This window comes from Rana temporaria, chromosome 4 (genome assembly GCF_905171775.1).
Source record: "Rana temporaria chromosome 4, aRanTem1.1, whole genome shotgun sequence".
NCBI lineage: Eukaryota > Metazoa > Chordata > Amphibia > Anura > Ranidae > Rana > Rana temporaria.
In genome coordinates this window covers 41,908,610-41,980,698 of record NC_053492.1, presented here as the reverse complement: position 1 = coordinate 41,980,698, position 72,089 = coordinate 41,908,610, and the positions used below count along the sequence as shown (strand labels likewise).

General features: G+C 44.1%; 1 protein-coding gene across 3 annotated transcripts; it reads left to right on the top strand.

Annotated features, from left to right (window-relative positions):
• Positions 1-38,788: 38,788 nt before the first annotated feature.
• Positions 38,789-62,746, top strand: CCDC25 (coiled-coil domain containing 25). 3 transcript variants are annotated; one of them, XM_040348332.1, is made up of 11 exons: positions 38,790-38,896; positions 40,167-40,240; positions 42,909-43,013; positions 44,406-44,453; positions 44,767-44,806; positions 46,416-46,467; positions 46,834-46,909; positions 49,643-49,746; positions 51,775-51,977; positions 57,778-57,823; positions 62,109-62,746. In XM_040348332.1, the coding sequence occupies exons 3-11, from the start codon at positions 42,989-42,991 to the stop codon at positions 62,136-62,138; spliced, it is 624 nt and encodes a 207-aa protein (XP_040204266.1). In that variant the 5' UTR covers positions 38,790-38,896; positions 40,167-40,240; positions 42,909-42,988; the 3' UTR covers positions 62,139-62,746. The 3 variants fall into 3 exon arrangements, with proteins under 3 accessions (XP_040204265.1, XP_040204266.1, XP_040204268.1); XM_040348331.1 differs by lacking the exon at positions 40,167-40,240 and having other exon boundaries at positions 38,789-38,896; XM_040348334.1 differs by lacking the exon at positions 40,167-40,240 and having other exon boundaries at positions 38,790-38,904.
• Positions 62,747-72,089: the final 9,343 nt, after the last annotated feature.

Sequence of the window (72,089 nt, the reverse complement as noted above, 5' to 3'; positions counted from 1 at the left end):
AATCGAATGTGGTCGTTTTTTCGAATTTAGTAGATTTTTTTCAAATGCAGTAGAATTTTTTGAATGCAGTAGATTTTTTCTAATCTAATTTAATTTTTTAAATTTGATCGATTTTTTAGGAATTCGGTCAAAATGTTTTCAAATTCTAATATGAAACTAATCTTTTATAATCTTTTCTATTCAAATTCGATTTCATTCAATAAGAAATTCGAATTTCGTATAAAATGAATTCAAATTTGAATAGAAAAGATTAGATTGGAATAGAAAAGAAAAACAAGAGAATATAATAAAATATAATATATATATATTATAATTGATTCTATTCTGTTCTATTGTTTTTCAATTCTTTTATATTTTACCTTCCATAAATTTTAATTATTTTCCAATCTATTCTAGAATTCTAATTTATACTATTCGAATTTCGGAAGACTGTCATGTTCTATTTTATTACATTCTATTAACTTCTATTCTATTCTTTTTGATTCAATTGCTTTATTGTTTTATATTCTATTTTATTGTAGTTTTTAGAAAATCGATTTCTATTTTTTCAAATTCGATTCGAATTTGTTTTCAAATTCGATTCGAATTTGTTTTCAAATTCGATTCGAATTTGTTTTCAAATTCGATTCGAATTTGTTTTCAAATTCGATTCGAATTCGAATTTAAGTTCGCGTTTTTTCGAATTTGTTTAAATTCGTTAATTTTGTAATTCGGAAATTCGGATGCATACGTATTTCCGAATAATGAAAAATTTGTTCGAATTCGTAACGAAGCCAAATGCACATGTCTACCTGTCAGTGTCCGGTGCCCAGATCCCCGATGGTTCGTTCAAGTCCTATTGGATCACCTGCCTCCGGGTTCTCCTCAGACCGATCCCCCACCGAACAGCACCCAGCTTGGGATCTTCTCAATAAGGATGGGGACCCAGTAAGTCATCCGCGTAGCATGCGACCCCGGCCTGGTAGGCCATAGTGGTGGGGCCCGTGATGTGCGCACACCCTAAAGGTGGGTGCCGCACCCAGAACCAGGAACCCGCGAAGAACCCCGAACCCTGGCCTCTGCCACAGAAATACCCCTCCCAGCATGCCCCGTGAGGGAAAACTCCTCCAATTGGCTGCTGAGAAGAAGCGGCTCCGCCTGGACCCCTCTGGTGCCACCTGCCGCCCATAAATGAGACTTATCTCTGGAGCACAGACTGACCCACAGGACAATCCAGATTTTACGACAGCCAAATTTAACAAATCAAATGAATGAGAGTAACATAACTCTCTCATTCCCCCACTAAATTTAATATAGCACCTGTACGAAAAGTACACAGGCGCTACATTAGCAATTCAAATCTGACATGGATTCTAGCCTTCTTCTACTGTACTAAAGAAAAGCCTTTTTTTTTTGTGTTGCTATTGGAAATTGAAAACAGTTGTCTTCAGGACAGTAAATTAAGAGAAATATCTCCAGGAGTCCACGATAGCGGTAAAAAAAACAAAAAATTAGAATATCATGCAAAAGTACCGTATTTATCGCGGTATAACGCACTCCCGCGTATACCGCGCACCCATAAAGTTGCCCCCAAACTTGTGGAATTTTTTTTTTCTGTACTTACAGTTTTGGTGTCTTGCGCGGCGTCCATCAGCGGCCTCGTCGGGTCCGGCGTCCGTCTGCAGCTTCGGGTGTCCGCTTCGTCGGGTCCGGCGTCCTTCTGCGGCTTCGGGTGTCCCCTTTGTCGGGTCCGGCGTCCGTCTGCGGCTTCAGGTGTCCTCTTCGTCGGGTCCGGCGTCCTTCTGCGGCGTCCTCGCATCCTCCCCGCTCGTTTCCCGCGCCGAGTTTGAATACTGCGCCGACATATACAGAGCGCAGTGTGTATTGTCGGGCAGGCTCGGCAACTCTCGCGCTGACGTCCTGTACGTCCAGGACGTGAGCGCGGAAGGAGCCAAGACTGCCCGACTATACCCGAGTGTACTGTGCTCGGTATATGTCGGCGCAGTATTCAAACTCGGCGCGGGAAAGCGGGTATCGGCGTATACCGCGCACCCACGATTTTGCCCTGAGTGTGCGGTATACGCCGATAAATACGGTACATTTATTTTACTAATGCAACTTAAAAGGTGAAACTAATATATGAGATGGACTCATTACATGCAAAGCAACATAGTTCAAGTCGTGATTTGTCATAATTGTGATGATTATGGCTTACAGCTCATGAAAACCCCAAATCCACAATCTCAAAAAATTAGAATATTGTGAAAAGGTGCAATAGTCTAGGCTCAAAGGCCCAGATTCTCAAAAGAGATACGACGGAGCATCTCCAGATACGCCGTCGTATCGCTGCCTAGCGCCGTCGTATCTATGCGACTGATTCTTAGAATCAGTTACGCATAGATATTCATTAGATCCGACAGGCGTAAGTCTCTTACACCGTCGGATCTTAACTGCAATTTTTTTTTGCCCGCTAGGTGGCGCTTCCGTCGATTTCCCCGTTGAGTATGCAAATTAGCTAGATACGCGAATTCCCAAACGTACGCGCGGCCGACGCAGTAAAGTTACAACGTTTACGTTAGGCTTTTCCTGCCGTAAAGTTGCCCCTGGGTCTATGAGGCGCAGCCAATGTTAAGTATGGCCGTCGTTCCCGCGTCAAAAATTAAAAAATTTACGTTGTTTGCGTAAGTCGTCCGTGAATGGGGCTGGAAGTCATTTACGTCCACGTCAAAACCAATGACGTCCTTGCGACGTCATTTAGAGCAATGCACACTGGGAGATTTGACGGACGGCGCATGCGCAGTCCGTTCGGCGCGGGGGCGTGCATAATTTAAATGATACACGCCCCCTACCCGCCAAATTTGAATTCCGCCGGGTGATTTACGCTACGCCGCTGCAACTTTACAGGCAAGTGCTTTGTGAATAAAGCACTTGCCTGAAAAACTTGCGGCGGCGTAACGTAAATGAAATACGTTACGCCCGCACATTTTTGCGCAGATTTCCGTGAATCTGGGCCAAAGTGTCCCACTCTAATCAGCTAATTTAGCCATAATACCTGCAAAGGGTTTCGGAGCCTTTAAATGGTCTCTCAGTCTGGTTCAGTAGGAATCACAATCATGGGAAAGACTGCTGACCTGACAGTTGTGCAGAAAACCATCATTCACACCCTCCATATGGAGGGAAAGCCTCAAAAGGTAATTGCAAAATAAGTTTTATGTTCCCAAAGTGCTGTATCAAAGCACATTAATAGAAAGTTATGTGGGAAAAGTGTGGAAGAAAAAGGTGCACAAGCAGCAGGGATGACCACAGCCTGGAGAGGATTGTCAGGAAAAGGCCATTTAAAAGTGTTGGGGACTTTGACAAGGAGTGGACTGAGGCTGGAGTCATTGCATCAAGAGCCACCACACACAGACGGATCCTGGACATGGGCTTCAAATGTCGTATTCCTCTTGTCAAGCCACTCCTGAACAACAAACAATGTCAGAAACGTCTTACCTGGGCTAAAAAAAACACACCTGGTCTATTACTCAGTGGTCCAAAGTCCTCTTTTCTGATGAGAGCAAATTTTGCTTTTCATTTGGAAACCAAGGACCCAGAGTATGGAGGAAGACTGGAGAGGAACACACTGCAAGATGCTTGAAGTCCAGCGTGAAGTTTCCACAGTCTGTGTGGATTTGGGGAGCCATGTCATCTGCTGGTGCAGGTCCACTGTGCTTCATTAAGTCCGGGGTCAGCGCAGCCATCTACCAGGATATTTTGCAGCACTTCATGCTTCCTTCCGCAGACAAGCTCTATGGGGATGCTGACTTAATTTTCCAGCAGGTTTTGGCACCTGCCCACACTGCTAAAAGCACCATAACCTGGTTCAATGACCGTAGGATTACTGTGCTTGATTGGCTAGCAAACTCGCCTGACCTGAACCCCATAGAGAATCTATGGAGCATTGACAAGAGAAAGATAAGAGACATGAGACCGAACAATGCAGAAGAGCTGAAGGCTGCTATTGAACCATCCTGGTCTTCCATAACACCTCAGCAGTGCCACAGGCTGATCGCTTCCATGCCACGCCGCATTGAGGCAGTAATTGCTGCAAAAGGGGCCCAAACCAAGTACTGAGTACATATGCATGCTTCTACTTTTCAGAGGTCCGATATTGTTCTATGTACAATCCTTGTTTTATCGATTGCATGTAATATTCTAATTGACTGAGATTGTGGATTTGGGGTTTTCATGAGCTGTAAGCCATAATCATCACAATGATGACAAATCACGGCTTGAACTATCTTTCTTTGCATGTAACGAGTCTCTCTCATATATTAGTTTCACCTTTTAAGTTGCATTAGTGAAATAAATGAACTTTTGCACGATATTCAAATTTTTAGAGTTTCACCTGTAATAATTAGAGATGGGCCGAACACCCACCTATTCCGGTTCACACCAGAACTCCCGAACAGGGAAAAAGTTTGACCCCGAGCCGTGAACTCTATTAAAGTCTACGAACCCAAACATGAAAAATCAAAAGTCCCCTGGATTTTAATGCTTGCACTAAAGAAGATAACTAAGTTTTAAAAGCAAGTAAGTTAGGGGACCCTGATAACAAGAACCGTGATTGTGTTAAGCCTCGTATACACGATCACTCCATCTGATGAGAACGGTCTGATGGACCGTTGCCGTCGGTTAACTGATGAAGCTGACTGATGGTCAGTCGTGCCTACACACCATCGGTTAAAAAAACGATCGTGTCAGAACGCGGTGACGTAAAACACAACGACGTGCTGAAAAAAGTTCAATGCTTCCAAGCATGCGTCGACTTGATTCTGAGCATGCCTGGATTTTTAACTGATGGTTGTGCCTACTAACGATCGTTTTTTTCCCCATCGGTTAGGAATTCATCAGTTAAATTTAAATCAAGTTGGCTTTTTTTTAACCGATGGTTAAATAACCTATGGGGCCCACACACGATCGGTTTTGACCGATGAAAACGGTCCATCAGACCGTTGTCCTCTGTTTAACCTATCGTGTGTACGAAGCCTTATAGTTAAATTGACTCTCATCTTAACTATTTGAATAATGAGCGACCCAGTTGAACATTGTTTGCATTTCCATTTGCATCATATGTTAAAAGATGTAATTTTACGATAATAGACTAAATACATTTCATTTTGAAAAGACGACCTGGTGTATGACTGCAGAGATGTCCAATTCTACAGAGGGAGAATATAATAACATTTGGCTTCCAGTTGCCACTTCTGGAATATTCACTTTGGCAGGACTATTAGTAGAATCATTTATTGTGGCTGTGAATGTCATTGATTGGCTGAAGGGAAGGTTGATGAAGGCAACTGATCAAATCATCACCTCTATTGGCATATCAAGGTTCTTCTGTCTAATTTCTTCCCTATTGTACATGTTTTCAGAGTTGTACTCTACAAAGTTTGACAAAAGATTTTGTTTATTTATTGTATGCTTCTGGCAAACCTCCGATTTTTCTAGCATCTGGTTATCGACCCTGCTCTCCATCTTGTTCAGCTTCAGGATCTCCACTTTTCAAAATGTATTTTTCTTATATCTGAAGGCCATCATATCAAGGAGGGTTGTCTACCTGATTTTTGCCTCTGTACTGCTGGGATTTATATACTCTTTTATATATCTGGTTCTTAGTTTTATTTTGTTTGGGGATTCAACAGACCCCGAGAAACTTGTACAGATAATGTCTGCCCTCTATTTTTCGTGTAGCTTGATTCCACTCCTTGTGTATTTTGTATCTTCGGTCCTTCTGGTCATTTTTCTTGGTTTTCACATGAGCAGAATGAAAATCTGTAAAAATGTCAAAAGCAGTACAGACATCTACTATAAGGCAATAACGTTCACAGTGGTCTCTTTTCTAACGTGTGCTTTGTGTATTACAGTAAATATCACCGAACGGCAAAGTCTGGAATTATTTGGTGTTTTCTGGATGATATTAATATGGAACATTTTTCCAGTTATAAATTCTGTCTGCTTGATTTACTTAACAACCAAACTAAGGAAACGATTTTATATGATCATCTCTTGCGGAACTTCTTGGTTGCTCAAGAGAAAAATTTCTGATCCCAAGCCTGGAGAACCAGTTGAAGCCATTTCTTTTGTGATTTTAGGAAAGACAATAGAACTCTGAAGGATCCCTTCAAGTGTATGTCAAAGCAACTTTTTTATTTTGGCTGGAAATACATTTTACTAACTATTAATTAGCTCAGGGGTCTCCAAACTTTAAAAAACAAGAGGCCAATTTACTGTCCTTCAGACTTTAGGGGGGTCGGACTGTGACCATTGGGAGTAGAAAAGGTCCCGAAGTCAGTGGGAAAAATAATGCCCCATTGTTTGCTTCAGTGAGCGTAATTGCATCCCATTATTGGTGTCAGTACTAGGAAATGTGCCCCATCATTGATGTCAGGCCCATCGTTGGTGTCATTGAGAGGAATTGTGCCCCCCCCCATCATTGATGTCATTGGGTCCCATTGTTGGTGTCATTGAGAGGAAATGTGCCCCATCATTGATGTCATTGTGCACCATCATTGGTGTTATTGAGAGGAATTGTGCCCCATCGTTGATGTCATTGTGCTCCATCGTTGATGTCATTGTGCTCCATCGTTGATGTCGTTGTGCCCCATCGGTATCATTGAGAGGCATTGTGTCCCATCATTGGTATCAGTGGGAGGAAATGTGCCACATAGTTAATTTCATTGTGCCCCATCCTTGATGTCATTGTGCCCCATCGTTGGTGTCGTAGAGGAATTATGCCCCATCATTAGTATCAGTGGGAGGAAATGTGCCCCCTTCTCTGGTGTCAGAGGGGAGAATTATACCCCTTGATATTAGTGGATGAAATAGTGTCACAGCTGCATAAAAGCAAGCAAAGCGCCGCATCTGGCCCCCGGGCCGCAGTTTGAAGACTACTGAACTAGCTCACCAAGAATATTTGAACGAGTCTCCAATACGCTTAACCATTGATGTATTTACCGTATTTGTCGGCGTATAAGACGACTGGGCGTATAAGACGACCCCCTAATTTTCCAGACAAAATGTTGGTTTTGGGATATACTCGCCGTATAAGACTACCCCCTTCCTACTAGTCATGCCTCGCCTCACGGTGCCACCATTACATGCCAGACTGTGTCACTACATGCCAGACTGTGCCCCATTACATGCCAGACTGTGCCCCATTACATGCCAGACTGTGCCCTTACCTTATCCCAAGACATGCAGAATTGCGGCCGTACGATTTTTCAAAAGCCGCGCCTTCTACGTCTTCTGTTCCGTGATAGGCGGAAACACTCAGCTTCCCAGGAGGCACTGTGTTCAGTGTTCGCCTATCATGGAGGCCCTCTCCTCCGAGGACGAGAGGGCCTCCGTGATAGGCAGACACTAAACACAGGACGAGAGGGCCTCCGTGATAGGCGGACACTGAACACAGTGCCTCCTGGGAAGCTGAGTGTTTCCGCCTATCACGGAACAGAAGACGTAGGAGGCGCGGCTTTTGAAAAATCGTACGGCCACGATTCTGGGATAAGGTAAGGTTAGGTTACCGGCGTATAAGACGACCCCCGACTTTTAAGAAGATTTTAAGGGGTTAGAAAGTTGTCTTATACGCCGGAAAATACGGTAAGTGAAATTTTTTATTGGATATGTCAGATGCATTGAGTTGCTGCACAGTGTTTGACTGATTAGCAATTTGTGTTACCAAGCAATTGAACAGGTGGACCTAATAAAGTCGACAGTGAGTGTAGATCAGTGGTCTCCAAACTGCGGCCCGGGGGCCTGATATGGCTCTTTTCTTGCTTTTATCTGGCCCTTGGGGCATTATTTCATTCACTAAGACCAATGAAGGGCACAATTCCTTTCAATGACACCAATGGTGGGGCACAGTTCCTTCTAATGACACTAACAATGGAGCCCAATGACACCAGTGATTGGTCACAGTTCCTCCCAATGACACCAATGATAATAGATTACTCCCACTGATGCTGGGACATTTTGTACTACTGATGGCCACAGTCCAGCCCCCCTTAAGTCTGAAGGACAGTAAACTGGCCCTTTGTTTAGAAAGTTTGTAGACCCCTGGTGTAGATCAACAATGTCAAAGCATCCCTGCCCCTTAGTGCACTCCCCGACTCTAGCACTCCCCTTCTCCACTAAACAAAAGCAAGGTTTTGCTCTTTGAAATTTTGCCTCATTTCCCGTCTGGTGAAAATGCTGTCACCAGGCAGTTAATAAGGTGATTTTTTTTATAACACAGCTCAATAACAGCAACAAAAAAAACACAAGTTCTAAACCTCCCCTACTCTATCCAAAACACAAATAAAACAGTTTTACTTGGATATACACATTATGGGTAACAGATACTGTGGAATTTTCCTGGAGACAGAGGTACATTCTATAACTAAAATATCTGAAATAGACTAAAATACACAACATTGTTGGAAAGCAACATGGTTTAAGATCATAGTTCTGGAATCTACAGTCAGGCCTTGTACACACGACCGAACATGTCCGTTGAAACTGGTCCGCGGACCAGTTTCCGCGGACATGTCCGACCGTGTGTAGGGCCTAGCGGACAGTTTTCCGGCCTAGCGGACAGGTTTCCAGCGGACAAAAGTTTCTTAGCATGCTAAGAAACTTGTCCGGTGGAAACCTGTCCGTCGGACATGTCCGATGGTTAGTACACCTAACCAATGGACCGAAATCCCCTGCATGCGTCGAAGTGATTCGTCGCATGCGTGGAAGAATTGAACTTCCTGGTTCGCACACGTCGCCGCGTCATCGTCGTCACGTCACCACGTTTTCTGTCCGCGGGGAATTTGGTCTGATGGTGTGTACACACATCAGACCAAAACCTCCCAGCAGACATGTCCGATGAAAACAGTCCGCGGACCGTTTTCATCGGACATGTCTGGTCGTGTGTACAAGGCCTCAAAGTTTTGTAGCAAATTAGAATCTGCGTAGCAAAAGGGCTTGTCTCCAGCCCACCTGGTGTGGCTACAAGCTTCAAAAAGAGGAGAAGGAATACCTTGGCATTATCTGATTGGACAGGAGGCAAGTGGGGGTGGTTACAGGTGAGGAGAATGAATGTTAAAGGCACATACCGAAGAGTAAGAGCTCTCTTGTCCTCTTTTCGCTCCTGGGCTGCTGGGGAGAGCATCATGGAAGTCTATGCATGAGCCTCATGGCTTGGGCCTAAACTATGAGGCCCAGACTCTCTTGGGCCTAAGCAATGCAGCCCAGACCTCTCTCAACATCTGAGCTCAGCCATCAAGGATTCTACCTAGAGGACGTGTTAAGTATATATACTGTTATGATTGTTATATGTTGTAGATATTTGCTGTTTAGTTTGCGATATTCCTATTTTCTTGGGAAATAAATGTAACCTTGTTTACTAAGCAAATGTGTCTGTCTTCATAGTTAACATTATATCATTAGCCCTAGCATGCTCTTATAGACTAGCAGTTATAGGGATAGACAATTAATACACATATGCAATAGCTATATAGGTTACAATAGAGTGTATAATATTGCAACATTACTTCAAACATAAAGCTGGTAAAAAGGAGAAAAGTTACATCAATAGTGCTTTCGGGCAATATAGAAATCACTTAAATTTACAGTCACTAACATTTATTACAGTTTGACATGGATTTTAGTGCTAGCAACAAGAAGAAGTTTTACAACCAAGTGAGATATTAGGACACCTGATAACAATAACCATGTTAAATAGCCATATTGATGCTATTATTTGTATGATTTGTATAACACACACTCAACTGCAATGCAATTATTGTTTACATTGAAATTTGCACCATACATTAAAACAGGGGTCCTCAAACTACGGCCCGCGGGCCACATGCGGCCCGCGGGGGACTTTAAACCGGCCCGCCCGTCCCTGACAGGCAATGCCGACCGGTTACACAGCAATCCCGCTGTGTCACGGAGATCTCCGTGACACAGCGTTAACAGTTCCGGCGCGCTGTGTTAAATGTCCCGCCCTCCTCCTCCTCCTAGAAGACTAGCTCGTGTGATAGAGCCAGCGTGCTGTCTGTCACACAAGCTAGTCTAGGAGGAGGAGGAGGGCGGGACATTTAACACAGCGTGCCAGAACAGTGGGGGAGCATCGTGACAGCCAGACTGACACAGCACAAAACAGTAAGGAGGCTGTGAGGTGCTTACAATGGGGGGGGGGGGCTGGCTTATTTTTAATGATAATGATGATGATGATGATGGGGGGGGGGGGGTGACTTGCGATTGTGAGGGGAGCTAAAGTTAATTTTTAATAACGATGATGATGATGATTGGGGGGGAGGGGGGGGGGGGGGCTTGAGATTGTGAGGGGAGCTAAAGTTTATTTTTAATGATGATGGGGGGGGGGGGGGTGGCTATATTGTGAGGGGAGCTAAAGATTATTTTAATAATGATGATGATGATGGGGGGTGGGGGGGCTGGCTTGCGATGGTGAGGGGAGCTGATGGGTTTTTAATGATGATGAAGGGGGGGGGGCCTGGCTTACGATAATGATGGTGGGCGGGGGGGGGGGTTTAAACCAGGGGTCCTCAAACTACGGCCAGCGTGATTTTTTAATGATGATGATGATGGCGGAGCTGATGATTTTGTAATGATGATGATGGCGGAGCTGATGATTTTGTAATGATGATGATGGCGGAGCTGATGATTTTGTAATGATGATGATGGCGGAGCTGATGATTTTGTAATGATGATTTTTTAATGATGATGATGGTGGAGTTGATGATTTTTTAATGATGATGATGATGTAATGATGATTGGGGAGCTTGCATTGTTCTTATTCATTTTAAATATTGTATTTGTTCCCATTTTGTTTTTTTCACTTCAAAATAACATATGTGCAGTGTGCATAGGAAATTGATCATAGTTTTTTTTATAGTCCGGCCCTCTAACGGTCTGAGGGACAGTGAATCGGCCCCCTGTTTAAAAAGTTTGAGGACCCCTGCATTAAAAGATGTCATATATTTCCTTTTGAAAATACAGTCTTGTATATGGCAATAAAAATGTAGAGTAAAATTTGCCTTTCAGTTGTTACTTCTGAAATATTCATCTTTGCAGGACTATTGGTACAATTGTTTGCTGTCGCTGTAAATGTCATTGACTGGCTAAAGGAAAGGTTAATAAAGACTATTGACCAAATGATCACCTCTACAGGGAGATCAAGGATCTTCATTTCTTGCCTATTGGTCATGTTTTCAAACCTGCACACTACAATGTTTCATAAAATATTTTTTCCGTATTTATTGGCAAACCTACGACTTCTCTATCTTCTGCTAAGGAACCACGCTTTCTATCTTCGTCTGGTCCAGCATCTCCACTAGGGTTGCACCGATACCAGTTTTTTTTAAGAGAAAGTACGAGTACCGATATTTTTTCTCAAGAAATCACTGATACCAATTACCGATACCTATTGTTTTAATAGGTTGGGAGGGGGTTATTGTTTAGGACGGAGAGGCTGTTATTGTTTGGGTTGTTTAGGGTGGAGAGGTGGGGAGGGGTGTTATTGTTTAGGGAGGAGAGGTGAGGAGGGGCATTATTGTTTAGGGTGGAGTGCTGGGGAGGGTGGTATTGTTTAAAGTGGAGAGGTGGGGACAAGAGCCTCTTCCCGACAACCCTGGCCATTGGTTGTCGGGGTCTGCAGATGGGGGGCTTATCGGAATCTGTAAGCCTCCTTTAAAGGAACACTAAAGGCAAAAAAAAATTGTTTTCAAATAACAAACATGTTAAACTTACCTCCACTGTGCAGCTCATTTTGCACAGAGTGTCCCCAAATCCTGTCTTCTGGGGTCCCTCGGCGGCTGTCTCGGCTCCTCCTTGCAAAAGGTTTCCACCTTCATGCGAGCAAGCTTGCATGGTGGAAAGCTTTTGCAGGCGTGCTCCCGTGATACAGCGGCGGGCATAGCCGCCGACTGTATCACTCGGCCCCGCCCCCCGTGCGCCGCGTCATCAGATGTGATTGACAGCAGCGCCATCCAAATGCTGCGCTGCTATCATTCCGTCCAACCTAGCCAATCAACGGCCAGGCTGGGAACCGAAGAGGATCACGAGGACGCGTGCGGGACTTTCGAGGGGTGAGGTAAGTAAAACGGGGGTTCGGGGGGGCGGTACCTTCGGATGTTTTTTCACCTTAATGCATAGGATGCATTAAGGTGAAAAAACATTTATCTTTACAACCCCTTTAACAAGGGGACCCCCAGATCCAGCCCCCCCCTATGTGAATGGGTATCAGGTATATTGTACTCTTACCCATTCCCCCAAAAAAGTACCAAAAAGTAGAACCACAACAGACAGTTTTTGACAATTCCTTTATTAAAAAATAAAAAAAGTGTCCCCCAATGTCCATCCATCTTCAATCACGCCGCCCGAGGGACCGAAAATTTTAAAAAATAAATAAAAAAGCTCTGTCTTGATGGGAGGCCTCCCGGGGACTGCTGTCTCTCTTGGCTTTGACAGCTGTTATATAGGCATGGGCGGGGCCACCCGGTGACGTAACCGAGTAACCCCGCACCATTTTGACATATGACCTCGAAAGGGGGGCGGGGTCTTACAGTTACGTTAGCGGGTGACCTCACACTTGCCTATATAAGAGCTGTCAAAACGAAAATTTACAATTTTCTACTAGTACTCTGACAATTTTCTTCGAAATTTTATATTACTTGAACGTTTTATATTAAAAATAGAATGCGTGTTACCAGAGTCATGTATATTCTGCACATGTTAATGTCATGCAACAAAAAATGTATACAATATGAAGTATGTTGTTTTTTTATTGTGGATACTGAGTTACATGGGGAGGGATCTGTTCATCATCAATTGTCAATGAAAAGACAGCAGTAGCCGATAGGCCTCCAATAGAGGCAGAGGGGCAGATCCACATACCTGCGCGTAAGAATCCGCCGGGCGCAGTGTATCTAAGATACACTACGCCGCTGCAACTTATTATTTTTTTTAATCCTCAACAAATTTGCGGCGTAAGTTACGGCGGCGTAGTGTATCTTTGGGCGCGGAATTCAAATGGATGTAATGGAGGCGTGTTTTATGTAAATACGTCGTGACCCGACGTAAACAATGTTTTTTTTAACTGCGCATGCGCCGTCCGTGGGGGTATCCCAGTGCGCATGCTCCAAATTAAACCGGAACCAGCCAATGCTTACGACAGTGACGTCATTCTATGCAAATCCCTATTCGCGAACGACTTATGCAAACAACGTAAAAAATTCAAAATTGGACGCGGGAACGACGGCCATACTTAACATTGAGTATGCCACCATATAGCAGCTTAAACTATACGCCGGAAAAAGCCGAACAAAAACGACGTAAAAAAATGCGCCGGCCGGACGTACGTTTGTGGATCGCCGTAAATAGCTAATTTGCATACTCGACGTGGAATTCGACGGAAACGCCACCTAGCGGCCGCCGAAATATTGCACCTTAAGATCCGACGGCGTACTAAGACGTACGCCTGACGGATCCCTCCGGGATGCCGTCGTATCTTGTTTTGTAGATACAAAACAAAGATACGACGCAGGAATTTTAAAATTACGCCGGCGTAATCCTTTTGTGGATCTGCCCCAGAGTATTTTTGACTTTTTTCTATTTTTCAAGTCCGTTGGACGGCGTGATTGAAGATAGATGGAAATCGCGGGACACTTTTTTTAATAAAGAAATTGTCTAAAACTTTCTTTTGTAGTTTTTACCAAGTAGGTATCCATGCAACATGTCAGATTTCACCTTTTGATATGCAGAAAAAGAGGAGTAATAAGAAGAACCATTGACAATAAATATATGAAAATATGTACAATATGCCACAGAATAATTAAAGATGTTAGTATTCTGGCATGCCGAATGTCATTAATTATTTTAGATACAGTTGAATCGTCAGGATATTTAATAACATCGATTATGACATAAAAAGATGTATAACCAGTGGACCTTAGCACAGAGAGAACTATCAGCGGAATGGGTTTGAGTGACATAATTACCCTCAGACGCAGAAAGAGGACATTGTGAAAGGTGGAGATCTTCAAGCAAAAGATGACTGAGAGCAGGGCTGATGACATAGGTATGCGCAGCCTATTGCATTAGGGTGTGCACCCCAAAGCTCAAACACACACTACCGATCGCTCACTATGTTTATTTAAAAAGGGAAGGGGTCAGTAAATTACATTTTTACCGGCCCCTTCCCCCATTCACCCTAAAACATCCCGCAGCATCATCTGCTGGGAGAGGAGCCAGCAGCGGTGCAGCAGGAAGGGGGGTAGCTAGGGCAGTAAGGGGAATCTATGCTGCACAGGGTGATTAGGGTGTGCCTGGGCACACCTGGCACACCCTGTGCGCACGCCTATGGCTGATAACCAGATGCTTGAAAGGACTGATATATTTCCGATCACGGTTAAGATGCTTAGAAGTGTATTAGGTACAGTTAAGTAATAAATAGAAAGAAAAATGCTCCAAAGGGAATTAAAATGAAGGACAAACCTTGACATCCCAAGCAAGGTTATAATTTGGTCAGCAGCAGCCATTGGCCCTCCTTTGAGCCAGTCAGTGATATTCATGGCTTTGATAAAAGAACTATGAGTCCTGCTAAAGAAAAAATCTCTGCAGCAGCAAATGCCACATAGTCAGAAATATTTTCTGTGTTCCTTTTCAAATGGAAAACACAAATCATAATGCAAAAATGTTACTGACATTATTCTTGATACAAATGAGGATGATGGAAACGAATTTGATTATGCAGCCAGCTCACAGATGTTATTTTAAGGTAGTGTAACATTTTAACATATTGAAATTTAGAGCAAAATTATTACCAGCAGCAAGATTAAAACAGATTACAAAAAAACAGTGGCGGCCCATACATTGTGGGCACATGGCCGCCGCCCCTGTCCATGCGCCCAGGTCCCTTTCAGGATGCCGGGCGCATGAATTACAATTGCGGGGATGGGGCGGGTGTGTGTCTTTTGAAGCAGGGGGCACTAATAGTCTTCAAAATAGAGTGGACTTGGGGCACAGAGAGTGTGACAATAATGAATGAAGTTTTTTTTTTTATAAGTGTGGCGTGAGGCTTCATCCATACCAGAAGCAATGAGTTGTTTTGATTGGTCAAGGACAAGTCACAATCATCTCAAAGCAAGATCAAAGTCTGATCCCGTTCATTGAAGTCACAGGGCAACGTTGGATCAGAAATTGTGCGACTGCCATGTCGGATCAGTGTGAAGAGAGCTTTAGATGTACTTGGGGTTGATTTAATAAAACTGAAAAGTGCAAAATCTGTGCATGGTATCCAATCAGCTTCTAACGTCAGCTTGTTCAATTATGCTTAGCCAATAAAAACTGGTTTCTATGCACAGCTGCACTCTCCAGTTTTAGTAAATCAACTTCAGTGTGTATTAATAGCTTTTGACTAACCATCAAATAAAATATCATTCAAACTTAACCTATCATATACAAGCTACTGGGAAACTTGCAAATCAACAGTTGAGGATTTTCTTTAATTATTTTTTATTCACTTCCCTAATTCATACATTATTTAAAAAAAATATTATAAAAACATATTGGTCAAAAGCAACTTTCAGATGAAGACATTGCTATGTTACTATACCATTTTTTTTTTGTTTTAAGTGCATGCCCTAGAGCAGAAAGTGCAATCAGTGCAAAAAATAATAGAAAACTAGAAAATGCATTTCCTGCAGAAAATGCGTGGGAATGCTGAATAGCTGAATTGCTAAGCCCACACCAAAGCCATTCACCATAACCACTACACTATCTTTAGGACATACAAGCAGTGTTCTTTCTGTACTTATAAAGCCTATTTTTGATCATTAAAGGGGTTTTAAAGGTAAAAAAAAATTCCCTAAATAGCTTCATTTACCTTAGTGCAGTCCTCTTTCACTTAAATCATCCTTTGATTTTGCTTTTAAATGTCCTTTTTTCTTCTGAGAAATCCTCACTTCCTGTTCTTCTTGTCTGTAACTCCACACAGTAATGCAAGGCTTTTTCCCTGGTGTGGAGAATGCCTCTTGAGGGGGGAGGGGGCGAGCAGGACGCCCACTAACACACAGCTCCTTTCTCTATCTGCAAAGTAAAGAGTGTCCTGACTTGCCTGGTCACCCCTCCCCCCTCAAGAGGTTTTCTCCACACCAGGTAAGTGAAGGAATACTGCACTGAGGTAAAGGAAGCTATTTAGGGAAAAAATATATATTTACAACCCCTTTAATCCACACACCTAATGAGTGAGAGAACCCTTCAAACAAACCTTAATAAATCCACAACTGTACATGCTATCGAAACAGCGACTTCACCGTTATAAACACACAGCCTTTGTGAACGTACCAGTAAACATTTATTGCTGGGAAATTTATAGATTACACGACAGTCAATGTAAGAAAATTTGGAACTCTTGTTATTTGGAAAGCTCCTGCAACCAAAAGTAAAAGGCGTATCACAAAACTGAGCACATTGACTGAAACCAGACAAAAATACCTACGTTTTGATATATAAATTGTGTATAACAAGTAGATCTTGTGGGCGTGAGAGCAATTTATTCCCCCTTTATAAAGATAATTTAATTTTTTTTAAAGCTCTCTGCTCTAATGATGTCATCATCCACTCTAAACCAGCTCCATAGACACACTGTATAATCGATAAAATTTTCTGAAAAAATCACTAAACTTAAACTGCTTTTTCACAAAAACTGTAAAAGATAACAAACTGAAAAGTCATAGCCGGATAGCTGAATATTTTGTGAACGTTTGTTTGGCGTCAGTAGGTGAAAGTATGAAGGAGCTGAAACTTTTCGTAACGATCGAATGTTTTAAAGATTTGAAGCATGTTCTCATTGACTTCAATGTTAAAAAAAGTGTCTAAAAGCATAATATTTTAAAAAGTATAAATAGTACAAAAAAAGTTGAAAAAGTCCCATCATTGGCTGAAAGAGATGCACATTTTAAAAGTTGAATGGTCTTAAAGTGGAGGTTCACCCGTAAATGTTAATTTTTAACATTAGATTGATGCTCATTTTGTCAAGGGGAATCGGGTAGTTTTTTTAAAAACAAAGCAGTACTTACGGTTTTAGAGAGCGATCTTCTCCGCCGCTTCCGGGTATGGGCTGCGGGACTGGGCGTTCCTATTTGATTGACAGTCTTCCGACAGGCTTCCGACGGTCGCATCTATCGCGTCACGATTTTCCGAAAGTAGCGGAACGTCGGTTCGCAGGCGCCGTATAGAGCCGCACCGACGTTTGGCTTCTTTCGGCTACTCGTGACGCGATGTATGCGACCGTCGGAAGTCTGTCGGAAGACTGTCAATCAAATAGGAACTCCCAGTCCCGAAGACCATATCCGGAAGCGGCGGAGAAGATCGCTCTCTAAAACGGTAAGTACTGCTTCGTTTTTAAAAAAAATACCCGATTCCCCTTGACAAAATGAGCCTCAAACTAATATTAAAAAAAAAATTTCGGGTGAACTCCCGCTTTAATAGCTGAAAGTATGCAGAAGTTACGCAGAGCCAAAAAACGTACGGGAATAAGAATAAAAAAGAATATCAATACTGGGAATGCTATTTATAGCATTCCCACTAATTATGATAATACAACCCCCCCCCCCACATATGCAAGCTGATCACTAAAAATAATTTTCACATACCCTAGAGCAGGGGTCTCCAAACTTTCTAAAAAAGAGACAGTTTATTGTACTTCAAACTTTAGGAGGGTTGGACTGTGGCCAGGGGGAGGAATAGTGCCCTCATTTGGTATCATTAGGAGGAATAGTGCTGTATTGTTGGTATCACTCGGAGGAATAGTGCTGCATTGTTGGTATCATTGGGAGGAATAGTGCTGCTTTTCTTGGTATCATTGGGAGGAATAGTGCTGCTTTTCTTGGTATCATTGGGAAGAATAGTGCTGATTTTCTTGGTATCATTAGGAGGAATAGTGTTGTATTGTTGGTATCACTCGGAAGAATAGTGCTGCATTGTTGGTATCATTGGGAGGAATAGTGCTGTATTGTTGGTATCACTCGGAGGAATAGTGCTGCATTGTTGGTATCATTGGGAGGAATAGTGCTGCTTTTCTTGGTATCATTGGGAGGAATAGTGCTGCTTTTCTTGGTATCATTGGGAGGAATAGTGCTGCTTTTCTTGGTATCATTGGGAGGAATAGTGCTGCTTTTCTTGGTATCATTAGGAGGAATAGTGCTGTATTGTTGGTATCATTGGGAGGAATAGTGCTGCATTGTTGGTATCATTGGGAGGAATAGTGCTGCTTTTCTTGGTATCATTGGGAGGAATAGTGCTGCATTGTTGGTATCATTGGGAGGAATAGTACTGCTTTTCTTGGTATCATTGGGAGGAATAGTGCTGCTTTTCTTGGTATCATTGGGAGGAATAGTGCTGCTTTTCTTGGTATTATTGGGAGGAATAGTGCTGCTCTTCTTGGTATCATTGGGAGGAATAGTGCTGCATTGTTGGTATCATTGGGAGGAATAGTGCTGCTTTTCTTGGTATCATTGGGAGGAATAGTGCTGCTCTTCTTGGTATCATTGGGAGGAATAGTGCTGCATTGTTGGTATCATTGGGAGGAATAGTGCTGCTTTTCTTGGTATCATTGGGAGGAATAGTGCTGCATTGTTGGTATCATTGGGAGGAATAGTGCTGCTTTTCTTGGTATCATTGCGAGGAATAGTGCTGCTCTTCTTGGTATCACTCGGAGGAATAGTGCTGCATTGTTGGTATCATTGGGAGGAATAGTGCTGCTTTTCTTGGTATCATTGGGAGGAATAGTGCTGCTCTTCTTGGTATCATTGGGAGGAATAGTGCTGCATTGTTGGTATCATTGGGAGGAATAGTGCTGCTTTTCTTGGTATCATTGGGAGGAATAGTGCTGCATTGTTGGTATCATTGGCAGGAATAGTGCTGCATTGTTGGTATCATTGGGAGGAATAGTGCTGCATTGTTGGTATCATTGGAAGGAATAGTGCTGCTTTTCTTGGTATCATTGGGAGGAATAGTGGTGCATTGTAGGTATCATTGGGAGGAATAGTGCCCCCTTGTGGGTGTCAGTGAAGGAAATGGTGCTCCATTGTTAATGTCAGTTGGCAGAATAGTGTCTCGTATCAGTGGGAGAATAGCGCCCCAAGGGCTGGATAAAGGTAAGCAAAGGGCCACATCCGGCCCTCGGTCTGCAGTTTGGAGACTACTGTCCTACAGTATAACAGACCCACTGGGGTTGAGTTACTAAAGGTAAATAGGCTGTTCACTTTGCAAGAGACGACAATAACATGCAAATACGAATGGTATTTTTTGGTGCATATGACTGGATGATGGAATTCAGCAGAGCATTACCTCATTCACTAAGTGAAGGTAAAATTCCCTTGCAAAGATAACAGCCTATCTGCCCTTAGTAAATCAACTCCCACTGAATTACAAGGGGCGACAGCAGACAAACAAGCGCAATGTGTGTCAGAGCTGTATCATTTCTCAAACAGTTACTCAGAACAAATGACAGACAGTAGTAGGGTCTGTAAAAGAGGTCGTATAGACAAAGCAATCCTGAACACATTTTAAGCACCAGACAGGTAGACAGAGCATTGACATTAGCAAATATAAGTGACCAATGTTTAGCAGATAAGCACAGACAATACAAAAAACAACTGTCACTGGCTGCCCCTACCTATGACTGGTCTTCACAGCAAGGAGCATTGGAAGGGCGGACGCATGTCAACACACAGAATAACCAAGCTCAACTTACCAACCAATCAGCAACCAACCAAATTCACCTGTCTAACAGTGCTATAGAAACAGGGGTTTAGTTGCACGCATTTGCAAATACATGCGTAAGCTGCAGGCCCCGTCAAGGCTCCCTGTGTACTGCAGTCCTAACTCTAAAATTTTAAGACTCCTCAGTGGAAGCACATGTATGCTGATGGATAGATAAAGGGCAGATGACTGGAGGGAGCCCAACCCTCCTTAAGGGAGCACAGACAAGATGAGTACAAATGCAGTGCACACAATTTACAGGAGCAACCTAGGGTATGAACAGTCAGAAGTTCAATAGACATACATCCAGGACACGAGAAGACAATCTAACCTATTAATTGTATAATAATAATAATTAGGCACACGGAACAAAGAACCCTAAGGTTGGCGCTGCGCTGAATTAATTGAGTGATTAAAAAGGTATAAAATAGAAATTAATAATTATGATAATAGTGAGCTGCTAGCATTAAATTGTGTACAACAATCTTACAAACATAAAAAAACAAAAAGAGAATGCAGCGCTAATGAGTGACAAATCAACACTATAAGTGAATAATTAGTGATATTAACAAAAAAGAACCAATGATTAAAACGATCATTCCAAAAAATAGATAATTCAAAAAATGAGAAGAGAAAAACCACAAGGCTGCAAATAGTCCAGAAATTAGTGAATGATCGCACTTAATTTTCTCTTAATTTTTCCCACAAGTGAAATGTGAAAAAACTAAAAAAAGAGAGGATTACACAGAAAATCCATATAAAAAAAGATCCATAAAGGCTTCCAAGATGGTGATGATAGAGTGATGAGAGATGAAATTCCACACTGCACCCGTGCTTGTAAAATGCCTGCTTACCGAAATTAAAGACTGTATCTCACCAGTCTCATAAAGCCTATGGGAATTGAGGTATCCCACAACCCATCCACCTGGATGATCAGAGGGCTCAGCATAGGATCCGAACGGAACCGTGGATAATAAAAGAGAAAAGGATTCTCATAGCGTATAACGTTTAAAATCAATGAGTATTTAATAAAAGTTGCACTTACAATTAAGTAGTGAATAACAGACAGTAATGGAAACAGTCACAGGAGGGATTCCTTCTCCGATGCTTCAATGCTACGATGCTCCTCGCTACCAGGACTCACACACCGCCGGCATTCAGGACGGAAACGCGATGACGTCACGGCAACCCTTGCCGTGACGTCATCGCGTTTCCGTCCTGAATGCCGTTTCCGTCCTGTAAGTGCAACTTTTATTAAATACTCATTGATTTTAAACGTTATACGCTATGAGAATCCTTCTCTCTTTTATTATGCACGGTTCCGTTCGGATCCTATGCTGAGCCCTCTGATCATCCAGGTGGATGGGTTGTGGGATACCTCAATTCCCATAGGCTTTATGAGACTGGTGAGATACAGTCTTTAATTTCGGTAAGCAGGCATTTTACAAGCACGGGTGCAGTGTGGAATTTCATCTCTCATCACTCTATCTTCACCATCTTGGAAGCCTTTATGGATCTTTTTTTATATGGATTTTCTGTGTAATCCTCTCTTTTTTTAGTTTTTTCACATTTCACTTGTGGGAAAAATAAGAGAAAATTAAGTGCGATCATTCACTAATTTCTGGACTATTTGCAGCCTTGTGGTTTTTCTCTTCTCATTTTTTGAATTATCTATTTTTTGGAATGATCATTTTAATCATTGGTTCTTTTTTGTTAATATCACTAATTATTCACTTATAGTGTTGATTTGTCACTCATTAGCGCTGCATTCTCTTTTTGTTTTTTCTCTTTTTGTTTTTTAATAATTAGGCACAGCCTGAATGTCCAGCAGAATACTTAGACTTCCTTGATCAGGACAAGTGTGTAATGCAGAAACCTGAGCTGCAGTGCATAATAATGACCAGCAGATGGCATAGGATTAAGTCAGGTTAGGTTGTTATTGCTATCGGAAGCAATGAATGAGTAGCACTGGATCCCCATGGTGTGGTGTATTAGCTGTGAGGGATTGTGGGGGATGTGTATTAGTCCAAGGTGTCCCTTGTGCTGATGGCTTCTGCATTCATTGAAATCTTCCTCCACCCTTCCAGTGGCTGCGTTTGTTTGCTCCCCCCAAAAATTTTGAGCACCACTGCTTTGAAATGTATTCCTGTATTATGTGAAAGGGGGGTGTGTAATGGCGCTTGCCAGTGGAAAAAATTAAATTAAAATAGATGTCAAATACCGCACAGCAACGTATGGATATTGACCAAAGGGATCCAATATATGTGTTCCACTCCTATTTTCCTCAAAAGCCCTTCATAACTAGGGATGAGCCGAACATACCCGGGTTCGGTTCGCATCAGAACGTTCGAACAGACCGCGGGTTCGCGCGAACATTTAGAACCCCGTTGAAGTCTATGGGACTCGAACGTTCGAATTCAAAAACGATCATTTTAAAGACCAATATTCAATTTAATGTTGGTAAACGTCTTTCAGAACCCGGGTCTTGCCCCAGGGAACATGTATCAATCGAAAGAAATATTTTAAAAACGGACGTTTTTGCGGAGCAGCGATTTTAATGATGTTTAAAGTGAAAAAAAAAAAATTAAAAATTCCTTTAAATATCACACCTGCTGTGTGTCTCTAGTAGTGGCACATGTTTAGAAATGTCCCTGCACAACATTAAATTATTATAAGAACAAAGTAATTTAATACTGGTTGCGCACGTGCTGTGTGGGAACAATATCTCGATTATTTTAGGGGTGGTGGGGGGGTGGCATTATCTTTTTGGGAAAGCAAAATTGTAGAAAAAAGGGCACCCCTCAAACATACTGTAATTGTAGCGCAACAAAGAGCCACGTGCAAAGTATTGCATCAAAAATTGTTATTAGGCGCCCTTGTTACACAGGGTCATAAAAATGTGTCCGTAGGCGCAACATAACACTGCAACCCCCTCCCAATATCTGTAATTGGAGCGCAACAAGGAGCCACGTGCAAAGTATTGCATCAAAAATTGTTATTAGGTGCCCCTGTTACACAGGGGCATAAAAATGAGTCCATAGGCGCAACATAACACTGCAACCCCTCCCAATATCTGTAATTGGAGCGCAACAAGGAGCCACGTGCAAAGTATTGCATCAAAAATTGTTATTAGGTGCCCCTGTTACACAGGGGCATAAAAATGTGTCCGTAGGCGCAACATAACACTGCAACCCCTCCCAATATCTGTAATTGGAGCGCAACAAGGAGCCACGTGCAAAGTATTGCATCAAAAATTGTTATTAGGCGCCCCTGTTACACAGGGGCACAAAAATTGTGCCTTAGGCCACGTGCAAAGTATTGCATCAAAAATTGTTATTAGACGCCCCTGTTACACAGGGGCATAAAAATTGTGCCTTAGGCCTTAGGCCACATGCAAAGTATTGCATCAAAAATTGTTATTAGACACCCCTGTTACACAGGGGCAGAAAAATTAGGCCTTAGGCCTTAGGCCACGTGCAAAGTATTGCATCCAAAATTGTTATTAGGCGCAACATAACACTGCAACCCCTCCCAATATCTGTAATTGGAGCGCAACAAGGAGCCACGTGCAAAGTATTGCATCAAAAATTGTTATTAGACACCCCTGTTACACAGGGGCAGAAAAATTAGGCCTTAGGCCACATGCAAAGTATTGCATCAAAAATTGTTATTAGACACCCCTGTTACACAGGGGCAGAAAAATTAGGCCTTAGGCCTTAGGCCACGTGCAAAGTATTGCATCCAAAATTGTTATTAGGCGCAACATAACACTGCAACCCCTCCCAATATCTGTAATTGGAGCGCAACAAGGAGCCACGTGCAAAGTATTGCATCAAAAATTGTTATTAGGCGCCCCTGTTACACAGGGGCACAAAAATTAGGCCTTAGGCCACGTGCAAAGTATTGCATCAAAAATTGTTATTAGGCGCCCCTGTTAAACAGGGGCAGAAAAATTAGGCCTTAGGCACTGGTGGCGGAGCACAGAAAAACAAAATTTCTTACTAGCTAACAGCATGAAAAGTGAGGAGGAGAAGGATATTCCATCAGCAGCACAACAGGACAGTCACTCAGCATCAGCAGTCTCAAAGGGATCTGATATTTCAACACAAAATTCTTATTCAGTAACATCAGCATCAGGTGCTTGGTAGCCGGTGTTGATCCAAGCCTGATTCATTTTGATGAAGGTCAGTCAATCAACAGAGTCGGTGGAGAGGCGTACCCTGTGATCGGTCACAAAGCCTCCAGCAGCACTGAATGTACGTTCTGAAAGAACACTGGATGCAGGGCAAGCCAGTAGCTCAATTGCGTACTGTGCAAGCTCTGGCCAGTGATCCATCCTCAAGACCCAGTAAGCCAGAGGATTTTCCGTGGGGAAGGTGTCCAAGTCGGATCTTGCCGCTAGGTATTCCCGGACCATGTAAACCAGACGCTGGCGATGGTTGCTGGAACCGGTCAGACCTTGGGGCTGCGGACTAAAAAATTGTCTGAACGCATCGGTCAGACGGCCACCTTCTCCACCGCTCCTTCTCTGACTCACCGAAGCCTCAGCAAGACGTTGTCCAGGGCCAGGTTTTGGTAATCCCCCCGGTTCTGGGAACGCATTGCACAGACCCTTCTGCAAGGCCTCCCGCAGTAGTTTCATCTTCTGCTCCCTCTGCGATGGCAACATAAGATCCGTTACCTTACTCTTGTAACGTGGATCAAGGAGAGTTGCCAGCCAGTAATGATCCCTCTCCTTGATAGCACGTACACGAGGATCCTTACGCAGGCTTTGCAGAATCAGGGAGGCCATGCAGCGTAGGTTTGCAGAGGCATTCGGGGCACAGTCCTCTGGGTCACTGAGGACGACAGGATCCTCAGCCACCTCATCCCAGCCACGTAAAAGTCCACGTGTTCCTTGGGACTGTAAATGATCCCTTGAAGACTGCTGCTGTTGATGCTGAGTGCTAGGCTCCACCTCCATGCTGCTGATACAATCCTCCTCCTCCTCCTCTTCCTCATCCTCCTCCTCCTCTTCCTGTGTTCCAGGTGGGCAAGCAGGAACAGTGTCTGGATAAAGGGGGCCTTGAGAGGTAAGGAAGTCCTCCTCTTCCTCCCTCTGTTCTGCCTCAAGGGCCCTGTCCATTATTCCACGTAGGGTGTGCTCCAACATGTGAATAAGCGGGACAGTCTCACTGATGCATGCACTGTCACTGCTTACCATCCTCGTGGCCTCCTCAAATGGTGACAGGACAGTGCATGCATCCCTGATCAAGGCCCACTGGCGTGGTGAAAAAAAACCAAGCTCCCCTGAGCCAGTTCTGCTGCCATATTGGCACAGGTACTCATTGATGGCCCTCTGCTGCGTGTGCAGCCGCTGCAGCATGGCCAACGTAGAGTTCCATCTGGTGGGCATGTCACAGATTAGGCGGTTCTTGGGCAGGTTGTATTCCCTCTGGAGGTCTGTCAGCCGAGCAGTGGCATTATATGACCTCCGGAAATGCACACAGACTTTCCTGGCCTGCCTCAGGACATCCTGTAAGCCAGGGTACCTGCCCAAGAACCGCTGCACCACCAAATTGAGAACATGCGCAAAACAGGGCACATGGGTGAGTTTTCCACGTCGCAGGGCAGAGAGGAGGTTGGTGCCATTATCGCTGACCACCATTCCAGGCTTCAGCTGGCGTGGCGTCAACCACCTCTGAGCCTGCCCCTGCAGAGCTGAAAGAACCTCTTCCCCAGTGTGGCTCCTGTCTCCCAAGCACACCAGCTCTAGGACCGCATGGCATCTCTTGGCCTGCATTCCTGCGTAGCCCGTCGTACGCCTACGGAGCACGGCTGGTTCTGAGCCAACATCACCACAGGAAGAGGCCACAGAGGAAGAAGAAGAGGAGGGGGTGGAGGAGAGAGGTGTGTCACAAGCAGTTGTAGTGTTTTGGAGGCGTGGTGGTGGAACAACCTCCAAAACTACTGTGCCTTGACCTGCGTCCTTCCCAGCTGCCAGCAGAGTCACCCAATGGGCCGTAAAAGACAGGTAACGTCCCTGTCCATGCCTGCTGGACCATGAGTCAGCGGTAAGATGCACCTTACCACTGACCGCCCTGTCCAGCGAGGTATGGACATTGCCTTCCACATGCCGGTAGAGAGCCGGAATCGCCTTCCGTGAAAAAAAGTGGCGTTTGGGTACTTGCCACTGAGGTACTGCACATTCCACAAACTCACGGAAGGGGGCAGAATCTACCAACTGAAAAGGTAGCAGTTGAAGTGCTAGCAATTTTGCTAAGCTAGCATTCAACCGCTGGGCATGTGGATGGCTGGGAGCGTACTTCTTTCGGCGCTGCAGCAGCTGGGGCAGGGAAATTTGTCTGGTAATATCAGTAGATTGGCCGGATGTACTACCACTACTACGTTGTGACACACCTATTTCTACACCTTCGGTGCAGGCTGCAGAGAGGACTAGGGGTCTAGTGGGGTTTGAGGTCACAGAAGGGCAAGGGGAGGACCGCTTTGGTCTTTGGTGTGGGTCTTTCTGGTATGCCTGCCAACGAGCTGCATGGCAGGTCGACATATGTCTGGACAAGCATGTGGTGCCCAAGCGGGTGATGTTTTGGCCACGCGAGATACGCTTGAGACATATGTTGCAAACAGCAAAGGTAGCATCTGATGGACAGGTTTCAAAAAAGGCCCACACCAAAGAACTTTTGCTGTACCGTTGAGACACAGCAGCGCCACGTAATGCAGTTGGTGTACTGCCCTTAAAGCGGTAGTTCACCCACAATCCCATGATGTTACCATCGAGACAGGCATTGTAGCGCGAGCTACAGTATGCCTGTCCCGATTTTTTTAACCCCGTACTCACCTCGTAGTCGTCCATCGTAGATTCCGGCTCCCGCGGGGAATGGGCGTGCCTATGGAGAGGGAGGATGATTGACGGCCGGCCCTGGCACGTCACTCTCCCCGAAGACAGCCGGAGTAGGTCTCGGCTCTTCACGGCGCGTGCGCACAGGCTATGCGCACGCGTCGTGAAGACCAAGCCTATTTCGGCTATTTCCGGAGAAGCGTGACGCGCCAGAGCCGGCCGTCAATCATCCTCCGTCTCCAGAGGCACGCCCATTCCCCGGTATCTTCGATGGACGACTACAAGGTGAGTATGGGGGGAAAAAATTCGGGACAGGCATACTGTAGCTCGCGCTACAGTGCCTGATTTAAAGGTAAAAGAAAATTTTTTTTTTTTTTTTTACTGTCGATAGGGTGAACCCCCGCTTTAAGCTGACCCCTGGAGGGCTTCCTGCCTCTTTGAAGATGTGCCTGTGCCTCGTCCTCTTCCTCCTCCTCCTCTCTCCTACCAGGCACCCAGGTAGAGTCAATGACCTCATCATCCCCTCCCTCCTCATCATCACTGGCGACAACCTGGCAGTATGCTCCAGCTGGGGGAACATCACTCCCAGATTGTTGTCCCTCTCGGCCACCCCCTCTCCCTGGGCTCACATCAATGCCTTCCTCTATCAGTGTTCCGTCATCGGAGTCTTCAAAACGCTGTGCATCTTCAGCTAGCATGTACCCAACACTGTGTTGAAACAGTTCGGGGGACTCCTCAGGAGGACACGGTGGGACTAGGGAAGGATTGTGTGATCCCATTGTGCAGAGGGTAGAGGACGCCTTGGCAGCTGCTTTGCCAGACAAACTATAATCAGTCTGTGTGAGAGAGGATGAGGAGGATGAGGACGGCTTGGTCATCCACTCAACTAATTTCTCAGCATGTTGAGGCTCAACACGGCCAGCTCCCGAAAAGAAGGACGAGCGGCCACGGCCACGTGCTGAAGAGGATGCACCACATCCATCACCAGCGTTACCTCTAGATGCAGAGCCTGCTTGCCCTCGTGACTCTCTGCCTCTCTTTGTCCTTCCAGCCATAGTTATGCGTTCAGGTGTTATGTAACAAAATAGTCGATGTCACACCAACTGCGTTCAGATGGTATTAAACAGCAACCACACAGTAAGAGCGACTTGGCTCAAGTGTAAAGTAACAAAATAGTCGCAGTCACACCAACTGCGTTCAGATGGTATTAAACAGCAACCACACAGTAAGAGCGACTTGGCTCAAGTGTAAAGTAACAAAATAGTCGCTGTCACACCAACTGCTTTCAGATGGTATTAAACAGCAACCACACAGTAAGAGCGACTTGGCTCAAGTGTAAAGTAACAAAATAGTCGCTGTCACACCAACTGCGTTCAGATGGTATTAAACAGCATCCACACAGTAAGAGCGACTTGGCTCAAGTGTTATGTAACAAAATAGTCGCTGTCACACCAACTGCTTTCAGATGGTATTAAACAGCAACCACACAGTAAGAGCGACTTGGCTCAAGTGTAAAGTAACAAAATAGTCGCTGTCACACCAACTGCGTTCAGATGGTATTAAACAGCAACCACACAGTAAGAGCGACTTGGCTCAAGTGTAAAGTAACAAAATAGTCGCTGTCACACCAACTGCGTTCAGATGGTATTAAACAGCAACCACACAGTAAGAGCGACTTGGCTCAAGTGTAAAGTAACAAAATAGTCGCTGTCACACCGACTGCGTTCAGATGGTATTAAACAGCAACCACACAGTAAGAGCGACTTGGCTCAAGTGTAAAGTAACAAAATAGTCGCTGTCACACCAACTGCGTTCAGATGGTATTAAACAGCAACCACACAGTAAGAGCGACTTGGCTCAAGTGTAAAGTAACAAAATAGTCGCTGTCACACCAACTGCGTTCAGATGGTATTAAACAGCAACCACACAGTAAGAGCGACTTGGCTCAAGTGTGAAGTAACAAAATAGTCGCTGTCACACCAACTGCGTTCAGATGGTATTAAACAGCAATCACACAGTAAGAGCGACTTGGTTCAAGTGTAAAGTAACAAAATAGTCGCTGTCACACCGACTGCGTTCAGATGGTATTAAACAGCAACCACACAGTAAGAGCGACTTGGCTCAAGTGTAAAGTAACAAAATAGCCGCAGTGACACCAACTGCCTTTAGTTGCTATTAAACAGCACGCACGCAGTAATAGCGACTGCGGTCAAATGCGATTTAACAGCACGCACGCAGTGACACCAACTGCTTTTAGTTGCTATTAAACAGCACGCACGCAGTAATAGCGACTGCGGTCAAATGCGATTTAACAGCACGCACGCAGTGACACCAACTGCCTTTAGTTGCTATTAAACAGCACGCACGCAGTAATAGCGACTGCGGTCAAATGCGATTTAACAGCACGCACGCAGTGACACCAACTGCCTTTAGTTGCTATTAAACAGCACGCACGCAGTAATAGCGACTGCGGTCAAATGCGATTTAACAGCACGCACGCAGTGACACCAACTGCCTTTAGTTGCTATTAAACAGCACGCACGCAGTAATAGCGACTGCGGTCAAATGCGATTTAACAGCACGCACGCAGTGACACCAACTGCCTTTAGTTGCTATTAAACAGCACGCACGCAGTAATAGCGACTGCGGTCAAATGCGATTTAACAGCACGCACGCAGTGACACCAACTGCCTTTAGTTGCTATTAAACAGCACACGCAGTAATAGCGACTGCGTTTCTGTGCAATTCAATAGCCCAGTTGCATTAACAGCGACTGCGCTTCTGTGCAAATAAATTGCACACGTGCAGTAACAGGTAATGCGTCTGTGTGTGCAATTAACTAGCACACGTTAAATAACACAGAATAATTATATTTAAAGTAAATCCCTAATGCAGGCAATACAACACGTTAGAGCGCTGCATGTAGAACAATCTCCTGCCTGATAGATAAACTAGCTGAGCTGTACAGTTTATAAATATATTGACAACGCCTAAGGATGTGAATATATTCTACTCTACAAACTGTACTTTTAACTATACTGACTACACTTCCTACTCTATCTATCTTTCTATCTATCTATCTATCTATCTATCTATCTATCTAGTTAAGACACTGTGTCTCTATCTCTCTATCTCTCTCTGTCTGACTGACTGATCTTCTCTAGAACCGCCAACACACTACACTAGGCAGCCGTGCAGGCTGCCTTTTATAGTGGGGGGCGTGTACTAATCCCCCTGAGCCATAATTGGCCAAAGCCACCCTGGCTTTGGCCAATTATGGCTCTTCGTTTTTTGAGCGCTGTGATTGGCCAAGCATGCGGGACATACAGCATGCTTGGCCAATCATCAGCGCTCAACGCCCCAGTGAATTATGGGACGTTTTGCGTCACTCGAATTTGGCGCGAACGACCCGTTTTGTTCGAGTTTCGACGAACGATCGAACGACCGATGTTCGAGTCGAACATAAGTTCGAATCGAACGCGGAGCTCATCCCTATTCATAACATCCACAACTAAGATGTGAAGGGTGGGAATAGTGAGATTGATAAAATTCCTGTATTGGCCTCAAGCAGGGATGGACTGACCATCGTGACTACAGGGAGTTTCTCGGTGGGCCGGTGGCTCAGTGACAGCGGATCGCCGCCCCCTCCACTCCTCTGTCGCTCCCTCCCCGCAGCGCTCACCTCCTCTCCTTCCCCGCAGCGTTCACCTCCTCTCCCTCCTCACAGCGCTCACCTCCTCTCCCTGGCTAGTTAACTTAAAGTGGAGGTTCACCCAAAAACTACATTTTTAACATTAGATTGAGGCTAATTTTGTCTAGGGGAATCGGGTGTTTTTTTTTTTAAATCAAAGCAGTACTTACCGTTTTAGAGAGCGATGTTCTCCGCCGCTTCCGGGTATGGGCGTTCCTATTTGATTGACAGGTTTCCGACAGGCTTCCGACGGTCGCATACAACGCGTCACGATTTTCCGAAAGTAGCCGAACGTCGGTGCGCAGGCGCCGTATAGAGCCGGCTTCTTTCGGCTACTCGTGACGCGATGTATGCGACCGTCGGAAGCCTGTCAATCAAATAGGAACGCCCAGTCCCGAAGACCATACCCGGAAGCGGAGGAGAAGATCTATCTTTAAAACGGTAAGTACTGCTTCGATTTAAAAAAAAAAACACCCGATTCCCCTTCACAAAATGAGCCTCAATCTAATGTTAAAAATAGTTTTTCGGGTGAACTCCCGCTTTAAGCGGGAGTCGCACTGAGAAGCTCATCATACCATCCAAAAGGACGGCGGCTACACACAGCTGTGACATAAGCTTCCTCGGCACTCATTCTCCTGGTCTTTCCTTCCCCTGCTCACCATATAGATTCTCCGCAGCAGCAGACAGGTTGGAGAGCTGGGGAAGAAAAGATCAGTAGAACGAGTGCTGAGGAAGCTTATGTCACAGCTGTGTGTGGCCGCCGTTCTTCCGGAACGTATGATGAGCTTCTTCCGAGGAGCATGTCTGTATTCAGTCACACTGAAGTTAACTAGCCAGGGAGAGGAGGTGAGCGCTGCGGGGGACCAGAGCATCATGGGGGGGGGGTAGAGGCACATGGGGGACCAGAGCATCATGGGGGGGATAGAGACGCATGGGGGACCAGAGCATCATAAAGGGGTTGCAATGCGTGAATATATCTATGGTAATTAGAGAGTGACAGGAGAGGGGAGCGGTGCTCCTGCGCCCTTTATGGACGCATCGCCGCTGATTTCAAGAAAGCATCTTCTGGAGCATCTTCTGAAGCATCTTCTGGAACATCTTCTGAAGCATCTTCTGGAACATCTTCTGGAGCATCTTCTGGAACATCTTCTGGAGCATCTTATGGAGCATCTTATGGAGCATCTTCTGGAACATCTTCTGGAACATCTTCTGAGCATCTTCTGGAACATCTTCTGGAGCATCTTCTGGAACATCTTCTGGAGCATCTTCTGGAGCATCTTCTGGAACATCTTTTGGAGCATCTTCTGGAACATCTTCTGGAACATCTTCTGGAACATCTTTTGGAGCATCTTCTGGAACATCTTCTGGAACATCTTCTGAAGCATCTTCTGGAGCATCTTCTGGAGCATCTTCTGAAACATCTTCTGGAGCATCTTCTGGAGCATCTTCTGGAACATCTTCTGGAGCATCTTCTGGAACATCCTCACTTCCTGTTCTTCTGTCTGTAACTCCACACAGTAATGCAAGGCTTTCTCCCTGGAGTGGAGTGTCGTGCTCGCCCCCTCACTTGGACTACAAGAGAGTCAGGACACCCACTAACACACAGATTTTTTCTCTATCTGCAACATAGAGAGCATCCTGACTCTCCTGCAGTCCAAGGGAGGGGGCGGAACGCGGAAGTGTCGAGCGCACTTAGCGCTGGATTCGGCACACCTGCCATACACCTGTTTCCTGCCTATAAAGGCATTGACTTTACATAGAAACAGGGTTCTATTATTGTCAGCCGTACCGGCCATGCTACAATACAAGCAACATTATGGCCAGCTAGCAAAGATCTTCACTGCGTCCAGGCTGCCACCCCAGCCAGGTAGGCCATAATGCCGGGGCGTCGTGATGTGGTCACCCTAAAGGTGGGTGCCACACTGGAAGAAGACCCAGAACTAATGGCGTCTGCCCCATAAATACCCTCCCTTAGCATGCACAGCGAGGCTCAAACCTCCTGATTGGCTGCTGGGGAAAAGCACCCAAACCTTGACTCCACTGCTGCCATCTACTGCACTGGGGTGGGAAGAACACCCCAGCACAACAGAATGAGCCCACAGCACAGCCAAGCTGAGACAGAGACCTTGTTTTGAACATAACAATTTGGATCAGAGTTTACTAATTCTCTGATCACCCTCTAAATTTCAATAGCACCAGTACTTGGAAGTAACCAGGCGCTACATTAACAACCCCTTTAAAGCCTAAGTTTAGTGTAGTGCTTACCCTCAAAGGAACAGCTGTTTTACGGGTCCCGTTTCCCATGCCCATGATTCCCACAAATGAAATTGACTCAATGATGGCAAGATCAAATGCACTGACTAATTATTTTTCATATTTTCCATACGAACGTGTGGACTTAGTGTACCTGGATTTTGCAAAGGCATTTGATACAGTCCCCCATATGTACATAATCTATAAGCTGAGGTCCTCAGGCGGGGACCATAAGGTCTGTTGTTGGGTAAAAAATGTGTTACAGGGGCATGTCCAAAGGGTGGTGATAAATAACGTGTACTCAGAATGGTCTGGAGTGGTAAGTGGGGTGCCCCAACGTTCTGTCTTGTGACCAATTCTATTAAATTTATTCATAAATGATATAGAGGACGGGATAAAAAGCTCAATCACAGTTTTTGCAGATGACACAGAAATAAGCAGGGCAATAACTTCACATCAGGATATAGAATTTTTTACAGAAAGACCTGAACAAAATAATGGAGTGGGCAAATAAATGTCAAATGGGGTTTAATGTGGGAAAATGTAAAGTACCGTATTTATCGACGTATACCGCGCACTTTTTTGCCCTTAAAATCAGGGCAAAATCGTGGGTGCGCGATATACGCCGATACTCGCTTCCCGCGCTGTGTTTGAATCCGCCGCCGACATATACCGAGCGCAATACACTTGGCCAGGCTCGGCTCCCCTCGCGGTTATGCAAAAAGAGCCGAGAGGAGCAGAGCGTGCCCGAGTGTACTGCGCTCGGTATATGTCGGCGGCGGCGTTCAAACACAGCACGGGAAGCAGAGATCGGCTCAGAGACAGCGCGGGAGAAGCAGGGAGGAAACCACGAAAGCCGCCGGCGGACGCCGGGCAAGACACCAAAACTGTAAGTAATAAAAAAAAAAATCCAGGAATATCACATCTAGATTAGGGGTGCGCGCTATACGCCGGTGCGCGCTATAGGCAGATAAATACGGTAATGCACTTGGGGGCAAAAAACATTAATACAAACTACTCCCTAGGGGGAGAACCGATGAGGGAATCAAGAATGGAGAAAGATCTGGGGGTCCTAGAAGATGACAGACTGAGCAATAGCATGCAATGTCAACCTGCTTCTACCAAAGCCGGAAGAATATTAGCATGCAAAAAAGGGGACAATCTCCGGGGATAAAACTATAATCCTGCCACTTTATAAAACTCTGGTTAGGCCACATCTGGAGTATTCTGTCCAGTTCTGGTCACCAGTCCTCAGAAGGGATGTGCTGGTCTAGAGAGAGTCCAAAGAAAGGCAACAAACATAATTAGGGGACTGGAGGACCTCAATTACGAGGAACGACTGCAAATACTAATGCCTCGTACACTCGTCCGGTTTTCCTGTCGGAAAAACTGCGATGAGAGCTTTTGGCTGGGAATTCCGACCGTGTGTATGCTCCATCGCAGTTTTTCCAACGGGAAGACTGCCGGGAAAAATAAGAGAGCCGGATTTTTTTTTCCCGTCAGGAAAAATCCTAGCGGGAAAAAACATTTGTATGCTTTTCCGATGGGAAAAAAAACGTGCATGCTCGGAATCAAGTATGAGACGGGAGTGCTCCTTCTGGTAAAACTAGCATTCGTAATGGACATATCACATTCATCGCGCTGTAACGGACTGAAAAGCACGAGGCTGAAAAGCGCAAATCGTCTCTCACCAAACTTTTACTAACACGAGGATCAGCAAAAGCAGACCAAAGGGTGGGCGCCGTTGGAATTGAACTTCCACTTTATAGTGCCGTTGTACGTCACCACGCTTTGGGCGGGCGGAATTTGGTCTGACCGTGTTTACGCAAGACAAGCTTGGCCGGAATTCCGTCGGGAAAACCATTGGTTTTTTATCCGACGGGAAAACCGGTCGTGTGTACGTGGCATTAATCTATTCTCGCTGGAGAAACTACACTTGAGAGGGGACATGATAGCTATTTTCAATATGCTTCAAACACATACAGGGACAGATCCACAAACAAATTACGATGGCGTATCTATGGATACGCCGCGTAATTTTTAAAACGCCCCGTCGTATCTTTGTTTTGTATCCACAAAACAAGATACGACTGAATCTGGGCTCGATCCGACTGGCATACGTCTTAGTACCCCGTCGGATCGTAGGTGCATATTTACGCTGGCCGATAGGTGGTGTTTCCGTCGAATTCCCCGTCGAGTATGCAAATTAGCTAGATACGGCGATCCACGAAACGTACGTCCGGCCGGCGCATTTTTTTACGTCGTTTCCATAAGGCTTTTTTCGGCGTATAGTTACCCCTGCTATATGAGGCGTACTCAATGTTAAGTATGGCCGTCGTTCCCGCGTCGAATTTTGAATTTTTTTACGTCGTTTGCGTAAGTCGTTCGCGAATAGGGCTTTGCGTAGAATGACGTTCACGTCGTAACGACACGGCTTGTTGCGGGTTAATTTCGAGCATGCGCACTGGGATACCCCCACGGACGGCGCATGCGCCGTTAAAAAAAAAACGTCATTTACGTCGGGTCAAGACGTATTTACATAAAACACGCCACCCATCACATCCATTTGAATTGCGCGCCCTTACGCCGGCAAAGTTACACTACGCCGCCGTAACTTGCGGCGCAAATTCTTTCAGGATCAGGAATTTACGCTGTAAGTTACGGCGGTGTAGTGTATCAGAGATACGCTACGCCGGATGCAACATGTGGAATGGTGTCTCAGCACAAGCTTTTTATTACTAGTTGAGCATAATATAAATGTCATGTACAGCTCCAAAAATTCCGAGGTCATTAATCTGGAAAAAATAAGGTCTAGAGTAAAAATCGAATATTTTATACTCTAATTTGTTTGGTTATGTTTCAAAGAAAAATATCTATCCTGATGAAAGCTGATACACAATGTACTTTCTGGAGTGGTTTGTTTATTCCAATGAGTGATGCAAATAAAAAAATAAAAAACATTTCACCTGCTCCCATGTATACAAAGAAGAGGACATAAGCTCCTTTTACTAAGTGCTCCACTTTATATTGCCTAACGGGAAAGTCAAGGGATGGGACCGGAGCGTTTTAAGATTGGAACCCTTGATTAAAGTAAAGCAAAGTAAAGGGTGAAACCCTTGATTTAAGTAAAGCAGATACATAAAAATAGTCAGATTCAACAATCAGAGTATATCTAAACCCAAGAACAGAATTGGAATATACTATTGTAGCTCAGCTGTGGCTTCATGAGTTTTCTTTTTTCACCTTAACCACTTGCCTACAGGGCAATTTTACCCCCCGCCTGCCCAGGCCAATTTTCGCTGTCACACTTTGAATGAAAATTGCGCGGTCATGAAGCCTTGTACCCAGATGAAATTTTTACAGTTTTTTATACACAAATAGAGCTTTTCTTTGGTGGTATTTAATCACTAGTGTTGCTCACGAATATTTGCATTTCGAATATTCGTTACGAATATGGCATATTCGAATATTCGCGAATAACTCGAATTTCGCGGCCAAAATTCGCTATTCCGAATATTCGTATTTTTTCAAATTTATTTTTAAAACAGATCACATCCTATCGACGTCTAAAAGCATTGCTGGTATGATTAGAGACCCTGGGCCGAGTAGCTAAGCTGAGGCGATCCTTTTATGTTGCCGAATATTCGCAATCGCGAATATTCGATTTCCGAATACTCGCGAATACTTTCTCCGCCCTTCTTTTGCATCAGAGCCAATCAGAGTTCTCCTACCACAGTTGTCAAAATCTCGCAATCAATTTCGCATTAGCGAAATTTCGATAAAATATCACCAATATTCGATTTCCGAATATTCGCAAATACTTTCTCCGCCCTTCTTTTGCATCAGAGCCAATCAGAGTTGTCAAAATCTCGCAATCAATTTCGCGTTCGCATTAGCGAAATTTCGATAAAATATCACCAATATTCGATTTCCGAATATTCGTGAATACTTTCTCCGCCCTTCTTTTGCATCAGAGCCAATCAGAGTTCTCCTACCACAGTTGTCAAAATTTCGCAATCAATTTCGCATTCGCATTAGCGAAATTTCGCAAATTATTTTTTATTTTTTTTATAAAATATCACGAATATTCGATTTTAGCGAATATTTCACGAATATTCGTCTATATATTCGTGATATATCGCGAAATCGAACATGGCGTATTCCGCTCAACACTATTAATCACCACTGGGTTTATTTGTTTATTTTTTGCTAAACAAATAAAAAAAGATCAAAAATTTTGAAAAAGAACCCAAGCATTTTTCATATTTTTTTTATAAAACTTTGCAAACAGGTAATTTTTCTCCTTAACTCATGTGCGCTGATGAGGCGGCACTAATGGGCACTAATAGGCTGCACTGATGGGCACTGATAGGCACTGATAGGTGGCATTGATGGGCACTGATGAGGCGACACTGGTGGTCACTGATGACGCTGCATTGATAGGTGACACTGATGGGCTCTGATAAGAGGCATTGATAGGTGGCAATAATAGGCAGCACTGATGGGCACTGATGGGTGGTGCTGATGGGCACTGATAGGTGGCACTGATGGGCACTGATAGACAGCACTGATGGGTGACACTGATGAGTGGACACTGATAGGTGGCACTAATAGGCAGCACTAATGAGCACTGATAGGTGGCGCGGATCGGCATTGATAGGCACTGGTAGGTGGCACTGATGGGCACTGATAGCCAGTACTGATCGGTGACATTGATGAGGAGGCACTGATGGGCATTGATAGGCAGCACTGGTGGGCACTGTTGGGACTGCACTGATAATCGGGACACTGATAATCAGTGCCCTGATTATCAGTGTAGATGTCCCTTTATGTCCCCAAGCTGCTGATTGGGCACTGATAGGTGACACTGATGAGTGGACACTAATAGGCAGCACTAATGAGCACTGATAGGTGGCGCTGATCGGCACTGATAGGCACTGGTTGGTGGCACTGATGGGCACTGATAGGCAGCACTGATACATACCTCCCAACTTTCTGAGACGGGAATGAGGGACACCAATCGGCAAAAGTATGCAGGCATAGGACACACCCCTTGCCACGCCCCCTTAAAGGAGAATTGTACAAAAAAACAAGATTGGTTAAACCCACGAGTGCTTTTTACCACTACTATTCCTTTATATTGGCTCTTGGAATTTAAAAATGCAGCCATTTAGAAATTGGATGAAAGGTTTAGCGCTGGGAAACACTTGTTGATAGATAAAAAGTGCATTTTATATACACCTATATAAATCAGACCAAAATGAGGGACAAATGAGGAGGAATGAGGGACAGAGGGACATTGCTACAAATCAGGGACAGTCCCTCCAAATCAGGGACAGTTGGGAGGTATGCTGATAGCTGACACTGATGAGTAGGCACTGATTGGCAGCACTGGTGGACGCTGATCGGCAGCACTAATGGGCACTGATAGGCAGCACTGATAGGTGACACTTATGAGGAGGCGCTGATGGGCACTGATTGGCAGCACTGATAGGCAGCACTGGTGGGCACTGTTGGGACTGCACTGATAATCAGGACACTGATAAGCAGTGCCCTGATTATCAGTGTAGATGTCCCTTTATGTCCCCAAGCTGGTTACTGGCTCTCTTCTCCCCGCCTCGTGCTGTCAGCGTGACGAAAGAGAAGCTGATAACCGCCTTGTGTTTACATTGTGATAAGCGGTCATTGGACATAGCTGATGACATGGTAAAAGGCCGCTGTGATTGGCCCTTAACCCCTAGATGTGATCAGCATGCGCGCGGGTGCCGCCCAAATGGCATGATTGCCGTTAGAAGCGGCACGCTCAGTGCGCCTGCGCCCGATGTCTACGGCGCATGCTCCGTAGATATCGGTGACGGTATTTTCTGCAAATATCTCTTAAACCTTTTTTGTCAGTAAATTTCAATCTGGTAGGTTGGCAACACTGGTCCTGGCGCTCACAAGCTGTTAGGACTTTTCCTTGCCCGCGCACAGAACACGTCACTCACGCTCGTTTGGGCTCCCCTCCCCCCACCCCCCAAAGTGTCATTACACTGATGGCTGGCAAAGTGGCGCTCTCGCACAGAACACACAAGCGCTCTCACAGTTGTTTGGGCTTTTCCCCTGAAGTTGTCACGTCACTCGTGGCCAGCAGGTGGCGCCCCCTCCCACACGCACAGACCATTCTAGCCCTTCACAAGCTGTTGGAGCTCTTCACTTACTTTAGTGGTTATTCCACTCGTGGCCGGCAGGTGTCAGTGTCAGGAGCGTCGCCTGTTCTCTGTGACCGTTCTGACAGTCTCTGTGGTGATTTCCGGTGAGGTGAGGAAGTGGTGCGGAGCAGAGGGAGCCGGTGTGGGGTGAGTTGGTGAGCCCGGTGTGGGAGGAGGAAGTGAGGGGCAGAGGGTGCAGGCCTGAGCTGTGTGCACCGCCATGGGCTGATACTGTATGAGTGAGGGGAGGAGCACAAGTCCCAGCATGGCCTCCATTTGTGTGAGGACCTCTTCATATTACAAGAGTGTGGTGCACTATAAGTCCCAGCATGGCCTCCATATGTGTGAGGGCCTCTTCATATTGTAAGGGCGGGGTGTGGTGCACTACAAGTCCCAGCATGGCCTCCATCTGTGTGAGGACCTCTTCATATTACAAGAGTGTGGTGCACTACAAGTCCCAGCATGGCCTCCATCTGTGTGAGGACCTCTTCATATTGTAAGAGCGGGGTGTGGTGCACTACAAGTCCCAGCATGGCCTCCATCTGTGTGAGGACCTCTTCATATTACAAGAATGTGGCGCACTACAAGTCCCAGCATGGCCTCCATCTGTGTGAGGACCTCTTCATATTGTAAGAGCGGGGTGTGGTGCACTACAAGTCCCAGCATGGCCTCCATCTGTGTGAGGACCTCTTCATATTACAAGAATGTGGCGCACTACAAGTCCCAGCATGGCCTGTGATGGGAGGTGTGATATCATCTTCCCATGTACATGGAGACATAACAGAGAAATGTATACAGCTGGTGTCCTTGTACCCAGCACTGTACAGGCATACCCCACTTTTAAGTACACAATGGGACCAGAGCATGTATGTAAAACGAAAATGTACTTAAAGTGAAACAATACCTTTTTTCACTTCTAGGGTGTAGTGGGGGATCAGGGGCTGTAGTGGGGGTGTCAGGAGCTGTAGTTGAGGTCTCAGGGGCTGTAGTGGGGGTGTCAGGGGCACACTGGAACAGGGCAGGCTATGCTCTCTGAGCTTCATCTCTTTCTACTGCGGCTGCAAAGTGTCCGTACAGTACTTGTAAGGCACTTTACATACACTTGCGGGTATGTCCTTACTCGCGAGTGTATGTAAAGTGAGTGTACTTAAAGCGGGGTATGCCTGTACACATTGGTGTCATATCCTATGGTGTGTGTGTGTGTCCATCTCCTCCCTGCTGTGTTTTAAATACTTTTGAAGTGCAAAGGAGGTCTTATAGATCCCTCCATAAAGAGTACCTGTCACCACCTATTACTGTCACAGGGGATGTTTACATTCCTTGGGGAAGCAATAACACTGAAAAAAACCAAGAATTTAAAATGACAGTGTAAGAAAATAAAAAAATAATTAAATGTACTAAAATCGGCTATCGGCAGGAGAGGTGGCCGAAATATCGGTATCGTATCGGAACCAAAATCTTGGAGCCAGGACAGCAGCAGCAACCACATAGGTGAGTATAGATGTTTAATTTGTTTAATATCACGCACTTCTCCTTTAATAATGTCCCGTCCTCCTACCTATACTGATGAACCTGTGTGAAAATAATGTATTTACTTCAGCCTGCTGCGGTCTGGTAATGTGATCCTCGGCCATATGGTCACATGTCAGCCAGAGGCGGCTGCAGGGGAGAGGAGATGGTACTCAACAGCTGGTGAGATGCGGGAGTGATGACGTCTCCCATAGGTCCCCTGTTGTAGGCGCTCCCTCCTCTCCCCTGCAGCCGCCAGTGATAGCCACATTTGGCATGTAATTTTTTTTGGGGGGGGGAGTGGGGGCTTCCTCCTTCCGCCGAGGGGCTGGTAAGGCGATTAGCTTAATCACCTTATTGCAGCCCCTCCCTTTAGGCGAGCGCCTGTCCAATCAGATGGCGCCGCATGTGCAGTGCCGCATGCGCAGTGGGTGCCCGGCCGTGAAGCCAAAAGCTGTCGCTGCCGGGTGCCCACACTAGGAATGAGGGGGGGCGCGGAGCAGAAAGACAGGATCTCCCCTGTCAGAACGGAGATCTGCCTTGTTTACACAGGCAGATCCCCGTTCTGTCACTTTGGGGGAACGACCACTGCACCCGCTGATTGGCTCCCCTCGCTGGCCAATGGGAGTGCGCGTGTGCCCACAAAAGCGCGTGCACGAGCCGGCGTACACCGCCGGCGATTCACGCAGCCGAGGCACCTTGCCGCAGTAAAACTACGGTGGGTGGTCAGCAAGTGATTAAGAATAGTTAGGTGTATGTAGGAATTCTACTTTTAATGCATGTTCAAATATGCAAAGTACGCCAGTGTTGGACTTTAACTGCTTGCCGACCAGCCGCCGCAGTTATACGGCGGCAGGTCGGCTCTGCTGGGTGAGATCACGTAGCTATACGTCATCTCGCCAAGCAGCCAATAGGGGCGCGCTCCCCGCATGCCGGGCACCCGCGATCACTCGTTACAGAGCGAAAACCGGGAGCCGTGTGTGTAAACACACAGCTCCCGGTCCTGTCAGGGGGAGAAATTACGGATCGTCTGTTCATACAATGTATGAACAGCGATCAGTCATTTCCCCTAGTCAGTCCCACCCCCCTTCAGTTTGAAAACACCCAGGAACATAATTAACCCCTTCCTCGCCCCCTCGTGTTAACCCCTTCCCTGCCAGTGCCATTTTTATAGTAATCGATGCATTTTTATAGCACTGATCGCTATAAAATGCCAATGGTCCCAAAAATGTGTCAAAAGTGTCCGCCATAAGGTCGCAGTAAAAAAAAAAAAATATTAATAAAAATGCCGTAAAACTATGCCCTATTTTGCAAACGCTATAACTTTTGCGCAAACCAATCAATAAACACTTATTGTGAGAAAGCTCTATTTGTGAGAAAAAAAGGACGTCAATTTTATTTGGGAGCCACGTCGCACGACCGCGCAATTGTCAGTTAAAGCGACGCAGTGCCGAATCGCAAAAAGTGGCCCGGTCTTTGACCAGCGTAATGGTCCGGGGCTTAAGTGGTTAAAAAAACTAAATATACATTCAATAATTTCCCCCATGGGATTAATAATGTATTCTGAATACATAAAACATGTTACTATTAAATATATATAGGTGGTGGTGAAGCGCTTCACCACCACCTATCTATATTTGTTGTTTTTTCTGTTTAAGGCAGAAGCAGTGCCCCCTAGCGTTTAGTACAGATAGCGCAAGAGTTTTACCATTTTTATGTTCCTACTAGCTGAATACCTGGCGTTGCCCGGTCTTCCTATCTTAACCTTTTGGGGAGGAAAATCATAGTAATATAAATATACCCATCTTTTATATAAGGGTGTAGGTAAGGGTTAATTTAACTGTCATATATTTTTATTTGGCATATAAGTAATATGTGTACCAGGTATTATTGAAATATCTCCAGGCGTACAGAAGTTATGTGGGAACATACATTTCCCATTGATTTGCATGGGACTTTAAACAAAAACCCCGACCCTCACAAATGGGGGTAGTTAAGGGATAAATTAACTATCCTATAGTTTAAGTGGACATATAAGTAACATGTGACCAAGTGTTATCGAAATATCTACAGCCGTTTGGAAGTTATGAAGTAACATGTATTTCCTATAGAGTTGAATGGGACTTTAAAGGAAAACCCCGACCATGGCAAATGGGGGTGGGTAAGGGTTAAACCATCTATCCTATGTTTGTTGCTGACATATAAGTAACATGTGTGCCAAGTTTCATGTTAATATCTTTAGCCCTTTGGACGTGATGCTGGAACATACACACACACACGTTGAGTTTTATATATATATATATATAGATTAAAGCCTTACCAGCATTGAGGCCCCCGTGTAGTCGGGGGCAAAAGTCTTCTGCATTCCCCACCTTCCTCCCTGAATGTAAAGGGCCCTTAATGACCATATCCCTCTGTACAGTGTTCAGCTGCAGCCTGCCATACACATCGCAGCTCCAAGTTTATACTTTATTAGTATAGAGAATCTATCACCCAGGACATATTGTGCATGTCAGGGGTGCAGACATTTCACTGGCTGCACGCTTGTTCCATTTCCTTTTAACCCACCCATGTGATTATGTTGTTTATTAAAACTTCTATCAGTAAAAGTGACCATTTTCATAAAACAATTTTTATTTATTTTTTGCAGACTTTTGGATAATCTGGCTCCCTGTACACTGCAAGAGAGAGAACTGCAATCCAATTACATCATTCAATCAGGGAGTCACTATGGTATTCTACTTTACTAGCAATGGTAATGTCAGCATTGAAATATATTTATTGTACACTTGGTTTTAGTGGTAAGCTCATATATAAATGCAAAATCATCGTTTATGTGCCATGGAAGTATTACTGTTTATTATCCACCTTTTATAATTTACATATAAATTACATTATACAGGAGGGCCCTGCTTGTTGAGCTTACAATGTAAAGGGAGGGGGAGGTGGTACAAAAGGTAATAGCTGCGGGGGATGATCTGATGGAGGTGGCTCGGGTACAGATCTTAGGTGAAGGTGGGGTAGGCTTCCCTGAATAAGTGAGTTTTCAGGAGTCGCCTAAAGGCGGACAGGGTAGGGGCTGACCTTACATACTGGGGTAGAAAGTTCTAGAGGATAGGAGAGAATTTGGAGAAGTCCTGGAGGTGAGCATGGAAGGAGGTAACAATTGAGCTGGAGAGCAGGTCGTCTTGGGAGGAGCAGAGAGGGTGATTTGGGTGATATTTGCAGGTCTCCAGATGGTTGGTAATGTTGTGGATGGCCTTGTATGTTGTGGTAAGTATTTTATACAGTGGGGTAGTGGAAGCCAGTAAGATTGGCAGAGAGGGGCAGCAGTCACAGATCGGTTAGTAAGGTGTATTAGTATAGCAGCAGCATTCATAATTGACTGAAGGGGGGGGGGGATATCCTGTGTAAAGGTAGGCCAGTGAGGAGGGAGTTGCAGGAGTCAAGGTGGGAAATAGCCAAAGAGCGAATACGTTTTATTGTGTCTAGGGATGAGCTCCGGCGTGTTCGTATACATCACGTGCAGAGCCCGCCAGGAAGTCGGCACGGCGCTGCGCTAATCACAGGCAGGGAGACATTGTCCCGATGCTCGGCTGCAGAGATCGGGAAATGTCTCCCTGCCTGTGATTAGCGCCGTGCCGACTTCCTGGCGGACTCTGCACGTGGACTGTGCCAACACACCGGAGCTCATTCTTAATGGTGTCATTAGTCAGGAGGGGGTGAATTCTGAAAATGTTATAGAGGTTAAGGCGGCAAGGTGTAGCCAGTGATTGAATGTGGGGGCATTTCCCGTGCCATACTGTTGTTCTTTCATGTTATTGTGCACCATTGTGTTGTATTCTGGCCAACAGTGTAATTAATTATGCAAGGATGATTCTTGACTAGGAATTGTCTATATTTTATTCCTGGGATTTGGGTCACTTCCCTGCCGGTCTATATATATATATATATATATATATATATATATATGTCGCAGCAGTGAAGTGGTTATACCAGTTGGGGCTACAACCATGATCCCGGTGTATTTTTTTTTTTTTTACAGCCAATGATTCTCTTTCAGGTAAAAGTAATCCGAGCTGGGCAGCCACTACTAAAATTACTTGTTCTGAACCGTGCTGACAACATTTTCTTTTGTCTTCTGCAGTTGTGTCTCCTCTGTATACGATATATATGGGAAAGGACAAGTTTGAAAGTAAGTTGTCAATGTTGGTAATGGACAGCATTGCATTTTTTATTCCTATTTTGTGCAGATACTCGTAAATCTACAAAATTGTGTGACAAACATTTCGGGTCGGTTCGCACCTGCATTGCACGGGGACACTCTTTACGTTCCTCTGCGATTCAGTTCCGGCAAATTTTTGCAGCTCATTCATGTAATTTTGTTGGATTATACTGAGGCTGTTTGGAACTTTTGGCATCTCTAACTACTCATGAAAAGTCCCTTATATGTGCCTATTGCTTACAGATACGTCTCGGATAATATTTTGTTTTTCTTTCTCTTATAGATGAAGATCTTATAAAGTATGGCTGGCCAGAGGATATATGGTATGTAGAGGAGAGCTTACAGATATATATGTAGAGGAGAGTGTATGTATGTGTGTGTGTGTGTGTATGTATATGATATATATATATATATATATATATATATATATATATATATATTATTTAATTTTTTTTTTAGCTAAATTTAAGTGCTTGTAAAGGCTGAAGGTTTTTTTTTTTTTTTTTTTTAGTTTCATGCATACAGATAGCTGGATTCAAGTAGGGCGCCGCATCTTTAAGGCGGCGTAGCGTATCGTATTTACGCTACGCCGCCTTAAGTCAGAGAGGCAAGTACTGTATTCACAAAGTACTTGCCTCCTAACTTACGGCGGCGTAGCGTAAATGGGGCCGGCGTAAGCGCGCCTAATTCAAATGAGGATGATGTTTTATGTTAATGGGGGGTGACCCGACGTGATTGATTTTTTTTTTTTTTTTTTTTTTACTTTCATGCATACAGATAGCTGGATTCAAGTAGGGCGCCGCATCTTTAAGGCGGCGTAGCGTATCGTATTTACGCTACGCCGCCTTAAGTCAGAGAGGCAAGTACTGTATTCACAAAGTACTTGCCTCCTAACTTACGGCGGCATATCGTAAATGGGGCCGGTGTAAGCGCACCTAATTCAAATGAGGATGAGGGGGCGTGTTTTAAGTTAATGGGGGGTGACCTGACGTGATTGACGTTTTTTTACGAATGGCGCATGCGCCGTCTGTGTACATATCCCAGTGTGCATTGCTCCAAAGTATGCCGCAAGGACGTATTGGTTTCGACGTGAACGTAACTAACGTCCAGCCCCGTTCACGGACGACTTGCGCAAACAACGTAAAATGTTCACATTTCGACGCGGGAACGACGGCCATACTTAACATTGGGTACGCCACCTAGGGGGCAGCTTTAACTTTACGCGGCGTATCTCTTACGAAAACTACGTATCTTTACTGCGACGGGCGCACGTACGTTCGTGAATCGGCGTATCTAGGCATTTACATATTCTACGCCAAACTCAACGGAAGCGCCACCTAGCGGCCAGCCTAAATATTGCACCCTAAGATACGACGGCGCAGGCTTAGCTAGGTTTAAGTGTATCTCAGTTTGAGAATACACTTAAATTTACGACGGCGCAGATTCAGAGTTACATCGGCGTATCTACTGATACACCGGCGTAAATCTTTCTGAATCTAGCTAAGAGTCTACAGAATAGATTTACATATGGACAGGAAGTGCAATGTTATTTTGCATGAGATGTTCAAAACAATTGAAAACTAGATGGTACCCAAAAAAATAGCAAATCTTTATTTTTTGAGTTCAGGTCTAATTTAACCTCTTCCCGCAGGCCGCATGCAAATATGTGGTCTCTCGACGGGTGGGCTTTAGCGCAGAGAGGCCACATATATGTGAACCAATGTAAACCCAAAACTGCGCTGAGAGAATTCGGTGCATGCTAGCAGTCGGGAACGCTCTGACCATGTGACCGCTGTGGCAGCTAATCACATGACCTGAATGCCTGCATTCAGAAGTTCAAGGACCGGGAAGGGGTTAAGTAAAGAATGTTGCTGTACATTGCTTGACCCGTTTTGTCCTCCACACTAATGACTTTTTTGCCTGTCCTTGCAGGTTTCACGTAGACAAACTCTCCTCTGCCCATGTTTACCTTCGGCTACAAAAGGTAAGGCTAACCACATACAATATTATAGCTGGCAGCACTACAGCTCATTGTGGGCACACCACAGCACTAGTATAGCCCAGTCAAATCCTTTCAGGCTGCAAACATGCTGGCACCTCTTGACTAAGGATAAGCTCAGGCGTGTTTACAACTCCACTTGCCCACGCCCGCCACAAAGCTGACACTCCGCAGCACTAATCACAGGTAGTGAGACATTTCCCAATCCGTGGCTGCACAGATCGGAAAATGTCTTGCTACCTGTGATTAGTGCTGTGGAGTGTCAGCTTCCTGGTGGGCGCAAAGTTGCGAACATTCCTGAGCTCTTCCTTGCTCTTGACCACAACTGTAAGAAATGTTTTTATATTTCAGGGCCAGACGATAGATGACATTCCTAAAGAAGTTCTGACAGACTGTGTGCAGCTAGTAAAAGCCAATAGCATTCAAGGTATGTGCTTGTTATGTGATGTGTGTTGAAAAAGTATTGCTTGTTATCAGATTTCATGAAAGGTAGCTAAACCCAAGAACAATAATGTAATAAATCACAGCTTACCGGTTCTTGGATGTGGTGATTGCATTTTATAGCGGCACGATTCTGGCCAAAATGAGAATCACGTTTTTTTTTTTGCTTAGAATAAAGATCACGATTCTTGTGGCGTAAAATCTTTCACATTATACAACAAAAATTTGGGCTAACTTTACTGTGTTTTTTTTTTTTTTTAATAAAGTATTTTTTTTCCAAAAAATTGCATTTGAAAGACCGCTGCGCAAATACAGTGTGACAAAATATTGCAACAGCCGCCATTTTATTGTCTAGGGTCTCTAATAAAAAAAATATATATATATATATATATATATAAAAATGTTTGGGGGTTCTAAGTAATTTTCTAGCAAAAAAAATGATTTTTAACTTGAAACCAATAAATGTCAGAAACATGTTTAGTGGTTAAACTTTCCTAATTTTCAGACCGAAGTCTATTCCTTTGATGTAAATAACAAATTGTTACAATGTTTAGACTTAAGGTTCCACTGATAAAGAATGTTGTGATACTTGGCAGACTGCCCAGATTTTTTCTTCCTTTCTTTTGAGGGTGGTTGGCTTTAGAAGAGCGGAGAGAATTCTCTGCATAGAAAGATTGGGAAACACTTTTGTCGAGATTGCAACTGGGAAAAAATTGCGATAACGATTCTTGACGATTAATCACGCAGCTCTAATGCATTTGTTTTTATTTTTCTGGCTAAGTACATTTTCTGCAAGTACAGAAAATACCAGTTGCTACTGGCAGAAATACCCTGTCTCTTTCTGTAATCTGAGCTGGAAGCATAAAACAATGGGGTGGATTTAGGTGCATGGTAGCCAATCGGCTTCTAAATTCAGCTTGTTCAATTAAGCTTTGACAATAAAACCCGAAAGCTGATTGGTTTCTATACAGAGCTGCACCAGATTTGTCACGCTCCAGTTTTATTAACCACTTGCCGCCCGCCAATGACAGATTGATGTTGGCAAAGTGGTTGTAGAATCCTGACTGGACGTCATATGACGTCCTCAGGATTCTGAGCCGCTGCGCGCCCCCGGGGGCGGGCATCGCGGCGATCGTTGTTGCAGGGTGTCAGTCTGACACCCCGCAACACCGATCTCGGTAAAGAGTCTCTCACGGAGACTCTTTACCACATGATCAGCCGTGTCCAACCACGGCTGATCACGATGTAAACAGGAAGAGCCATTGATGGCTCTTCCTCACTCGCGTCTGACAGACGCGAGTAGAGGAGAGACGATCGGCGGCTCTCCTGACAGGGGGGGTTCGCGCTGATTGTTTATCAGCGCAGCCCCCCCTCGGATCGCCACATGGACCACCAGGGAAGCCCACCCTGGAGCACCAGGGAAGGGCAGATGAAAAAAAAAAACTGACTGGCAACATAAATAAATCAGTGTCGCCCCAGTGTCCATCAGTGCCACCCCACATTGTCCATCAGTGCCACTCTACAGTGTCCATCAGTGCCACTCTACAGTGTCCATCAGTGCCACCCCACAGTGCCCATCCATGCCCAGTGTTCACCTATCAGTGCCCATCTGTGCCACCCATAAGTAGCCATCAGTGCCACCCATGAGTGCCCATCTGTTCCGCCCATCAGTGCCGCCCATGAGTGCCCATCAGTGCCGCCCATGAGTGCCCATCAGTGCCGCCCATGAGTGCCCATCAGTGCCGCCCATGAGTGCCCATCAGTGCCGCCCATGAGTGCCCATCAGTGCCGCCCATGAGTGCCCATCAGTGCCGCCCATGAGTGCCCATCAGTGCCGCATACAAGCGCCGCCAATCAGTGCCACCTCATTGATGTCCACCAGTGCCACCTCATTGATGTCCACCAGTGCCACCTCATTGATGTCCACCAGTGCCATCTCATTGATGTCCACCAGTGCCATCTCATTGATGTCCACCAGTGCCATCTCATTGATGTCCACCAGTGCCATCTCATTGATGTCCACCAGTGCCATCTCATTGATGTCCACCAGTGCCATCTCATCGCTGCCCATCAGTGCCGCCATATCAGTGCCCATAATTGAAAGAGAACACGTACTTATTTACAAAAAAATTAACAGAAAAAAAATAAAAACGTATTTTTTTTTTTCAAAATTTTCAGTCTTTTTTTAGTTGTTGCGCAAAAAAAGAAATTGGCAGAGGTGATCAAATACCACAAAAAGAAAGCTCTATTTGTGGGGAAAAAAGAACACCAAATTTGTTTGGGTACCGTGTAGCATGACCGCGCAATTGCCATTCAAAGTGCGACAGTGATGAAAGCTGAAAATTGGCTTGGGCGGGAAGGTGTATACGTGCCCTGTATGGAAGTGGTTAAATAACCCCATGTGTCTTCATTCTGTTAACTACTAAGACCCCCCTGTTCCCTCCCCATGTAATGGAGTTGAACAAAGCCAGACAGGTTTGAAGCCCAGCCTGTGTGTCATGAATACAGTAGGGGAGTAAGTGTGTTAATTACTAGATTGTAATGGGAAAAAGGCCTGGGAAAAAAAAGAAAACGAATGCAGCCACCACATCGAAGGGCTAGTAAGCTGCAATATCATATATTTTTGTTTTTGGGTTTAGATAACACTTTAAAGCGTAGCGATAAATTTACACAGCAAGTCATGAAATGTACCCTGAGCTTTCTGTGTCTCTCTCACCAGGCTGCAAGATGAACAACATCAATATTGTGTACACTCCTTGGAGTAATTTGAAGAAAACTGCAGACATGGACGTCGGCCAGATAGGCTTTCATCGGCAGAAAGATGTAATTTCTGTTTTGGAAACATAAACATGTTTAGCAGTGATGGAATTATTTATATGCTGAAGCAAACCTTTTTAGACCTTTTCCTGTTTACAAGAGGGCACATAATCCCTTTTTATTGACAGGGCCCTCTGCTCGCTAATAGGCAGCTGGCAATTCTACAGAATCCTATTCATCACTGCTACACATAAAAAATAGATCATGCTGGAACATAACTTATATTTAACGCTGCATTCCAGGCAGACGGCTAAATAAACCAACGAAACACATATAATTGAGCTGTTTTATATTACAGCTCATCCAGTCCTGAAGTGTATGCAGCTCTGCCACACAGCACAGCCCTGTCTGGTGGTGGGAAGGAGACCTGATTTCTCAGTAATATTTACAGGGACTGTGAATGTCTAATACCAGGTTGAATTCAGGCGCTTACACTGCTCGAATTTAAAATGTTACTTCGCCTTTACAGAAAAAAATGTAAAGGTGAACTTGCCACCGAACACACTGAGCCCCCCCACCTCTCCTTCCTGGTCCCCTCCAGGGATGAGGAGCTGTCAGTGTCCTGGGATTTGAAATCCCCTCTCTTTTCCCTCTTCTCTGTGCAGCGATTTTCGGAATGTATCAGAATGATTCTTTGTGACAACGCTATCAGCATCTCTCTGATCCATCCCGAAACATCTGGAGGGAGAAGAGTGGTGATTTCAAACCTCCAAACTGCTGGACTTGCTGCATGGGCACTGACAGTTCAGCATCCCGGAGGCAAGTACAGCGGTGCACTAACACTTTAAAAACAAATATATTTCTTGCTATAGCTCAGCTTTAATTGTAACATGACAATTACCGGTAACTGTTATTTGGTCAAGGGGGGACTTTTGAGCAGAACACTCCCATTGCATGCCAAAACAGTTTGGAGGCTTCTAGGCAACTCTGTAATGAAAACAGGATTATATGTAGCACCACTAGGTGCCAGCTTTTGGGTTCTCCAAAAAAAATGCAATTTTTTGGAAAAAAAAATACTTTATTAAAAAAAAAAACAGTAACAGCACAGCCATGGCTGGAACAGAAGCCCAAATTTGCTCAAAATCATAAATGTCTGAGTAAACTAACTCTCAGACTTCCCTCTAAAATTACTACAGCGCTGGCTCAAAAAGAGCAAGCCGCTACATATACATGGGATTTTTTATAAGTTTGCAAAGATTTAAAACTTCTTTCACATTGTCATTATGGGGTATTGTTTATAGAATTTTGAGGAAAATAATTTAAAGCGGGATTCCACCCGTGATTTCTTATTTTTTTTTCTTTTAGTTCGGCAGCTACTAACACTGTAGCTGCTGACTTTTTTCATAAGGACGCTTACCTGTCCTAGTCGTCCGCGATGTTGGTTCCCCGACGGCGATCGCTCGGTCCTGGCGCCTCCATCCTAGCTAAGGGAAACAGGCAGTGAAGCCTTACGGCTTCACTGCCCGTTTCATACTGCACATGCGCGACTCGCGCAGCACTTTGTGAATGGGCGGCTGCCTCCTGGAATACACACAGTTCCCAGAATGCATTCACCCAGAAGACACATCGACGGAGGACGAGGCAGAAGATCCACCGGGGTGGAGGAAGAGGCAGAAGAGCTTCTTCCGCATAGCAACCGCCCTTTCAGGTGAGTATAAAAAAAACAAATGGGGGGGCGTGGTTGGAGAAGGGTGAATACTTTCCGGATGCACTGTATATATTTTCTTTGGTATGGTCGGGACTGACTTTTCCTTTACAAATCCTCGCTTCCCTTCTTCCATCATGGGAGGAAGGAGAGGGATCTCTAATGTAAACACTAGAGTGTTTATATTTGTGATCATCGTGATAGGTCATCACAATGATCACAGGGTATAGAGCCATTCGATCTGAGCATTAATCAGATGACTCGGAGCCAGTCATATATGGGTGCATTTTTAAAGTGATTGTTGTAACTGATACTTCAGAGACCCACATCTACCATATTTTTTTTTTTGTTTTGCACTATGTCTTCATTGCTTGGGTGTTATTCCTTAGGTGAAATCTGTGACTGTAGACAAGAAATTTAATGAGATTCTAAATCGCCTGGAAAAGACAAAAGATGAACGTTCTCCAGACCTGGCAGCAGAGAAGGAATCGCGAGATCGGGAGGAGAGAAATGAGAAAAAGGCTCAGATTCAGGAGGTAAAGAAGAGAGAGAAGGAAGAGGTGAAGAAGAAGAAAGAGATGGAGGATTTGAGGTACATCGCTCTTTGTAACTGCATGTAACCTTGTAGCTTGGCCTTGGGATGCCCTTGTTCACTTTGTAGTGTGAGGGGCTTTAGGTGTGAATAGTCCCCCTATGCTGTGCAGTAACTATGACCCTCCTGCTATTGCAGAACTACACATCTCATGGGGCATTGTAAAACTCTGACATTCATAGAAATGGCTAGGCATGATGGGAATTGTAGTTCGTGAACAACTGGAGGACCATAGTTCTGAAACCCCTGCTAGTGCATTGGCATTCATTTTCAATGGCATCCTAATGCAAAAAAAGAACCCCCCCTTGCATTGCATCACCCCACAGCACAGAATAATGCACTACATGCATTGTGGTGCACTGCATTGGAAGGAGTGGTGCAGGTCTGTTGAAATTAACAGGCTGCCTTAATGCAATGCACTTTAAAGCCCATACACACCCAGTGTAGATGTAAATGGTTTGTAGTTTTATTTTTTCAATAGGTAAAAGATTTATGTTTTTGTATACTTTATTTTGGTCAGAGCTAAATATAATCTCACTTGACATTTTGTTTGTTGGGGTCTCACTCACATTGGCCATTAGTGGTATACTTTGGATTGAGTGGTTGGAGTCACAGGTGTATGTGAAAAGCTGCAGCCTTTTAGCCTGTACAAAGCTAATCTGTCCCTGTTCACATGTATCTGCACATCCAGCAGTTACCACCTGCAGTTGGGGACAAATGTCCAACCCTGGACACAGATAGTTGTTGGATGTGTGGATACGTGTGAACAGTGACAGCTCCTCTCAGCCTGTCATTGCTTTGTACATCCTGAGCTAAGATGATGTCCCCATTATGCTGCAGGCAGGAGGAAGAACTTCCTATGTCTCCTCTTCCCCAGCGATCAGACTGTAGCATTGTAACTGCAGCAATGAGCCAGAATATTGACACTATACAGGGATTGCGTATAAATTACTTTCTGATGGAGACGGATGCCTTTAAGGCCTCTTGCACGCAGGAGTAAAAAAACACTTCTTTTTTTTCTTTTTTCTTTTTCTTTTTTTTTACTGATCTGGATATAGATGCATTGGTATCTTTGGAACCATACACACCAGCTGCTCAAAAGTTAGTAAGAGTATTGAGTACAGAGCCGTGAAACAAAAATAGAATATTTTACATGTAGTTTACAAGCGTATGCTTGTTTATGAATTTATATGCATGTTTACGCACATATATGTGAGTCTAATGCAACACTGGCCGTGTAGAACAATTTTATACTTGTAGACACGTACGTGCATTTGCACAACATCTTTACAGAACATGTTGCTCGTTGTTGCCTTTTCTCAACAAGATCCTGGGTATAAAATGTTAAATTCTTATGTCTATGTGCAGCTGGCCTCAATAATAATAATAATTATACAAAATGTATATAGCGCCAACAGTTTACGCAGTACTTTACAATGTAGAGGGGGGACAGCACAATTGCAGTACAGTTCAATAGAGCTTACATTCTAAAAGGGGGGGTGGTGGTACAAAAGCTAATAGCTGCGGAGAATGATTTGATGGGGTGGCTCGAGGACAGTACTTGTACTTATATGGGTGTGGGATAGGCTTCCCTGAGTAAATGAGTTTTCAGGGATCTCCTAAAGGTGGAGAGGTTAGGGCCTGATCGCACATACCAGGGCAGGGAGTTGCAGGGGATGAGAGAGGCTCTAGAGAAGTCCTAAAGGCGAGCATGGGAGGAGGTAACAAGGGAGCTAGGGAGCAGGAGGTCCTGGGAGAAGCAGAGGGGACGATTTGTGTGATATCCGCGGATGAGGTTGGTGATGTACAGTAGATTTAGTATTCTAACTTACTAAAGCCACCACCAGTTATCAAGTATTTAAAATGTATTTTTATTTGTTGTTCCTTAAAGCATATACTAAACATCAGAACAAGACTTGCATGCACATTTAATTCATATCATTTATATATATGTGTGTGTATATATATATATATATATATATATATATATATATATATATATATATATATATATATATATATATATATATATATATATATATGCACAGGCTTGTCCATAAATGGTGACCACTGTGTAGGTGTATCAGTTTAGTTTTTTTCATTAAAGGAGAAGTACAGCCAGAGCTTGTTTGTACTCATATGGATCACAGGATTGCAGTCCATTCTGCACTCCTGTGACACGTTTTCAGCAGGCTGAGGTCACAGAGTCTGTCCAATCCGAGGAAAGATTGCGTCAATATGGTCGGAAACCGTCCGCAACCCTGGACCGGCACCTGGCTCAGCCTTTCAGCCAGCCGGTGAGAACCTGAGCCAGCCAGCTCCTCCCCTCTCTTCTCAAACCTGCTTCTGGAACAGATTGAACAACTAATGTCTGCAACACCCAGTGACCAGAAATAAGGAAAACGCACATCTAAATTCTAAAGTCTGACTTTGAGTTGGTCTGATTCATTTCTTTTACCTTCTTACGTTTTTCTATGCTGTCCATCCCTTTTCTCATTTGTCTCTGACTGCTTTCTGTAGCTTTGCATTCTCTGAATATCATGTGCGGCCCTTTGGTGATGTCACAGGTCACACTTGATGCTCCCCATATCAAGTACAGTGCCTTGCGAAAGTATTCGGCCCCCTTGAACTTTGCGACCTTTTGCCACATTTCAGGCTTCAAACATAAAGATATAAAACTGTAATTTGTTTTGAAGAATCAACAACAAGTGGGACACAATCATGAAGTGGAACGAAGTTTATTGGATATTTCAAACTTTTAAAAATAAATAAAAGACTGAAGAATTGGGCGTGCAAAATTATTCAGCCCCCTTAAGTTAATACTTTGTAACGTCACCTTTTGCTGTGATTACAGCTGTAAGTCGCTTGGGGTATGTCTCTATCAGTTTTGCACATCGAGAGACTGAAATTTTTGCCCATTCCTCCTTGCAAAACAGCTGGAGCTCAGTGAGGTTGGATGGAGAGCGTTTGTGAACAGCAGTTTTCAGTTCTTTCCACAGATTCTCGATTGGATTCAGGTCTGGACTTTCACTTGGCCATTCTTACACCTGGATATGTTTATTTGTGAACCATTCCATTGTAGATTTTGCTTTATGTTTTGGATTATTGTCTTGTTGGAAGACAAATCTCCGTCCCAGTCTCAGGTCTTTTGCAGACTCCATCAGGTTTTCTTCCAGAATGGTCCTGTATTTGGCTCCATCCATCTTCCCATCAATTTTAACCATCTTCCCTGTCCCTGCTGAAGAAAAGCAGGCCCAAACCATGATGCTGCCACCACCACCATGTTTCACAGTGGGGATGGTGTGTTCAGGGTAATGAGCTGTGTTGCTTTTACACCAAACATAACGTTTTTCATTGTTGCCAAAAAGTTTGATTTTGGTTTCATCTGACCAGAGCACCTTCTTCACATGTTTGGTGTGTCTCCCAGGTGGCTTGTGGCAAACTTTAAACGACACTTTTTATGGATATCTTTAAGAAATGGCTTTCTTCTTGCCACTCTTCCATAAAGGCCAGATTTGTGCAGTATACAACTGATTGTTGTCCTATAGACAGAGTCTCCCACCTCAGCTGTAGATCTCTGCAGTTCATCCAGAGTGATCATGGGCCTCTTGGCTGCATCTCTGATCAGTCTTCTCCTTGTATGAGCTGAAAGTTTAGAGGGACGGTCAGGTCTTCGTAGATTTGCAGTGGTCTGATACTTCCATTTCAATATTATCGCTTGCACAGTGCTCCTTGGGATGTTTAAAGCTTGGGAAATCTTTTTGTATCCAAATCCGGCTTTAAACTTCTCCACAACAGTATCTCGGACCTGCCTGGTGTGTTCCTTGTTCTTCATGATGCTCTCTGCGCTTTAAACGGACCTCTGAGACTATCACAGTGCAGGTGCTTTTATACAGAGACTTGATTACACACAGGTGGATTCTATTTATCATCATTAGTCATTTAGGTCAACATTGGATCATTCAGAGCTTCTCACTGAACTTCTGGAGAGAGTTTGCTGTACTGAAAGTAAAGGGGCTGAATAATTTTGCACGCCCAATTTTTCAGGTTTTTTTTTAAGAAGTTTGAAATATCCAATAAATTTCGTTCCACTTCATGATTGTGTCCCACTTGTTGTTGATTCTTTAAAAAAAATTACAGTTTTATATCTTTGTTTGAAGCCTGAAATGTGACAAAAGGTCGCAAAGTTCAAGGGGGCCGAATACTTTCGCAAGGCACTGTAGATTAATCATCACTGGTTTAGATATGCTTTAAATTAGCCACCACTGGTTTAGATACGTTTTAAAGAAAATTAGACCTATGGCCACTAGATGGCGAGAGTTACATGAAATGCATTGTGTGTTCAGTAGCACAAACGTCCCTTGGAATGCCATACTGCACACTGCCTGGGGTTTTATTTCCAGGCTCTTGAAGTGTCCCTGTAATTTCTGGGTTGTGTTACTAAAACGCAGTCTGATGCGGATACTAATGGGAGCCAACAGCAGTGTATCCAGAGAATATACTTTGCTACGCTTAGTGCTAAGGCACTGAAAGAGTCTGTGCTCTTCATTTCCCTTTCGAAGAAGACCTTTGAACATTTTTGGCTTCACTCACCTGATTCCTGGGGAATCATCTCCTCTGTTTACTCCTCCTTGAATGAAGGGGGTTTATTTCGCTCCCAATCATACATTTCTAAATGGGAAAGAGACTTATTTGTCACTATAGATCAGGGATATGCAATTAGCGGACCTCCAGCTGTTGCAAAACTACAAGTCCCATCATGCTTCTGCCTCTGGGTGTTGTTTGTGGCTGTCAGTCTTGCTATGCCTCATGGGATTTGTAGTTCTGCAACATCTGGAGGTCCACTAATTGCATATCCCTGCTATAGATCATTCTAGAGGACTGGAGCAGGGCCTTGTCATCCGTAGTCAAATGTTAATTCAACATGTTAACCATAGAAGCAGCCTATAAAGTTCTTGTATGCTGGTATTGGGCCTCGGCCCATATAGCCCATTCAAACCCACAATGATAGATGTTTCACGGGGTGTGGCCAGTGCAGAGACGAGATCCATATTTGAAGGTCTTGCCCACGTTTCGTCCCAAAAGTGTTCTAGCAGGTTGAAGTCAGGACTCTGTGCAGGCCAGTCAAGTTCCTTCACCTCAGGGAAGAGGGTGGTTGTCATGGTAAACCTCCCCGACAAGAAATTGGTCGCACACTGGAACTCCAACTTATCTGGATGTCATCTTTATTGTCAAAAGGGTCAGACAGATACAGGCAATGGTAGACGCGTTTCACAAGAGATAGCTTGCTTGTTCACAACATGATTACAGCTAGTGCCCATAGCCACCAACAGTAATCGCATTTAAAAAAAATCTGACAGGCTGGTTGTACCCAAGTCGATTGATGGATCAAATCTCGGCCAGTCCTTGCTAAACTGGACCAATTTTGATCCATGTATGGCCGCCTTTAGGAACAAGTTAAGCTTCCACCTCTATTTCTGGATAACAGGGGAAAGGCTGGATATCTCTCCAGTCATCATCTGCAGGGCTAACAATAAGAAAACAAAATTCTGTAGCCATCAGGCACCTGTATCAGTGGGCTTTTATTCACTTACAGCTACTTTTGCATTCCCATACAAGCCTATAGGCATACAAAACTATCTTGAAGCAGATCAGAAGGAGGTTAGCTGAAGGCCAATGCACTTGTCAGTGAATTCTGAATGATCTTTGTCAAATTTATGTCATTAACACAGGCCTGGACGGTCCTTTGTAAAAAAAATCTTGGCCTTTTGCAATAACAGTCTTTCTCTTCTTTCCACAGGAGTTACTCCTCATTGATGAAGTCAGAAAACATGTCTTCCAATCAGGTTAGTAAACTCAAGAATAACTCTTTAAACGGTTTGTGATTTGCTGATTTATGAGTTGACAGTGCAAAGTTTAGTGCAGGGTTTCTCAACTCCAGTCCTCAAGGCACCCCAACAGGTCAAGTTTTCAGGATTTCTTTCAGATGAAACGGCTGTGGTAATTACTTAGGCAGTGATACTGATCAAATCACCTGTGCAAAATAATGGAGAGCCTGAAAACATGACCTGTTGGGGCGCCTTGAGGACTGGAGTTGAGAAACACTGGTTTAGAGTATATGTTCACCTGCTGTAACTTGTTATGTTACACCCATGTTTAGAGTGTAGCATGTAACATGTCACAGTAAAGCACCTGCCCACACTCCCCACCTTCCCCCAAAAAAAAGGTCCCCCAAAAAATTACATAAGGAGCCTTTTTAAAACTGTCAATGTACTCTGCTAAGTTGGAAGTATAAATTAAAAAGATGGAATGCTGTGTAAAATTTACATAAAACGGAATGCAATGATTTGCGCATTTTGTAAACCCGTATTTTATTCACAATAGAAAACCAATCAAAATGTTTAAACTGAGAAAATTTATTATTTTAAGAACAAATAAGGACATTTTGAAAATGATGGCAGCAACACTTCTCAAAAGTAAATCCAAGGGAAATTGAATAAGAAAATTGTACAATGTATGGCCAGATTAAGTGGTACTAATAACAAGGACGAGCTGGAAGAACATTTTACAACTAAGTAGGTTTATTGGAAACAGATCAGTATCATGATTGGGTATAAACAAAAGAGCATTTTAGAGAGTCAGAGGGGGTTATTTACGAAAAGGCAAATCCACTTTGCACTTGAAATTGCACTGAAAGTGCAGTCGCTGTAGATCTGATGAGGACATGCAATGGAAAAAAAAAAAAAAAAAACAACATTTTAGCTTGCACATGATTGGATGATAAAATCAGCATTGCATTTTAGATCTTCACCTCAGATTTACAGCGAGTGCACTTTCAGTACAAAGTGGATTTGTCTTTTGTAAATAACCCCCAGAGTGTCTCAGAAGTAAAGATGGGCAGAGGTTCACCAATCTGGGAAAAGCTGCGTCTAAATTTTTTGAATAATGTTCCTCAACATAAAATTGCGAAGACTAAATATATCATCTACAGTACATACCCTGTTTCCCCGAAAATAAGACCTACCGCTATTTTCCAGGAGAGCTCCAATATAAGCCCTACCCTGAAAATAAGCCCTAGTTTTGTTGTAAAATCCTATAATCCACTCTATTACAGTACTATATAATGTACAATGTGTGTGTTTCTGTAAAATAAATGTGGGGAAGAGAGCTCCAGTGGGTCACAGAAGAGCAGAGCGGCGCTATAATGAAGGTATTTGGCACAACTATATTACAGAAACGCACTGTACATTATATAGTACTGTAATAGAGTGGATTTGTTTTTACCTCAGTTCACACTGGGCATTCCTGACAGGCGGGGAGAGAAGACAGCACATTACATGGCAAAGACCTACCCCGAAAATAAGCCCTACTGTGTCTTTTGTTGCCAAAATGAATATAAGACCCAGGCTTATTTTAGGGGAAACACAGTAATATCAAAAGATTCAGAGAATCTGTAGGAATCTCTATCCAAAGATGCAAGGTAAAGCTCTATCATGCAAGGAAGAAGCCATATCTGAACATGATCCAGAACTGCTGCCGTCTTCTCTGGGCCAAAGCTCCTTTAAAATGGTCTGTTGCAAAGTGAAAAACTGTTCTGTGGTCATTGACATTCTTTTTGGCAATCATGGGTGCTGCGTCTTTTGGCCTAAAGAGGACAGGAGTCTTCCCGCTTGTTATCTACACTCGGTTCAAAAGCCTGCATCTCTTAGACCCCTTTCACACTGAGGGCGTTTTGCAGGCGCTATGGTGTTAAAAATAGTGCCTGCAATCCACCTTTAAACAGCTGCTCCTCACACTTCAGGTGTGAAAGCCCGAGGCCTTTCACACTGGAGCAGTGTGCTGTAAGGGCGTCAGAAAAAGTCCTGCCAGCAGCTTCTTTGGAGTGCATTAGCAGTGGTGAACTCCCCGCTGCTAATGCGCTCCTGCCCATTGAAATCAATGGACAGCACAGCCGTACCACCGGCAATACGCCACTGTAGCGGGTGGTTTTAACCCTTTCTCGGTCGCTAGCAGGTGGTTAAAAGCACGTAAGGAAAATCGCAGTAAGCATTTATTGATTGGTTTGCGCAAAAGTTATAGCGTCTACAAAACAGGGGATAGTTTTATGCCATTTTTATTAATAATTTTTTTTTTACTACTAATGGTGGCGATCAGTGATTTTTGTCGTGACTGCGATATTATGGCGGACACATCGGTCTCATTTTTGGGACCAGTGTAATTTTTACAGCGAAAAGTGCTTTACAAATGGACGGATTACTGTGAAAATTACACTGGCAGTGCAGGGATTAACCTGTGGAAGGCGCTGAAGTGGTTAAGTGTGTCCTAATGTGTTTCTTACTGTAGGGGGGCGTGGCTGGACGTGTGACGTCACTGATCGTCGTTCCCTATGACAGGGAACAGACGATCAGTGACAAGCCACAAAGAACAACGGGGAAGGTGTGTTTACACTCGCCTCTCCCCCTTCTTCAGCTCCTGTGACCCGATCGCGGGACGCCGGCGGCGATCGGGTCACGGAGCTTCGGACCAGGTCGCGAGCGCGGCACACTCGCGACCCACGGCTGGGTTCTTAAAGGGGACGTACATGCATGCCCAGCCGTGCCATTCTGTCAACGTATATTGTCGTGCGGTGGTCCTTAAGGGGTTAAGGTTTTAGAGCAGCATATGCTCCCATCCAGGCAACTTCTTTTTCTGGGAGGGGCTTGCATATTTCAGCAAGACAATGGTAACTGCTTACTGCATCTATGACAACAGCGTGGCTTCATAGTAGAAGAGTCTGTGTGTTTAAGTGACCTGCCTGCAGTCCAAGCTTTTCACCAATTAAAAATATTTGGCGAGTCTTGAAACAAAAAATACGACAGACGACCCAGGATTTTGAGCAGTTAGAATCCTATATCAGGCCAGAATGGGACAACATTCCCCCGCCCCCCCAAAACGCCAGCAACTGGTCTGAGATGTTTACAGAGTGTAGTTAAAAGAAGATGGAATGCTACACTGTGGTAAACACGGACCTGTCCAAACCTTTTTTGAGACATGTTGCTGACATCAATTTCAAAAATACTTTACTTTTTACTTAAATTGGTAAATTTTTATCTGTTTATACATTTGTTATTTTTTCTAACTTTTTTAACTCTGGGCTGGCCTCAAATTTTAAAACTGGGTTATCTACAATAGTCTGTCTGCAAAAAAATACATGACCAGTCACTCTGCAGAAGGAGAGATAGCAGCAGTGACTTTATCTTTGTCTTTATTACTGGAGTTGCCTGCAAAGTGTAGGAAATGTTGCATGCTGGATTACTACACAGATCGTGGAAGAAATAAATAAGTGGCTTGTTTTTAAAGCAGTAGTCTGGCCTGCTTTGAAAAAAATATAAGCCAGTATATTTATAAAGCTTGGCATTTTGTTTTACAAATGTGCTTGGCGTATGTCTTGAACCAGGACTCCAAAGCAAGCAAAGCCTCACTTGTTTTTTTTCATAAAAAAAAAAAAATGTATAATGTGTTTTATGGATAGGTAAGTGTCCTAATATTAAAAGTAAGTCAGCAGCTGCAGTAGTTGTAGCTGCTGACTTAAAAATAAATTGGTGGTACTCCGCTTTAAGACAATATTTGCTGATCCTGGAATTCAGAGTTAAATGTTCTTCTTATTATTATTCATATTCAGGATTTTTATAGCGCCAACAGTTTACACAGCGCTTTACAATATAAAAGGGAGACACTACAGTTATAATACAATAAAATACAAGAGGATTAGGAGGGCCTTGCTCAGAAGAGCTTACAATCTAATAGGGGGGGTACAAAGGGTTGTAACTGGGGAATGAGCGGGAATGATGGAGGTGGTAAGAGATTAGTTAAAGACATGATGGGCTTCCCTGAAGAGATTTGTTTCAGGGATTGCCTGAATGTAGCAAGAGTAGGGGATAGCTAGGCAGGTTGAGGTAGCGAGTTCCAGAGGATGGGAGAGGCTCTGGAGAAATCCTGGAGACGAGCATGGAAGGAGGTGGCGAGAGAGCTTTGACAGTCGGAGGTTTTGAGAAGATGGGAGAAGACGGGTTTGGGATATGTTTGGAGACAATATTGGTGATGTAGTAATTGTTCTGTGATCTCTAATCCCTGTACTTTATCTTCTGGCAGGATGGCAATGACTCTGACGAGTTCATGTAACGTTGTCCCGTAGCGATGGGGACCCTTTTTCTCAATGCAAAAAAAAACAAAAAACGGGAGCCTCTCCGTTAAATCTCCATCCAGCGTTTACTTCCAGCTCCAGCCTGATTCATCAGCGGTGGCAGACATGGGATAGCGGGAACATCCTCCCACCCTGAAATGGATTACGTCTGCTTCTCTAAACCTGTTCTGTTACCTGGAGGAGATTGAGGATTTGGAGGATTATCCCCCGTCTGTGGAACAATACTGAGGTAGCCTGCAGGTTCGTTCAGCGTCAGAATGTCGCTCAATTCACAAACCCATCTGTGCTCAGGAATGGCTGCTGTACAGGATGGACACTCCGCTCCCGTCGTCGCCACTACACCTAGCTGAGCTGTTTGTTTTAAACTTTTAGTTCTTTCTCTTTGACAACCCTGAAGATCTCCGAAAAATAAGGAAATATTTTTATAGCTGTCGTTTGAATGCACTATTTTTTTTTTTTTCTTTGGTCACCAGGGAGAACATCCCTGAAACCTGCAGACAATGACTCGCCTTTAACTTGCTCCATGCCATGCTTGGGTGTAGTCTATAAGCAAGATGGGTATTAAAGTATTAATCATGGAATATCAGCACTGTCTTTTTGTTTTATTTTACCACAAATCATGTCAAATCTTTTTAACTACTTCAACACCAGGCCTGTTCTGACGCTTCTCTATGTGTAAAAATCGTGTTTTTTTGTTTTTTGTTTTTTTTTCAGAAAATTACTTGAACCACTTGCTTACTGGGCACATATACCCCCTTCCTGCCCAGGCAAAATTTAGGCTTTCAGCACTGTCACGCTTTAAATGAAAATTGCGCGGTCGTGCGACGTGGCTCCCAAACAAAATTGACGTCTTTTTTTTCCACAAATGGAGCTTTCTTTTGGTGGTATTTGATCACCTCTGCGATATAAGCAAAAAGAGCGACAATTTTGAAAACACTATTTTTTACTTTTTGCTATAATAAAAATCCCAATTTTAAAAAAAAATCGTTTTTTTCTCAGTTTAGGCCGATACGTATTGTTCTACATATTTTTGGGGAAAGAAATTTGCAATAAGCGTATAGTGATTGGTTTGCGCAAAAGTTATAGCGGCTACAAAATAGGGGATTTAATTCTGATTTTTTTTTTTTTTTTACTAGTAATGGCGGCGATTTTTGTCAGGACTGCGATATTACGGCGGACACTTTTGACACATTTTTTGGACCATTCATATTTATACAGCGAACAGTGCTATAACAATGCACTGATACTGTATAAATGTGACTGGCAGGGAAGGGGTTAACACTAGGGGGCGAGGAAGGGGTTAAATGTGTGCCCTGGGAGTGATTCTTACTGTAGGGGGAGTGGACTGACTGGGGGAGGTGACCGATGGTTGTCCCTATGTCTGAAGAAGTTAAACCTCTAAACATTGTATTTTTTTTTTTTTAAGCAGCGGCCCTAGAGAATAAAATTGTTTGTCACATGGTCTTTGCACAGCTGTTTTTGTAAAAAAAAATACACTTTAGTTCCCCCCAAAGCAGTCTCCTCTGTCCCCTTTCGCACTGTTCCCTGCCATAGTAACATCCTACGCCTGCCCCTCCACGTCTCCGTCCCCCTTTTTTTCCATGTAGTTTCCTTTGCCTCCCCACCCCCATAGCAGTGTCTTTTAACGAGACACACACACACACTGCAGAGCAGAAGCTGATTGGCTAACATGCACATCTGCATCAGATGTTACACTCCCCAGTTTTAGTAGATCAACCCCATTGTTTTACTGCGTTCCAGAGCTGTGGAGTATTACGCAACATGTTTGTATAATATCTCGCTGCTCTGGGTGGTGTAGTGATATAAATGTATATTGGAGTCCGGTTAGGTAATTGATATTTAGGTGTTGGTATGATGACTATAAATTATGTTCCGCAGCAACACACCAGGTTCTCCAGAGAGTGTACTTCCAATACAGAATAAAGTCCAAATTCCACAGATAATACAAATCCAACAGAGTAATTCAAAGTCCCATCTGACTAGATCAGCTCTAGACCTGTGCCATACCCAGAGAATACACAGAGAATATTCTCAGTGACAAGACTGACTGAATGTCTCAAATACTGGTCTCACACTGGAGGGATGGGTTCTTCCAGGTCAACCAAATGTTTCCCTGAATGAATACCCCCTCAAGTCTACCATCAATAAATACTTCCTTATGTATGTAAACAATTTACCCTTTGAGGTTACCAGGCCATCTCACACACCTAGGTAGTCTTAGATAAGATTAACACATCAAATGGTCTTCTGTACCTTTTGATATGTTTAGAATTCAGCTGGCTTGGACAGTTCAACTGAATTCCTGGTCAATATGGTAATGTAATACAATATGTTGTGCCATACATACCTACACACACACACACATGAAGTGACGTGACATGAATAAAGTGTCACTTCACATCAAGTTTGGTTAGAAAATAAAAGGAGCTAAGTGATGTAATTTACACCGCTCCCTGCTGCAGGGCTCTGAAGCTCACTAAACTGCTCTGGTTTACTGTGTGACCAGCAGCGTTTTGGGCTGCGAGGAGATGTAAACGGGTCATAAAAGAAGCAGCGGAATTATGCAAATCATCCATTTGTCAGTCTGCACTCTGGTCTTATTATCATGTTCCTTGTCAACACATATGCATGTTGTGTACATGATTGGCTCCTAAACCTTAAATGATTATGGTAAATTGTTGGTAGAGCACCAACCACAGGATGGACTGTGGGTGTCTAAAATAATGCAGTGCCACGTCTTAGATAGTTTGGAACAACAGATGTTGGGAATACAGAAAAAATTGACTTTATAGGCACCAATTATAAAAATACAGGTAAATTTATTAACATATAACCCGTAAAGGTTTGTTAAAAAGGAAAACACATACAATACATAAAATAAAAGTTTAAAAAGAGAACTGCAGTAACGACTGCAGAGACCATATATTAATCCAATAAAGGTCCAGAAAGTCAACACATCTCAAAGAGAGGACATGAATAACTTTAACCACTTCCCGCCTGGTCCATAGGGGATTTACGTCCTGGAAGTGGTTTTGAAATCCTGACTGGTCGTCCTGCAGGACTTCATGCCGCGCGCGCCCGTGGGGGCACGCAGCGCGGCGTTTGGTGATGTGGGGTGTCAGTCTGACACCCTGCATCTCCAATCTCGGTAAAGAGCCTCTGGCGGAGGCTCTTTACCACGTGATCAGCCGTTTCCAACCACGGCTGATCACGATGTAAACAGGAAGAGCCGTTGATGGCTCTCCCTCACTCGCGTCTGACAGACGTGAGTAGAGGAGAGTCGATCGGCGGCTCTCCTGACAGGGGGTTTCGCGCTGATTGTTTATCAGCGCAGCCCCCCCTCGGATCGCCACACTGGACCACCAGGGAAGCCCACCCTGGACCACCAGGGAAGGGCAAAAAAAAAAGGGGGGGCAAAAAAAGACTGAAAAAAAAAAAAAAGCATTAAAAAATAAAAAGATGCCAATCAGTGCCCACAAATGGGCACTGACTGGCAACATGGGTAAATCAGTGCCGCCCCACAGTGTCCATCAGTGCCACCCCACAGTGTCCATCAGTGCCACCCCACAGTGCCCATCCATGCCCAGTGCCCACCTATCAGTGCCCATCTGTGCCACCCATAAGTATCCATCAGTGCCACCCATCTGTGCCGCCCATGAGTGCCCATAAGTGCCCATCAGTGTCGCCTATGTGTGCCCATCAGTGCCACCTCACCTGTGCCCGTCAGTACTACCTCATCGATGTCCATCAGTGCCGTTTCATCGGTGCCCATCAGTGCCGCCATATCAGTGCCCGTAATTGAAAGAGAAAACGTACTTATTTACAAAGAAAATTAACAGAAAAAAATAACGTGTTTTTTTTTCCAAATTTTCAGTCTTTTTTTAGTTGTTGCGCAAAAAAAAATCGCAGAGGTGATCAAATACCACCAAAAGAAAGCTCTATTTGTGGGGAAAAAAGGACGCCAATTTTGTTTGGGTACAGTGTAGCATGACTGCGCAATTGCCATTCAAAGTGTGACAGCGCTGAAAATTGGCTTGGGCGGGAAGGTGCGTAAGTGCCTGGTATGGAAGTGGTTAATGCATGATACGACAACTGTTAGCTCGACATGTTTCGCGGCGTCTGCTTCTTCGGGAGCTAGTAGTATCTCTAGAACAAAACAGACTTTTATTGGTTTGTGGATTTACATGGCAATGTAACATATTATTAAAATGCAAGATAACATTAAAAACTACATAATATCAACAAAGAGTTGATATATATTAACTTACTGTACAGAGTGCGTTACAGCACCATTAGAATCAATCAGAACGTGCAAACAGAATGGGGGGGGGGAGGTACCAAGGAGTCAACACCAGAGGGCCACATGCAAAGGCGTTAAATTGTCTTTTTTTTTTGTGTTATATATATATATATATATATATATATCTCTGCCTAGAGTCCAGCTTTAATAGATACCTAACCTAATGGCTTTAATCTGCTGTGTTGATTTACAGCTTTAGATATACTTGAGTGTAGTTCTTAGACTGTCCGCTGGATGTCCTTCTTTGTCTATCTACTGCAATATAGATACGTAGTCCACAGACTTGTTTTGCAATGGCCTGATGGTTTTTGTTTCTCTACTTCATGATGTTTAGTTATAGTGACTTTGAATAGAAGTACATTTCTATAACCGCATATAAAGTTTATAAATAAAATACATAGAAAAGTATGTACGTATAATATATACTGTGAGGTTGATTTATTAAAAGTGGAGAGTGCAAAATCTGGTGCAGCTCTTTCAGGGTTTTTTTTGTCAAAGCTCAAGCTGAAGTTAAAAGCTGGCTACAATGCACAGATTGTGTCATCACACAATTCCTGACGGATAATTTGATCGTGTGTATGAGGCTTAAGGACAGCATCAAGTCTTCTAGGCATTGAATGAACAAGTTGGAGACATTTTGCAACATCTTTCTTTCATTTTTCAAAAACAACCTCCTTTTAGAGCCTGAATGCTGGATGGAAAGTGACGCTCAACTTGTCTCTTCAGAAGTTTATTTAGGTTCAGATCGGGAGACACACAATACTTGGCCACTGAATCTTTCACCCGGTTCTCCTTCAGAAATGCAACAGTGTCCTTAGATGTGTGTTCTGGATCATTGTCATGTTGGAAAAGTGCACAACGACCTAAGGCACGGAGTGATGGTAACATCTTCCCTTTCAATATAGAGCAGTACATCTGTGAGTTCATGATCCATCAATGAAATGCAGCTCCCCGACACCAGCAGCACCCATGCAGCCCACCAGAAAGACACTACCACCAGAATGCATTATCGTGATCTCATTACTCCAGAGTAGAGGGTCCCAGTAGTCCTCTTCTTTTTTTAGCATGGGCCACGGCAAATTCTAGGTGGGCTTTTTTTTGTTCTTGGGCTTTAGGAGAGGCTTCCTTCATGGACAACAACCATTCATGCCATTCCTCTACAGTGTACACTATATTGTGTCACAGGAAACAGTCACATCAGCTTGGCTTGCTACATTGGTTAACTGCAGTGAACTTGCATGGCCATTTCCTTCAACTGTTCTCATCAGAAGACACTCCTGTTGAGGTGTTAACTTCAAGTCCATCTCGTTACATATTTGGAGGTTAAATCTTTTTTCCTCTAGAAGTAAAGAGTGCCCCCTTGTCTTTTGTGTTGACCGTAAAGTGAATAACTCAACACCAAGTTCACTGTATGGACCCCGTAAAATTTGGACATGTTGATCATATCCCCCCCTTATTCTCCTCTTCTCAAGAGTGAATAAATCTAGTTCCTCTAATCTTTCCTCATAGCTGAGCTCCTCCATGCCTCTTATCAGTTTGGTTGCCCTTCTCTGCACTTTCTCCAGTTCCTCAATATCCTTTCTGAGAACTGGTGCCCAAAACTGAACTGCATATTCCAGATGAGGTCTTACTAATGATTTGTACAGGGGGGGGGGGGCAAAATTATATCTCTCTCTCTCTCTCTCTGGAGTCCATACCTCTCAATACAAGAAAGGACTTTGCTCACTTTGGAAACCGCAGCTTGGCATTGCATGCTATTATTGAGTTTATAATCAACTAAAACCCCAAGATCCTTCCCCACTACAGATCCCCCCAGTTGTACTCCCCCCTAGTATGTATGATGCATGCATATTCTTAGCCCCCAAGTGCATAACTTTACATTTATCAACATTAAACCTCATCTGCCACTTAGTCGCCCAATCAGACAGAGCATTGAGATCGGCTTGTAAATTGGAGACATCCTGTAAGGACGTTATTCCACTACATAGCTTGGTGTCATCTGCAAAGACAGAAATGTTACTTTTGATCTCAGACCCAATATCAATAATAAAGATATTAAAAAGTAAGGGTCCCAACACTGAACCTTGGGGTACACCACTGATAACATTGGCCCATTCAGCGTAAGAATCATTAACCACTACTTTCTGAATTCTGTCTTTTAGCCAGTTTTCTATCCATTTACAAATTCTGAAAGTAAAGGTTTTCTTACAAATCTGTTGGGGGTGTACTCATTTATGCTGAGCACTGTGTGTGTGTGTGTGTGTGTGTGTGTGTGTGTGTATACACGCACACACACCTGGTAAAATAAGTGTTGGACATGTCACCATTTTTCCAGGTAAATATTATTCTAAAGGTGCCGTTGACATGAAATGTTCACCACATGTCGGTAACAACCCATGTAATCCATACATGCAAAGGAACCAAAACAAATACTTTTAGAAGTTACGTTATGTGTAATAAAATGAAATGACACAGAAGAAAAAGTATTGAACAAATGAAAAAAGGGAGGTGCAAATAGCCAAGACAACCACTGAAATCTATCAGTAATTAGAAAGCAATCCTGCCCCTTGTCAGTGCAAATTATCAGCTGGTTCAGTCTCAACTGGTGGCCTATAAAAAGGTGTCTCATTACCAAGGTGTCACACAAGAAATATCGCATGATGGGTAAAAGCAAAGAGCTCTTTCAAGACCTTTGCAACCTTATTGTTGCAAAACATACTGATAGCCATGGTTACAGAAGGATTTCTAAACTTCTGGCCTGTGTGCACGCTCTCACCACGCAAGACTCCATTGCTAAAGAAAAACATAAAGGCCCGGATTCAGAAAGACTTACGCTGACGTATCTACTGATACCCCCCGCGTAAGTGCACAGATGTGCCGTTGTATCTCTGCGCCTAATTCTTAATAGAAGATACGCCTGAATTTTGGCCTCATCCGACCGACGTAAGTCTCCTAGGCCGTCGTATCTTGGGCGCATATTTACGCTGGCCGCAAGGGGCGCTTCCATTGATTTACGCGTCAAATATGTAAATGAGCAAGATACGCTGATTCACAAACGTACTTACGCCCGTCGCAGTAATCTACGCCATTTACGTAAGGCGTACGTCCGGCGTAAAGTTAAACCACCATATAGGAGGCGCAGCCCATGCAAAGGTATGGACGTCAGAACAGCCGTCTTATTTTACGTCGTTTACGTAAGTCGTACGTGAATGGGGCTGGGCGTAGGTTACGTTCACGTCGTAGGCATTGAGCCGTCGTATCTTAGGGAGTATATGCGACGTGATTCTGAGCATGCGCCGTTCGTTCGGCCCTTCATTTACATGGTGTCACGCTTCATTTTAATAGATCACGCCCACTACCTTCCTACTTTGAATTAGGCGTGCTTACACCGGCCAATTTACGTTACGCCGGCGCAAGTTTGGGAGCGAGTGCTTTGTGAATACTGTTCTTGCCTCACTGATTTACGTTGGCGTATCACATATGAGATGCGCCGCTCTACGTGAATCCGGGCCAAAGCCTAGGAATCTCAACTGGTTTTAAAGAAAAAAAAAATAAAGCAGCTAGAATGTCCCAGCCAATCACCTGACTTGAATCCAATAGAAAATCTATGGAAAGAACTAAAGATCAGAGTTCATAGAAGAGGCCCACAGAACCTTCAAGATTTGAAGACTGTGGCAGAATGGCCCAAAATCCCACCTGAGCAACGCATTCGACTAGTTTCTCCATACAGGAGGAATATTGAAGCTGTCATTACTAACAAAGGATTTTGTACCAAGTATTTATCATATAAGTTTCAGTTAGCATGTTTAATACTTTTCCCCTGTGTCATTCCATTTTATTGCACGTAACTTTATTTCTGAACTTATTTGTTTTGGTTTCTTTGTATGGGTTGTTAGACATGTGGTAAAAATTCATATCAAAAGCACCTTTAGGCTCGGTTCACATTAAGGCAACCTGTCAGGTGACTTAGCCACCTGACAAGCCGCACTTTATGCAGTGCAATGGAACCGTTCTAATCGAAGCGACTCAAGCCACCCGACTTGTATAAAGGTACCTTTTGGGGATGACTTCAGAGCGACTTTTATTACAGAAGTCATTCGCAAGCTGTGCTGAAGTCACACTGTACAGGGCGGCTTCAGAGTCGGGCGACTTTTAAGCTGCCCCAATGTGAACCGGCACTTAGAAATATATTTACTTTTTTATTTTTTTGGTTTCCTTAGTAAACTGCAGATTGGTAACTTATACTTTTGAGTCTTTCATTAACTGATTAAAAAACACAGCAACTTAATGAAGTCAGCTCCTGGCTTGTAGGCAAATACTGCGGTTTCTCCAGTGTATCGGCCCTGCCACTCTAAACACGAGCTTGTTTTCGTGCCCTGGCATTGTAATGAAACGTAACGCATTGTTAGCAAAGGCTGGAGAACAGATGATATTAATCATTGGTAAACATTTGCTAATGCGGGTAGTTCTTGTTTAATGGTTCCAGCGGTTGGCCCCATTGCTGCTTTAATCCAAGCAATTTAGAGGTGATCTGGCAGGAAGGAGAGTGAAGAGTGATGAGTACCAAGTGGAGGTCATGACGCTCCCTGTAGTAAATGCAGTATAGACACGGGACCCTGAAACACGAGACTCTGCACATGGACTCATTTTTAGGCAGAACTTTAAAGGGCATGTTAAGCAGAAAAAAACTCATCACGGTCACCTATGTATATATTCCAACGATCTCAACACGCTTTTTGTTGTTTTTTTGCTTAGATAGGCTATTTCAGAATGGATTGACGTTTCCTTTGCTATATCTAAATGTTTTACAACTGTATTACATTATACTTCACATCAATCTATTGTCCCCCGAATCGGCTCATAATTCAGTGTCTACCACATAGAATGGCCTGCTGGTTTCTTGACTCCTGAAGAAGCTCACAATCTAATATCCCTACCACATAGAAGGCCCATCTAGTTCCCTGTCACCTGAAGGAACTCGCAATACAATGTCCCTACTATATAGAAGGGCCAGCTACTTTCCCGTCACCTGAAGGAGCTCACAATACAATGTCCCTACTATATAGAAGGGCCAGCTACTTTCCTGTCACCTGAAGGAGCTCACAATACAATGTCCCTACTATATAGAAGGGCCAGCTACTTCCCTGTCACCTGAAGGAGCTCACAATACAATGTCCCTACTATATAGAAGGGCCAGCTACTTTCCCGTCACCTGAAGGAGCTCACAATACAATGTCCCTACTATATAGAAGGGCCAGCTACTTTCCTGTCACCTGAAGGAGCTCAGAATACACTGTCCCTACTATATAGAAGGGCCAGCTACTTTCCCATCACCTGAAGGAGCTCACAATACAATGTCCCTACTATATAGAAGGGCCAGCTACTTTCCTGTCACCTGAAGGAGCTCAGAATACACTGTCCCTACTATATAGAAGGGCCAGCTACTTTCCCGTCACCTGAAGGAGCTCACAATACAATGTCCCTACTATATAGAAGGGCCAGCTACTTTCCCGTCACCTGAAGGAGCTCACAATCTAATATCCCTACCACATAGAAGGCCCATCTAGTTCCCTGTCACCTGAAGGAACTCACAATACAATGTCCCTAC

Bases quoted from the DNA above. Each gene is read 5' to 3' on its own strand.
- CCDC25 (XM_040348331.1), top strand. From the start codon at position 42,989: ATGGTATTCTACTTTACTAGCAATG. The intron at 43,014-44,405 runs GTAATGTCAGCA...TGTCTTCTGCAG, and splicing joins ATTCTACTTTACTAGCAATG to TTGTGTCTCCTCTGTATACG. The intron at 51,978-57,777 runs GTACATCGCTCT...TTCTTTCCACAG, and splicing joins AAAGAGATGGAGGATTTGAG to GAGTTACTCCTCATTGATGA.